This window comes from Telopea speciosissima, chromosome 5 (genome assembly GCF_018873765.1).
Source record: "Telopea speciosissima isolate NSW1024214 ecotype Mountain lineage chromosome 5, Tspe_v1, whole genome shotgun sequence".
NCBI lineage: Eukaryota > Viridiplantae > Streptophyta > Magnoliopsida > Proteales > Proteaceae > Telopea > Telopea speciosissima.
This window is the reverse complement of record NC_057920.1, coordinates 7,600,624-7,672,712: the sequence shown is the minus strand read 5'-3', so window position 1 is coordinate 7,672,712 and position 72,089 is coordinate 7,600,624. Positions and strand designations below refer to the sequence as shown.

The 72,089-nt window shown below is 39.1% G+C and overlaps 2 protein-coding genes across 2 annotated transcripts; one reads left to right on the top strand and one right to left on the bottom strand.

Moving 5' to 3' along the window:
- Window positions 1-16,163: 16,163 nt before the first annotated feature.
- On the top strand, window positions 16,164-57,011 carry LOC122662082 (QWRF motif-containing protein 2-like). Its single transcript, XM_043857640.1, has 6 exons — window positions 16,164-17,844; window positions 34,279-34,398; window positions 41,397-41,513; window positions 41,622-41,711; window positions 56,397-56,504; window positions 56,609-57,011. The coding sequence occupies exons 1-6, from the start codon at window positions 16,354-16,356 to the stop codon at window positions 56,681-56,683; spliced, it is 2,001 nt and encodes a 666-aa protein (XP_043713575.1). The 5' UTR covers window positions 16,164-16,353; the 3' UTR covers window positions 56,684-57,011.
- An 8,614-nt stretch (window positions 57,012-65,625) lies between these two features.
- LOC122661107 (LOB domain-containing protein 39-like) lies at window positions 65,626-66,883 on the bottom strand. Its single transcript, XM_043856424.1, has 2 exons — window positions 66,665-66,883; window positions 65,626-66,559 (listed from the first exon to the last, which is right to left on the bottom strand). The coding sequence occupies exons 1-2, from the start codon at window positions 66,846-66,848 to the stop codon at window positions 65,991-65,993; spliced, it is 753 nt and encodes a 250-aa protein (XP_043712359.1). The 5' UTR covers window positions 66,849-66,883; the 3' UTR covers window positions 65,626-65,990.
- Window positions 66,884-72,089: the final 5,206 nt, after the last annotated feature.

Below are 72,089 nucleotides of genomic sequence, written 5' to 3'. Positions count from 1 at the left end.
AGCCCAGGCCCATCTTGCCTCCGCTTAGAGCTGCATCCGAGTTTACTTTGAAAGTGTTTGAAGGAGGAGGAGCCCATGTGGTTGGAGTAGTTGTGGGCCCAGGACCATGTAGGATGTTGTTTTGGGCCGATGGCCTACTTTGGGCCTAAGCGGTGATATACTCTTCGAAATGAGCTTCTGCGTGGGCTGCAACTTCCAAAGGGCTCCAGGACCTGTTATTAAAGAGCATTTCATTGCTTGCCTTCCAGAGGCTCCAACAGAGAGAGGCGCTAAGACCATTAACCAACTTGTCGAGAGCCTTGTTCTCCGCCGCTACAGTGCCCCAGTACTGAATGAAGTTGGGCAACGATGGAGAGTCCTGAGGAGGAGTGAAGGAGAGGCGAGATGCGAACCGGGTTGCCCTCGCAAAGGAGCAGTCCAAAAGAATGTGAGCCGTTGTCTCAAGGTGGCCACAACGAGCACACAAGGGGTCTGCAGGCACCTGCCTCTTAGCCAGATTCTGCCCTGTTGCAATACCCTCCGAACACGCTCGCCAAAGAAAGGACCTCACCTTCGGCACCACATTGCAGCCCGAGATTGTTTTCCATACCTCCTTGGGTAAGGTTGTCCGGTTGCGACGGTTGGAGGGAGAGGGAAGGGTGGTCGTTCGAGCATCAGCAAGATTACACAGAAGGTGATAAGCAGACTTTACTGAGTAAATGCCATTCTTCGCCCCACCCCACACTTGCACATCCGGTCTATTAAAAATGCTGAGCTTAATGTTCAAAATGGCGGTCACATCCACTGAGTGGAAAAGGGTAAGGAGCAGATCCTCTCGCCAGATGTGGTTTTCTGCATCTATTAATTCTGAGACCAAGGTCTGACTGTGTTCGCCTTGAGGGGAGAGAGAGAGGCGAAAGGAGGGGCTCGAAGGGATCCAGTTATCCTCCCAGTTACGGATATGCTCCCCAGTTCCAACTCTCCAGACCAAGCCTTGTTGAAGAGTCTTACGGCCCTCTATGATGCCCCGCCAAGCCCATGAAGGGTTGCAGGCCAGCTTACCTTCCAAAAAATCCACTTGTGGAAAGTAGATCAGTTTCATACACTTCGCCCAATGGGATGGTGGGAACTTCCAGAGGCGCCAAGAATTCACAATGGACAAAATCACTAAACTGAAACAGAAACAGAGAATAGAAGAAGAATACTTAAGGAATCCACCAAATAAAGCCCAAGGTAATCCACCCAAGTGGGCCTACCATCAGGGGGCAGGGTGATCATTTCACCCACCCCCATGTGTCTGGGCACAACCTGCGCCCCCAGCACAGAAAACATTTGGCCAAAATCTATACATATACAAAAATAGACTCATGAGTTACTGTTATCATTCCATGTATAGTGTACATAGAAGATTTCCATTTAAAGAACATCATTTGAATATGAAGGAGCAGTTAAACTACTTCAAGAGCTATTGGGGCAGTGATGAGAGAGTTTCTAATCATAATTGGTCTACACCAAATCTTTGTATTTTGTAGTGTTTTTTGTTTGCAGATGACACAGTTACAAGGGATGCTTTAGAATCAAAAGGTTTTACAAAAGTCAGATTAAGACTAAAACAGAATAATATGGAATGCAATTTTAGTAGAAATAGAGTAAAACTTAAAGAGTGGTTTGGAGAGATGATCCAGTATACCCAAGAGTGATCATTTTCATTATCTCCATTATATCATAAATAAGGCAAGGGATATTATAGAAGACATAGTTCATAAAGTTAGAGAAGGGTGGACGAAGCAGAAAGGAGCTTCTAGAGTCTGAATTGCTTTAATTATCAGGCAAGGGATTAAGCCCTGATTACAGAAAAGAGGTTGCCATGCCATGAAGGTGCATCATATCAATGAACGTCATTAGGGAAGAGGGGATCTCTAGTATTTGTTGTAATAGTGTCTGCTAATTTAATAGTCAACATATAAAGGTACTAGCTTAACTAATTGCTAAATACTAACTTCTCAACCAAGACAACTAAAGCTAATTCTGAATTGATAACATTACCCTATACATTAAGAACCTTCTTATCTAGAGAGTTTGGGTGAAATATATAGAGTTTCTGGTCAAATATAATAAAGATAATTTGAGGCGTAAATTCAAGCACAATTCTATTATTAGGAGAGGTAAGAGAAATGCAAGAACTAAGAAAATTACATGATTATTCACTCTTAGTTTGTCTCCCTCTTTTGTAAAGAATGTATCTCCTTTTTTAGACATTTATCCAAACCCCCGTTTGGCTCCTATTGAATCTGATCCGGCGTCATGCTAGAGGAAAGGCGGGACCCCTTTTGTGGATATCCTTCAATGAGTCTTTCGTCTAATGTACGTAGAATGATCACATTTACCGATGCCACCCAAGCCCCATTTTGAATACAATTCCAAACCCAATACAATTTCCGAGAAACAATTCATTTTCTTGAAGAGGACTTCAAGATCTTGATTCACATCCAGATAAAAAAGAACTCTTTCTTGGCAGGAAACTTAGAATGGATAATGTCAAAGGTTACACTGTAACATCGACATGATAACCAAAGACTTTTGCTCTGAATCTGAGACCCACCAGGATTAGATCGAGTACGAAGAATTTCTTGGCGAACTGCTCCAGTCGACCTAGCAACAGCAACAAGCAGTGGAAGAGGCTTATTCACCTCTTCCGTAGACATGGAAGTTACATGTAAACTCCATCAGACAAGTAACCACAAAAGAGAAAGACGGAAACCAGAGAGAACAGTTCTCGGGGAGACGACGAAGTCTCAACTCTCAAGGGATTTATAAAGGGCGTTTTGGTATAACGTCGAGACAAAAAGGAGAATTGCATATGGGAGAAACATCGAGGGCTGGGGATCGCCACAATGGCTGACAATCGGACCGTCCATATTTAACGATAAGAGGTTCACACAGATCACTGGCGTGGATGAGCAACCCTCTTCTTGTAATTAATTACCTTTTAAACACGAATTACCAAAATTATCCCTAATTTTCAAAATAAACAAATCAAATAATTGAAAAACAAGCCTTAACTTATTTCCGTAGGCGGTACCGCAGCTTTACTAAGGATGTCAATTTGGGTTCGGAACCGGATCGTCTCCGAATTGATCCATTCTATTATTAAATGGGATGATCCTAGGAGCTGATTTTGGGATCGATTATCAAACGAGATGAGATGATTCGGGGATGGGTTTGCCAATTGATCTAGAACCAAAAGCCTAATAAAAAATCTATTAAAATTGGAACCTCTAGGACCCATTTAACATGCCTAAATTATTATTTTTAGGATTAATTAATATTTAATAGTTATAATTTATGAGTTAGAGGAGCATTCTCTAAGGCAAGTGTGGCCGTGTGTCCGTGTGTCCGAGTAGGGGTCAATGATAATGCACACAAAGCATCATGGGGGTGGGGGTGGGGGCAGGATTTCCCGTAAAATAATTATCATTTCACCTCTTGCTGTCTGTAGGCATGAACAGAAAAACTTTTCTTGTAGTTGCAAAGAAAAACTAAGGATAATCAGTTTTTTGTTTTATTGTTATTATAAAATAATGAGGATTGAGCCACTAAAAATTATCTTCAAAATTTCAAGTTCACAACTCACTCTGGATTATGGTTTCATTTTTTATTTTTTTTGATAACCTGGATTATGGTTTCACAATTTGTATGCTTAGGAAAATTTATTTGTGCATTTAGGAATTTTGTACATATTTGATTGTTTGAGACTTTAAGTGCTTAGAACTTGTAAGAAACTGGAACCATATCATCCTATTATTAAATTTAAACGTAAGGATTTCAAATTGAAACCGAAATCGAAAATCAAAACTTGACGGAATAAGCCAAACCAAATAAATTTGCTCCAAATTCGGTTTTCTAATTTAATATCTCAATTTGATTTGGTTCTAATTTGAGTAATGTAACTTTTGTTTCGAACCCAACCGAATTGGGATACTATTTTTTATGCATAGATATTAATATATTATAATACTAAAATATTTATATTATATAGTACTAATATTAGTATTAGGTTTTATAATAGTAATATAGTATAATATATTAAACTATATATATAATAAAAAAAAGGAAAAATTACACGACACCCCCCTAAAAATCGAACGATACTCAACTCACCCACTCTTTTTTGAAAATACTCAATGGTCTAGTCTAAAGTAACGGTGTTAATTTAAATCAAATCAAAAAATGAAATGACATATTTACCCTTTAGATTTAAACAAATAAAACAAATGAAAATTGATTTCATTTTACCCTTGGATGGAGCTGCAACCGCAAGGAATCTGAACCCATTCCTCTGCTAAGGCATTCTTAGCTGCTCTGCTACGGTTAAGTCCATCTCTTCTTCTCCCCTTCTATCTTCGTCCATCTCTACCCATTCCTCTCTCTTCCATCTTCTTCTTCTCCTCTTCTTCTCTACTAGGGCATTTTCGCTTTGGGTTAATCTGTGTGTTTGTTTTGTTTTGTTTCTGTTTGCTGTTCTGGATGAAAATTTTGGAGCAGCAAACAAGTATGGAGGGGCATGGAGGCTTAACCTAGAAATCAATCAGGCAAGTAAAGTTCTGGTTTCAGAACCAACGCACTCAGATGAAGGTAAATTAATGCATGCACCCTAACTTGTCTCTTTTCTCTTCAGTTTTTGCCACTTCAATTCCACCACCTATGCCCAACTCTAGCTTGGAACTCGGTGTCGGAAGCAATGGGTTTGCTGGGTCATGTGAGGAAGAGGATCTATTTTGGTTTTTTAGATTTAAGGGTAAAATAGTAATTGTACACTGGTCAAGGATAGTTTAGGGATTTAAATATATTTAACTTACTGACTTCATAAGTTAACTGTACAAAGCTAACGGTAGGATTAAATTGTAATATAAGACTCTAATAAAGGGGGACGGCTGAGTATTTTCAAAAAATAGGGGGTGAGTTGTGTATCGTTTGAATTTCAGAGGGTAAGGTGTAATTTACCTTAAAAATATTGTTGTTTGGTCACATGACTATGACACCAAACACAAGAACACACAAAAAATTACCATCCAACCCTTCATGGAATAAAATATCACATCCGTGCTAAAACCCCTGTGTGCACTCTCATAGGCCCTCGTGTTGATGCAGGGGCTACATGACCAAGCAAAGATCTCTTGTCCATATAAAATATATTAATAATTTTGGGAAAAGGGTCTCTACTTGATGGTGTTTCCTATGAACTGAGCATAGGAACCAAACCATATAAAAACCAAATGTCGGAACCAAATAAGAACCGAAACTGAATCAAGTCTGAGTAAGTTCAATTTGAGTACAGCTTTTCAGAACCGATTTGGTTTTCCGTTCAATTATGGCTCACACCAACACTCTCTTGGATCGAATTAAAATAGAACCGAATACGTATAACTGAATTGAACCGATATACACCCTTAACTAAACGTGACCAATTCTTAATTTTGGGATCGTTTAACAAATGGGACAGTTCTGAAATTGATTTCTTCCGAATCGGAACCGATAAAGAACCATTATCCATCCCATTTGACCATTACTTTTTAGCCCATAATCCAAATTTAAATTTTTTTAAGACGAAAATGTCCCAAAATAAGTTGACAAATGCTACGTCTGTTGTGTGATATAATATACTGTGTCATCACTTATCACTGTTATCAGTGTGTGTTTATTTTCAAAGCGTCTTTAGTTAAAAAGAAAGCAAATATCAAAGAAATGGTGCACGCCTTGGGTCAAGAAGAATCAGTTCCTAAAGAATTGTTAGCTCGATTGATCGATGGCATCAGTTGAGTGCATTGCCTCCCAGGAAGTTGGGGGCTCAATTTCTCCTAGTTGCATTATTGGGCAAAAAATGACTCCTCTCTCGGTAGTTGTATATTCTCTCCCCTCTTCCCTCACCCTGTCACCCGTAGCAGTAGATTTTCCCAACCCTAGCTATGGAAATACATATACAACTTTACAAAAAAAAAAAAAAGCTATATGTTGATTACATTTCAGTTGATCAATGCACCCTTATACTCATAGTTATTATATATACGGTATTGAGTATTATATCAATCATTGTCGAGATTAATACCATTATTAAAAAATCCTTTTTTGTCTATTTTAGCTGATCCATGTAAGTGTCGTACTAGTATCAAGCTCCAAAGTATTGACCAATATGATATCGATACTTAGAATCTTAGTTGGAAAACTATGTTTTTTATTCGACACGCCCTTTTTTAAAACCTCGTGACTTAAATGAGTCATTTTTTTTTTCTTTTAAAAAAAAAAAAATATCTTCTTCTACTCCTTTTCGAGTGAGGAGGGACTAAGGTTATGGTTGCTTCACACATGAGAATGAGGAAAAAAAAGGGAGCCAATATTAAAGACAATGGACAGGATTTCTAGGGTTGTGTTTAGTTGTAAACTTGTAGTCTATAAATAGTATATGGTCCAATAAAAAAACAACTCGGTGAGTTTTATATGACTCAAACAAAAACACCGAATCAATCAAAACTCAAATTGACTTGAACTTTGTTTGATCATTTCTTAAACCTGGGTGAGTCTTTATGACTCCTGACCATATTTCATGTTTTTTTTTTTACTCAACTCATGTGACTCGCCCAATATCAAACCTGGTTTTCCAACCATGCTTAGAATACTGCTTATATTGGACCAATCTTTTATAAACTATAGGGTGAAGCCGCATGCTAAACCCTAAACCAGGCATGTTCATCACTAGCTTCAAATCCTTAATTAAAAACGATATTTCACTGAAGTAATGGAATTCAATTCATTGGTGGGTTTTTTAATGTTCTTTTAAAGGCATGTTAATGGTTGCTTCCATCACTTTAGGATGTGTTTGGTTGTGTAAATCCACAGATGGTAATTTCGTGGAATCGTGATTCTCAATTATTAAAACTGTTTGGTTGTGTAATTCCATAGAATTAAGAGAACCACCTGATTCCACTTTTTGTACTAAAGTTACTTCATTCTTGAGTTCACCTTAAGAGGTGAACTCATATATGGACCACTTGATTTCATAATATATTTAAATCACAATTCAAACCGGAAGCAACATTTTTAATAATTAATATTATATTAAAAAATAAAACAGTAATATTTAATTAAAATAAAACACTAATAGTTAATAAAATAAAATCTTATTTTTATTAAATAAAATACCATTTTTTAGTTAAATATTATGCTTATATTTTTAAATAAAACACTAATAATCAATCAATTAAATAAAAAAGATAATATTTAATTAATTAAAAAAATAATATTGAATAAAAAAGTAATATTTAATTAAATAACTAATATTTAATATAAGCAATTTAATATTTAAAAGAGAAAATGATTTATTGATACGTGATAATAAAAAAATTGGTTGGAAAACAAAATCCACTTTACAATTTAGGATGTTTTACCAAAAGTGACATTAAAGAGTTGCCACGTGGGAAATCATATGGAACCTAAATTTTTGTGAAAAAAAAAAATCCTTAGGGTCTTGCTCACATGCCAAGTTGTAACTGTTGGAGTATTGTTGACATGCACGATATTTAATTGAAGGGGTTTTTTTATTAACGCCTCTTAACGTGTTAAACATATGTAACCTTACTTTTTTGCCTTATTAGTATAACACTTTTTAAGACAGATACAATCCAATCATTTCACACATGTAAGTGAAAAATGTGCATGAAAAATGAAAGTTATTGATAATATAATAATAACTTGTCGAATTCTGTTTATGTTGAAACCTTATGTGTGACTGTGTGAGCAAGGACTTTGAGATCTACTTAGTCTCTAAAATTGGGGCTACATCTAATCTACAATGTGGCAACCTTTTCAGACTTCCTAGACGGTACCCCCATATGTATCCAAGACAAATACTTTATGATCTTAATTTATATTTTTTAGGGGGGAACTATGGGCGGAGCGCAACCTCCGCCAGCACCCCCTCTCTGTCTCTCTCCCCTCTACCCATATGGGTCCTCTCGCATGAGGAGGAGAGAGATAGATAGAGGGGAGCGCTGATGGAGGGTGCACTCTCCCACAGAGCATTATCCTAGATTTAGATAACTGGATGTACACATCTGATGGGGGGAGAATCGAACATGTAACCTCTCCCTAGACTTAGGCCAGTGCTCTATTGCACAGGTAGACACCACCATACCAAGAGGTGTTTTCCTTCAATACATCTAATAACAAATAAATTATGTATCCTCTATGATCATTATTATTATTAGAGAGATCATAGAGGCGAATCTGATCCCTTGGTTTTTGTTGCTAGAGTGGAATTTTCTACAGAGCTTCATATCATCTATTGAATGGAAAGAGGCAAATTCATTAGCATATTTTTTGGCTAAGCAGGCGGCATTCAGTTGCAAATTTTCTTCATCGCTTATCCTCCCATCTCATATGTTGGAGGAGGTGTTGAGGGATGTTCAATGTAGACCAAGATTTCGATTTTATTAAGATTTAGTCTTGTTTGGTGAGATTGGGTTCACCCTGTTGATGACAATGTCAAAGGTGGAGTATCCCTTTCTCTTTTAAGTCTCATGTAATCGTTTAGGTATGTCGAGATGTTAATTTTGTATCTCCTCTTTTATTTTTTTTTTCTTAATATATTCTTTTTGATCTTCTAGCAAAAAACAATTTAGGGAAAAAGATCTCTACTTGGTGGTGTTTCCGATGCCTCTCATAGGGTAGTGTGATCCACTACAAGAAATATGATTTTTGGTGATGGTAATAAACCATCACCAAAAATACATTTTCGTTGTTAAAAATAATAGTGACGGTATCTTTAACCGTCGCCAATCCATCGGCTAAAGTGTCGTCGGGGAAAATAGTGACGGTAAAATTGCTTTCGTCTAGCAAAATCATTTTTGGCAACGGTTTATGCTTTCGACGCTAAAAATCTATTTTTGGCGACGGTTTTTAATTGTCTCTATAAATCCAAAATATTAGACGTCGGTATTTGATTTACCATTAGGGAAAATATATTTTAGACGACTTTGCCCTGTGGGTAGATACCCAGGCATGCTCACCCATAGGCCAAGACGCTTGTGTAGAGACCATGCGGACCAAGCATAGATCTCTTGCCCAAAAACTTATTAGAGAGATCATTGTGCAACATAAATTAGACAGTAAGTGGGCACTTGCAGCCCTGTCATTTATTGGTCTAATTCCTCAGATCTTGGTGATGGAACCATTGGCTACCTAGTGGTTTGACTGGATCATCAAATGAACCGGGTTTTGGTGAAGAGGTGGTTCAGTCAATCAACAACCCTAACACTTACTAGGATCTAGAAACTTTGCCTGTCATCCACGATATACAACTAAGGATCAAGTTTTCCATCACCCATAGCGAAGAGGTATTCATTTATTACGAGAGAATTGTTTACGTTCAAAGAACTTCTGTTGTTGCTACGCATGAGTTGGCCTAGAGAGCTATCAATGTTGAGTCTGAATCAACTCCCTATATGTGGAGAGTAACAACTCATCATGTATGGCTTCGTGATAATACACGTATTTTTTCTCTTCCACAAATACCCCTCTAAACATTTTTAATGACAACATAGATTGACATTTTATGGAAGCAAAAGGACAGGTGTCATTATGACACCATACATTAAGCCTACTTGTAATGTACATATGGGGAGCCTATCCAGTCTCTATAATGTTGGCCACTTGCACTTTTGAAATAGCCTCCTCGCTGGCCTTGTTTATTTGAGTAATAATTTCTTGGGAGAAGGTTCTCTGAGCAAGCGGGGTACTCTACACTTTCTTGCATAATTTGTTTATTAATTTATTAAAGTAAAGAGAAAGACAATAAAAAGCAAAGGAAAAACAGAAGAAAAGAAAAAAGCCATTATCTATTAGATTGGACCAAGACAACCTCATCCCCAAAGCTTGAGTGGCACCATGAAAAAACTATTTCTTAAGCCTCAAGGCTCGAGCCCATCTCACAATTTATATTGATTTATTCTTTAGCATCCACAAAGCCATTGATTTCTTCTCTACCATCAACCAAACAATCCTATTTATTGTCTTTACATTATTTGAGAACCCATCAATTTACATCCATCAAGTGTTCTAGCATCATTAGCTTGATTAGCATCATTTTGTTCTCTATTTATTTCTAAATTGAGGGGTAGAGGTAGATAGTTCTATGCGGAGAAGGTTCCCATCGTAGTACTATTTTATCTCTCAACGTTGTAAAGGGCAAAAGTTCCTCACAAGTCACAATGTTAGTGTACTATTGCCTTCGTACATGTGTTTTTTCATCATTCTCTCTCTTTTCTTGACCATGTGGACCCATATAAATTATACTATTACTCACACTGGACATTGATGTGGCATGGGAGATCCCCCCCCCCCAACTCTGTGGTCATGGGGGAAAAAACGAATCTTAAACGATGCAGAAAAGAATGGAAATCAAAACAACAATCACACAAATGTACACAAGGATATACGTGGTTTGTCAAGATTTCTTACATCCATGGTGAGATGAGAGTTGTTTTATTATCAATGGAGAATAGGGTTACAGACTTACAGTCGCCCATCCTTACACCTCTCTCATATATTTTATTACAAAGACAGAACCCTCGCTACATATTTATACTGAAACCCTATACAGGAACTTTACCAAAATACCCATATAGTCCTCAAAAAATCTTCCTTGGGGGTTGCCGCCCCTGAACCCTGCATAGACCCAATCGTTCATCGAAGTCCCACCAAAACAATTGATTAACACACAAATGAACCAATTCCTCCGAGCCTAGAGTCTTATGGCCTTTTAACGGTCTTTTGGAATCAACCCACAAATCAAGCGATGGAATACAAGGCATCGTACCCCCAATAGAACCCTCTCCCTTTTCTTTGTTATGAATTTGAAGAGGGGAAGCAATTGTGTAAAGGCATGGGTCAGGCAAAATCATTCTCTCAATTTATTAATCACTTTCAATGTGGGCAACAATAGTTAGTTAACAAACATTACTTAGTAGGTATGTTACTTTAAGAGCAAATATTATATGGAGTATCTCTCAAGTCACAAGATTTTAGAAACTCCCAACCATATCATCATTTGCTAATAAACTCAATAAAATAAATTTATATATGCCTTTAAGTGTACATCATTTTAATTAAGTTATACATGAATTGGCCTACAACACCCTAAGCATGAGCTTGCTTGGACCCATATGTTTACATAGTTTTTGTTTCCCCCCCTATTTGGTTGTTTAATGTTCATATCATTCATCCTAATGTGGTCAGTGATGGTTAGTGCCACTTAATTTGACACTCATGTCACTGCCATAATCAATAAAACTGCCCTCTCATAGTACTTTAAGGTGAGCTGTCCATTAATTCTTATTATCACTTTTTTCTTTTGTAACTTTAATCGCAGGAAGGCTTGAGAAATTAATCTATGGCTTTCATTTGTGCCTTCATCACTCAAGCAGTTTTGTGAGGGGTCGCTGCCAGGTTGCGTGATCCCTACACCAGCATGGGGGCATCTAACAAGGTGGAAATTTTCATTTTATAAGGAGTAGGACAGTCATTTTGCCGTCCTTGTGTCTTGAAGCAGACGCCACATAACTTGGCAGCCTTATTTTCCCCTTAATTCATTTATGATTCAAGTCATCACATCTCTTTCTAATAATGCTGTGCATTCTATGCAAAAAAAAAAAATAATTTGGGATTTTGGAGGGCCGGCGGAGAACCAATCAACAAAACTTGAGACAAAATAACATGATAAATTTATTTAATATCCGCCGGATTTACATGGTTAAGATACTACAATGGAAGGGATTATCCATTACTCTAAAACTCGAATAATGGAAAAATCTTGTTGTAATAAAAAACTGAGACATGAAATCTTTTTTTTATAATTTCCTTATCCCTTCCCCCACCTTTTTATTTATTTTTTATTTTTTATATTATTAGCTTCACTTCTTTTTCTTTTTTTTTTGTGGTAAATGCTTCACTTCTATTTATTAGGGGTTACAAATGATGTGTTTTTTTTTTGGTAAAGTAGAAATGATGTGTTGTTGTATACAAAATTTGTAGGAGAAAAATTTAGCTGGTCATGTAAATCAGCCAGATTGGACCACCACTGCCAAAGTGGGTACGGGACCTATAATTTGGACCACAAACTAATTGGACTTTCAGACCCCATTTCAGTAGGGATACCTTATAAAGTGGAAAAAAAAAAAAAAAGGAAGACATTTTAAATAAGTTTTAAGGATTTTTTTTTCCAATCATTATGCTTAGTGAAGTATAATGCGTCACTATTTGGCACATGGCTAGTCCATGTGATAGAAAACAAGACAAGTATCTCATTGATACAATTTCAGCTTAAAATGAAAAGAGGAAGTAACTAAATTACAAAATATGTTATTTTGTAGTTTATATTTGAGCGGAAGTTCTCTGTGCAGCAGCGTAGGCTGCGCCTAGACACATGGGCTGTCCATTGAAGAGGGTAGGGTGATCATTTCACCCACCTTCATGTGTCTGGGTGCAGTCTACGCTGCTGTACAGAGAACATTTGGCGTTTATATTTATTTCGATTAGATGACAATTTTAGTAATTTTATAGAAACTTAGATTCAAAGTTTGAATCACTTTCCTTTTTTATGTGTATGGTGACCTCTATCACATGAGCTCAACCATATGCTGCCAAACAACAAATAGTGAAGCACTATACTTTACTAGGTATAGTGACGCCTAGAAAGACTCAACTTTTAATTACAATGACTGTTTTGTTGAAACTAAAAAGAAGGAATGTACAGAACCTCATTGCTCCCTAGTTTTATATTCAAAACCTAGGGAAATCAGATAAGTAACTATAGAAGAAGTAAAAACTTTCCAACTTTATTTTACTTAAAAGGGCATTTTATGTCTATGACCCAAAAAAAGAGGGTAAATCAATGTAATGCACCTATTACTGGTAGAAAGTCCAACTCCACTGCTCCAACTACCAAAAGGTTGAGGGTTGTGCCTACTAACTATCGACTCTGATAAGTGAGATTCGATAATTGTCCAAACCCAAAAGGAACTAAAAGGTGGATGGATAAATACCTTAAATATAGAGCTCAACCCCATAGAAAGCAAGGAAGAGATAGAATGAGAAAGGACAATTTCTAATGTTAGTTTATTACATTTGTTGAAAATCAATACAAAATTGGATTAGGATTAGAAAAGAGAAAAATATTTGGAGAACAATACCCATTTCAAAATTCAAGATGTTGTTTTATGACTAAGTCTTTACCTCCCAATCACATTCAAATGTGTTATTAGTCATGTCCAACAGAAGAAGAAAAGAAAAAACCCCAATCACAAAAAAAAAAAACATATAGAAAAAATATTATACAATAATTATTTTCTCGTAAAATATTTTACAGTGAAACAAACACGGTTATAGCTTGCAAAATGCAAGTTACATCAAACATATCAAAATATGTGAGCTAGGTTTTCTATAGTTAGCTAGGAGGCTTACACTTCTTGCATTATCAACCACATCATCACCCGCTCCCTAGTTTACTTTGCTTCCAAAGTCTCTCTCTCTCTCTCTCTCTCTGTTAGTCGTAGTTTGAAAAAATTTCAATATCTAATCTAAGTATCTCCTCCCCCCTCCCCACCAAAAAAAAAAAGAAGGAGCTAATGCAGACATTACACGTAAGAATAAGATGCAGCCAAATGTGATTGAGGTCTAGTTGTCAATGAATGATTATTTCTTGGCTTCATTAGAAAAGCTGGTGAGTTCGAAGCCAAATCTGGGTTAACTGCACTCAAAGTCATTAATCATAGGCAAAAGTCATCATGGGTGAAGAGAACACCTAAAGAATCGAGGGTCATAATTACTCACCCCCTTGTATGTTGTAGGTCCAAAATGCCCATACCTCGATCTCCCCAACGTCTCATCAGATAAAAGATTCTCTCTTCTTCATGGGTGAGGGAGAACTTCATCGATCATTAACCAAAAAATATAGGATGGTAGACTTGCCATAGTGACATTCAACTACGCTGCATCACATGATGGATTAGAGGTGCCTAAAATAATTAGTATTGTCACTGCCTAGATCTCTTGGTTAGATCATAAGGCACTAGCTTCTTCTTCTTCTCTCTCCCTTTAACCATACTAAAACTGGTTCTATACCATTTATCATACACCATATACACCACATATAGAGAGAGGAATCCAGTTGCTTCATCACTAAGATATATATGCAATCTCTGCAACAGTCAATTCATACTAATTTGTAGTTAATAGAAGCAGTTTTTTTTATGATGTACTGATGTGGTATCAATCATGGATTCCAATTTGTTGACCAAAGTATTAATTGGAAGACAACTGCTAGCACAATTGATTGGTACCTTGCTAGTTGAGTGCAGCTTCCCACAAGGTCACCAGTTCGACTCTTCTATCTTCGCCTTTGACTTAAGGCACCCTTCCCCCCTCCCATTCTCCACTAGTTGTACTCAAAGTCTCAAGAGCCAAATTTTTTTTAGGGGGTGAATGCCATGGGGCATGTTAAATAGGTAGACAAAAAAGAAGACGTATTAGTTGACTAACGTATGCAATGCATTCAGTATTAGTTGACTTTTATCTTTGACAAGTATTTTAAGTATTTGATAACCAATTAATTGAAAGTATGATGCTTGAATAGTATAACATGTATGAGTAGTTTTGAGGTTTTCTCTCATAGAGAGAAAGTGAAAGGAAGAAAAAGTTTACAGATTTTGAGCATTATCAATTGTGAACTGTCAACTACTCATGGTTTTAGAAATGAAATTATTAAAACTATAAAGGGAAGTACCCTTTTACATCCATAAGCCAGCTTCTACCCTTTTTTTTTACTTTTACGTCATTATTGATCCTTAATTTTGTTGTTTGCCTTTCTTAATCAATGGTATTTCAATTAATTTTTTTTTTTAAAATTTAATTATTTCAGTTCGGATGAACTCTCATTTTCTTTTTCTTGTCATCTTTGTCAAATTATTAGTTTTCCTCTTCTTTTTTTTTAGGAATAAATTATGGTCTAAGGAAACGTTTTTTCTTGTCGTTATTTTCATTTTGGGTGCATCTGGCTTCTTGCTTGCTAGGGTGTATTTATCCGTACAGTAAATCTACGAAAAAACTTACAAAGCGATCATTGATCCAATTTAAGTATCTCTGCATGATAGATTTAGATAGGAACCTATAAGCTTTAACGTTCTTTCTTTTGGACTATAAATTCATTACTTCCATTCTTTGGCTCTTGAGAATCGATTTTCGCTTGTGACTTTATAATAAGTCACTCCTTTCTTCAATTCTAGGTATAATAATGAGTAGGCCAAAATTACCAATTCTAGTGTTTAAACAACAAAAACAGCATAATACTCCGACGCCCATCTCCTAGTGTCATCAATGCTACAAAAAGAAAACAAGATTGCTCGAAGAAAGTTTTTCTTCCCTGTGAATCTAGCTATTGGGTGTCATTATTCTCTTCGTCATTGATGTATGAAGCCAGAAATATCTTGGTACTGTTCTAAGAATCCATCCAATAAGCAGAACATGTGGATTAAGAGATTCTCTCTTTACCATTAGGGATGAAAAACTCGATTCAAGTCCTTAACCATGTAATAATGACTTTACATTTTTTTGGCAGTTGGATTGGAGTAAGTGTTGGGTTTGGATAGATGAACCTATTATAATCCAACTTCAGTAAGGCCCATAACTCTCATTTACCCAAAAAACCCAAAAAAAAAAAACCCATGACTCTCCAGTTTCAACGATTAGCGAATCACATTTAAAATTAAATATTTAATAATAATGGAGAAGATCTTAAGAACCCATAACAACGTGATAGCCTTGGATTGGAATCTTTTTTTTATTAGAAAATCCGTTCTTAAGCATGCAGTTTACGCATTAATAACAAATTTGGAACGACAGTTATGCTCCCAAGCGTGCGCCCAAAGGACTCTCGCTCTCGCTTCGCCCCCTTTCCGCCGTAGATTCTCACCGGAAAGCGTAACTGCCATCATCTCTTTCTGATTATACCTCTCAGAGAGAAAACGTTTTCATCAAATCTCACTTAAAGTCAGGTCTTAAATTTGATTATTTTCTCCCTATATTATTAGAAAGAACCAAACCCCAGAGAGATTTCTTTCCTTCTTTTCTTCTTTCTACTGAAACAAATGTTGAGTTTTCCAGAACTGCTTTCTGGGTTTTCCTGTTCTGTGTTTTCTTAGTTCCCTTTCTTTCTGGGGTTCTTTGAAGTGATCGATGGGGGAAGAGAGGGAGAGGAGTAGGGTTTGGGAGTAATTTTGTCCATGGGAGAGGAGATGTGAGGACTGAGGAATTTTTTCATTCCATTTGATGATGGTGGGTACCATTTCTTCTACTGCTTCTACTGTTAAACCCAAAACGTCGTCACAGCAGGTAGAGAGTACTCTGAACCCAACAAGGTCTCCTCTGCTGCCTTCCGAGAGAGACAATGGTGTTGTTGGTCCCCGGAGACCCAAATGGAGAGAAATTACTTCCAGGTACCTTTCCCCTTCGACTTCGACCTCAACTTCAACAACTTCTTCCTCTTCTTCCAGGCGATGCCCAACTCCTCTTGTTTCGAGGCCGACCTCTTCGACTTCTGCAAACACTCCGTTACCGGCGACGGTTCATTCGATGATCAAACGGTCGCAGTCGGTGGAGCGGAGAAGACCCGCGACTGCTCGACCAACTACGCGGCTGCCCGAATCAAGAATGGGCAATGCCACTGAAGTATCGGTGGCTTCCAAGATTCTTTTCACTTCGACGCGGAGCTTATCGGTTTCTTTTCAAGGGGAGTCCTTCTCGCTTCCTATTAGCAAGACGAAGGCGGTACCCTCGCCGAATTTGACCAATGCAAGGAAGGGTACACCGGAGCGGAGGAAGACAGCCACGCCATTGAGAAGCAAGGTCGATGGTGGCAGAGGTGGAGATCAAACGGAGAATTCTAAGCCTGTCGATCAGCAACGTTGGCCCGCAAGAACCCGGCAAGTGGATCCTCTTACTAGAAGTATGGATTGTACCGCTGAGAAGAAGAAATTGATTGGATCTGGGGCAGTGGGAAGGGCGCTACAGAAGTCGATGATTGAGGAGGGTCGAAGAGCGTCGTTCGATGGAAGATTGCATCAGGGTTCAGGCAATATGGACTTGGTGAAGTCGGTTCAGCGTGCACTGGATGCCGATTATTCTAATGGCTTTGCGGTGCCTGCCGATCTCACTGCGTCCGATACAGAGAGTGTCTCCTCAGGTAGCACTTCGAGTGTACAGGAATGCAGTGGTGTTTCTAGGGGGAGAAGCGGGGCTCGTGGCCTCAGTGTCCCCGCAAGGTTTTGGCAGGAGACCAGCAGCCGGTTGCGGCGTCTGCAAGACCCAGGTTCTCCATTGTCCTCGAGCACTGGTTCAAGGACAGCAGCTGCTGCCACACACAAGCTCATTTCATCCAAGAAGTCATTAACTGAGAGTCCAATATCGTCTCCACGAACAGTCTCAACTGGGAGTGGCAGGGCACTGTCATCGCCTATCCGAGGTTCCTCCCGACCTGCATCCCCAAGTAAGTTTATGACATCTTCGACTTCTTCTCCCTCGAGGGGCATGCCCAGTCCATCTCGGACAAGGAATGCGGTGGCCGCGGCAAGCTCCTTGAGTAATTCAGGAAACATGCCTTCCATTCTCAGTTTTGCTGCTGACGTCCGGAGAGGGAAGCTGGGGGAAAACCGAATTGTTGATGCGCACCTGTTGAGGCTTCTCTATAACCGGCACTTGCAGTGGCGTTTTGTAAATGCGAGAGCAGATGCTTCTTTGTTGTTGCAAAGATTGACAGCAGAGGTATGGCTTTTTTGAATCTAGATTTCTTGTTGTGCTCTGCAATTTAGCTTTTAGCTGTGTGCAAGTGCATGTATGTATATATTTTTGAAGGTGAAATGCATATATGGCTGATCTGTTGTTGAATTGTTGCATTTGCATGCCGGTTCTTGAGACTTGACTTCTTTTTTCTTCAACTTACTTTCTTCTTCTTGCCCCAGATGTTCATGCACATGGTAAAATCAAGCCCAATTATGCTTTCTCTGGATTGAGTAGCCTGATGTAATGAGTCTTTGATTGTGCTACAATTTTTTGAAGTGGTCTTGGGTGAAATAATTGAAAGCTTATTTGTGGACATGAGGTCTTGTGGGACCATCTTACTTCATTTCCCTGAGTGAGAGTAATTACTATGCTTTTTGCTTCATGAAGAAATAAACAGGGCAATAGAGGAGGTCTAAACTCTTTAGAGTGGCAGTCAATAGTTTGCTAGGAGAGGCTAGGGATGTCAAAGCTGTAAGACTTCCTGAGACCATACTCCCCTTTTATTATGGTCTGTTGGACAACTGGAAACTGGTTAATTAGATCATATTGGGCTTCTTAAGTTTGCTATAAATCTAATGTGCATTTAACTATGACAAAACAAGTGTTTGAACTGTTTTATTTTTGAAACCAGAATAGCAAACTAATAAATCCCATGAATTGTACAACACAGTATGTGAATCTCTTACAGTACATGTACAGTTTGGCAAAGTAACTGTAAAAATCAATTAGTATAACTCTTTTCAATAATAAATTAAAAAAAAAAAAGCAGGGTTAAGGCTGCGTACATTGGTGCAACAGTGAGGTTGCTCCGTTGTGACCATGTGGTCACAGGTTCGAGTCTGGAAACAGCCTCTTTGCGAAAGCAGGGGTAAGGCTGCATACATTATGACCCTCCCCAGACCCTGCAGTGGCGAGAGCCTCTTACATTGGGTACGCCCTATTTTGGCATATGGTTGTGGACTTGTGGCATAATGTCGCGTGCATGTTAGGCCTGGAGAGTTGGCAAAATGTCCAGGTACAGCTTGGATGTCATCCTAGCTGACAATGATGACTTAAAATGGTCTGAATGAATCCTTAAGCAAGGTGTAAAATTGAATGGATGAGAATTTTATTTTAAATTTAAAAATGTTTTAAGATGTTGGAGGAATTATGTTAGACTGGCAACTGTAGCTTATGCCTTCAGGAATTGGAATGCGTCTTAAGAACAATTTCCAGTTGCACTTTGCTGATACATGAATGACGCAGTTAGATGTTGGATTCATTAGGGATTATTTGGGATTAGCATTCAATATTTAGTTTATTTATTCTCTTTAGTTTAGGAAGTTGAGTTGATATGTAGGGGATTTTGCTTGGGGTTATGTAGTTTCCATTTCTGTTAGTTTCTTCAATTGGTTTCCATTTTTGTTAGGTTTCTATTTTGATGTAATGGAGTTTTTTTTTGGGGAAAATTCACGTACCTCCCCTGAGGTTTGCCTTAATTAACAAAAGAAACCCAGTCCATTAACTGGTGACTGAAAACATTAAAATTGTGTTTTAATTGACCAAAATGCCCTCATCTTCCCCAAATCGTTTAGGGTTTGAAAAAAAATAAATTTCAAATGTATCTTACCATTACAGGACTCTTCGATGAAAAACCCAAACCCCAATCAGGGAGCGACAATTACATACCCGAATTTGGCAGCTTTCTTTCAACATTTAACCAAAAAATAATAAACTTGGATACCTAGCAAAGTGAACCAAACTGGAGTGCAAACCTGGAAACTATACTGTGAACAACGGAAATTTAATTAAAATTAAATCTTAATCCAAATATGAATTCAAATTAACTGTCAAAACATGAAAAACGATAGAAGAATCGAGTTGGGCTTTTGCGATTAAAAGAAAAATCGGTAACAAAAGCAAACCTGATCTAAAGATGATTAAAACTCATTGCAGCGTTGAAGATGATCTGAAGCCGCTTGGTTTCAGATTTTGGGCATCCTCAAAACTCAATGAACAAAAGTCGGAAAATAGAATTGGTGCACCCTTAGTACCCAAAACAGCTACACGCTTAGTTAATGATTTGAAGACAATTTTTGCCAGCCCCTATACTTAATTATTTCCTACTAAAAGCAAGAGAAGGCTTGGTGGATCCACTGATTGGCAGTGATGGGTCGGCGAAAGTTTATAATGTACCTCTCAATCACTCTAGCGAAGCCGTTGCCGTTAAGAAGATTTGGAATTGCGAAAGATCAGATAAGAAGCATGAGAAGGAATTTGAAGCAGAGGTTCAGATATTGGAAACATTTCGACATGCTAGCGAAGTTGTTGTTCTGTATCTCAAGTGAGAACTCGAAGCTTCTTGTTTATGAAAGTGAGAGCAGTTTTTTTCTGGAAACTTATTGATTTGGAGAAGATGAGTTGTAGGGTTTTTCAAACCCTAAACGATTTGGGGAAGATGAGAGCAATTTGGTCAACTAAAACACAATTTTAACGTTTTCAGTAACCAGTTAACGGACTGGGTTTTTTTCGTTAATTAAGGCAAACCTCAGGGGAGGTACGTGAAATTTCCCCTTTTTTTTTTTTTTTAATATTCCTGTAATACGGTAGAGTATAACTCAGATTTGAGATTTGAAAAATTAAATTATTTGAGTTGGAGTTCTCATGTTTGTGGAGCCAATGGAGGCCATGTAGCCTTTTCCCCTTCCCTTGCGGTTCCTCTCTCCTCTCCCCTGATTCTATCTCTCTCTTTCTCGTATCAGGTACTTTATACTATCTTCTCAATTTCAGTTTCTGGTTCACATCTGTGTTAGCATATAGCGACACTCCCTCACGCAGTAAGTGGGATCTCCTCCATCTCCTATCTTTTTCTTCCCTGGTTATTTTCATCTTCTTTTGCCATTGATGTTCTCTCTGTTTGGCGGTGGCTGCAACCCTCAATAGAATTGTTTTGAACCTTTTGAGAGATAGCAATTGGGCTTGAGTTTTGGAGCATTGAATCACCACCCTAGGGCGATCCTTACCTGAGAGGTTCGCACCCAAAAGCTTTCCTTGCCTTGAGATTCGAACCTTTGAAGATTACTTGCAACTAAGAAGTCGCTAGATCTGATTCCAGGGATTAAATACTCCTTGTTTAGTTGATTTCTGCTATTAGTTCTTGCTGGAATCGGTAGAACATGGTGTGGCGATGCTTCCCTTGAAGATTTAGACTGGACGGAGAAGAGTTGAAGACAACCATTCTGATCGTGGGTTATTACAAACCCTTATTTTTGTCTTTTTCCAAAGATACCCTTCTCTTTGTCTTTAATTCCCCTTTGTCCATACTTTACACATCCCTCCAAGTTTACCCTTAGTCATTAAATCAAAACCCTTTTAAGCCCTTTCTTTTATTCCTTTTGATCCTTTTAGATTTTGCTGAATTACAACTTTTCCATCCTTAAAACTTGAGATTATTTTACTGTTTTGCCATTCAACTTTGAATTTGAGTGATTCTTTACTTGGGTGCCCCTCAAGTGATCCAAGTTGGGTTTTGGAACCCTGGATCCACATCAAATTGGTATCAAAGCCGAATTTCTGGCAATCACTAACTATGACAGGTGGTCACGTTGTCAACACCGAGTTGCACAACTTATATCGGGAATTGGTTGAGAATCAACAAAAGAGTGAGGCAGAGTACGACAAGTTCATGGAAGAGACTCAGAGCACCCTAGCTGAGATTCTTGCTTTTATGAAGAGAACCTGAAAACAAGTTGAAATAGGAACGTTTACACCACCTCCTCAGTTTCATACCTTACGGATCAAAGATACACCTCAAAGGCATCAACATGATCCAGTTATACTCCAGGACAGCACACGGAAATTTTCTGATAGGAACTATGGCATCAAACTTGAGGTTCCAGAGTTCAGTGGTGAAAAGGGGCCAGAGGAATTTCTTGATTGGCTTACCAAGGTTGAAAGGATCTTCGCTTATAAATCCTTTCCCGACAAGAAAAAATGTGAACTCATCCTCACCAAATTTATTGGGTATGCATGTTCATGGTGGGATGATGTACTACACTCAAGGCTTATCAGGTGACTTGGACCCATTATTAATTATGAGGTCATGAAGCAGATTCTGAGCGAGAAATTCGTTCTTCCTATTTATGAGAAGGCATTGTTTCACAAACTGCTCAATTTTCAGCAATGCAATAAGGATGTGGATGCCTACGCTAGAGTTCCATAAATTATCTTCGAGTGCCGACTTCAGGAGATAGACCAACAACGGGTTATGAGATATATCAGCGGCCTAAATACTAAGATTCGATTAGATTTGGCTAACACTGATTTCAGGTCCGTTGATGTGGTTGCAGCTTATGCTAAGACAGTTGAAGAAAAGTATACTTATCTAAAGAATATGCTGAAGATTCCTTCAGCTTATAGTCCTCCACTACCATTGAAGAAAAGAAGCCTGAATGCTGTAGAGTGGAAGAAAAAAAGCCGAAATTTAACAGAGGCAATGATTGGTTGAAGAACATTGTGTGCCGCAATTGTGGCGAAAAGGGTCATTATGGCAATAAATGTCCCAATAAGTCTTGCCACATAAATGTAGCAAAGAAACAATCAATAGAGAAGGATGACGATGATGAAAATTTATACCCTTATCCTTTAAAGGATGATGATCCTAATGATGATGTTGATGAAGTTGAAGCTTACTCCGCTAGTCTTGTATCATTCTCAAATGGACTAGTTGATGAAGCTCCCCTCTTAAGACAAAAGGGTATTCTTCTGTACGGTGCCGGTTCTACAAATGTTTATACAGTTGTTGATACCGGGCAGAAGCCAATTTCATCTCTGTTGATTTTGTTCGAGCACATATCCTTCCATAGAAGCATCTTTTCAAGAAAATTCATGTGCGAGGTTTTGGACCTACAACTCGATAAGAGCCACTGCAATAGTTCGAGTACACTTGCAATTTGGGCTATTACAGTACCAAGTGCGTTGCCTAGCCACCTCATTGGCGCATTGCAACATTCTTTTTGGGCGACCTTGGCAACGACATGCTGGTATTCTCTACGATAGTGCAGGTAACACCATCAAAGTAAAGGAAGGAGGGCATATGTTTCTAACGTTGCCTCATGCATTGAAGGATATGCTGTGACGACAACAATTTCTCCTCCTCCAGTTATGGATCTCTCTCCTCCCTACTCATGGAGTTGCAGTTCGATCGTCTACCTCGGGATATGTTTCACCTCAATGTCGAAATAGTTACAAACGCATCTTGGGTTCGCGACCTAACTTGACGGAGTCGAGTTCTTTTAAGACTGGGAGAGTTGACGCAATTAGATGTTGGATCCATTAGAGATTATTTGGGATTAACATGCAATATTTAATTTATTTTATTCTCTTTATTTTAGGAAGTTGAGTAGATACGTAGGGGATTTTGCTTGGGGTTATTTAGTTTCTATTTCAGTTAGGTTTTTCATTTGTTTTACATTTTTGTTAGGTTTCTATTTTGATGTAATGGAGTTTTCTTTATGTACATGTAATACGGTTGAGTAAACTCAGATTTGAGATTTGAGGAATTAAATTATTTGAGTTGGAGTACTCACATTTGTGGAGCCAATGGAGGCCATGTAGCCTTTTCCCCTTCCAGTGCGATTCCTTTCTACTCTCCCCTGATTCTATCTCTCTTTCTCATATCAGGTACTCTATACCATCTTCTTCTCCTTTCTTCTTCCCAATTTCAGTTTCTGGTTCACATCTGTGTTAGAAACCGACAGTCCCTCACGTAGTAAGGTGGATCTCCTCCATTTCCTTTCTTTTCTTCCCTGGTTATTTTCATCTTCTTTTGCCATCAATGTTCTCGCTGTTGGGCGGTGACTGCAACCCTCAATAATTGTTTTGAACCCTTTGAGAGAGAGTCGATTGGGCTTGGGTTTTGGAGCATTGAATCACCACCCTAGGGTGATCCTTACTTGAGAGATTCATACCCAAAAGCTTTTCTTGCCCTGAGATTCAAACCTTTGAAGAAAACCTGCAACTAAGAAGTCGCCAGATGTGATTCCAGGGATTAAATACTCCTTGTTTAGTTGATTTCTGCGATTAGTTCTTGCTGGAATTGATAGAACATGGTGTGGCGATGCTTCACCTAAAGATTTAGACTGGACCAAGAAGAGTTGAAGGAGTTATCTCCTTCGTACTGCGCTGTTTTCCTTGACTTCTGTCCCAGGCTGAAGTCATAAGGTTGAAGACAACTATAATCTGATCGTGGGTACAAACCCTTATTTTTGTCTTTTTCCAAAGGTATCCTTCTCTTCTTTTATTCCCCTTTGCCCATACTGTGCACATCCCTCCAAGTTTACCCTTGGTCATTAAATCAAAACCCTTTTATGTCCTTTCTTAGATTCTGCTTAATTACAAGATTGCCATCCTTAAAACTTGAGATTATTTACTGTTTTGTCATTCAACTTTGAATTTGAATGATTCTTTAATTGGGTGGGCCCCTAAGCGATCCACATCGGGTTTCGGAACCCTGTATCCGCATCAATGAATCCTTCATTTTATCCAGAGCAGCCATGTTGGACAAAACAGAACATGGGATGGGTGTGGGATATGTGTTGGACCCTCCATATCTGGACAGATATTTTATATTATGTACTTGGAATTGGCTATGTCCCTTTATTTGGACTTGCATCCAACATAAATCTGATACTGCTACAAGTCCATTATCTAAAGTCTTACGCATTTCAGGTTTCTAGTATATTTTTCCATTGGGAGCTTTGGTGTTATTATGTAATTTCATAATTGTATAGTTCTGTTGTATCAATTTCAAAGGCTAGATATCAGTAACCGAAAAGGAGGATAAGCAAGGAGTAGAGACTCCTAGAGAACTGTAGAATTGTTACGCTCGCAGTCCCCCTCTACCGCTATTATATAATAAACAATGAATTAAAATTAAACAAGGAAAGTATTTCCTTGTACAGCAAGAAAAAGAAGTTTAGTCTAATTAGGAAATAGAGATATGGCCTAATTAAGAAAAAGGATAAACCAAAGCTAGGAAATAATATCAAGACACGATGGGGACACTCCCCCTCAAGTTGGAGCATACAGGTCACCCATGCCAAACTTGGAATAACCTTTCCGAAAAGCAGGACCAAACTGAGGCTTGGTGAACACATCACCAAGTTGATCAGCAAAGGAGATAAACGGAGTAACCATTAGGTTCTTCATGATAACATTTCTCACAAAATGACAATCAACCTCAATGTGCTTGGTTCTCTCATGCATAGATCGAGAACTCGCGAGATCTCGCCGAGTTTCTCGGTTTTTGGAAAAGCCGAGATGAGACTGCCTGCGAGTCTCAAAAGTGCAATATCTCGGCGAGATCTCGGATCTCGGTTTGGATCTCGGTTTCGACCCTTTTTTTAACCCACCTACCACTTAAATACCTTACCTAACTTGCCAAAACTCGACATATCTCTGCGAGATCTCACCGGATCTCGGGTTGACCCAAAGTTGAGGCTTTGAGTTGGAAAAAAAAAATGCACCAACTCGGCGAGATCTCGACTCGTCTCGGTTTTTCTAAGAGTCGAGTTGGTACCGAGACCCGAGTTTTAGTACCTTGCTCTCATGAAACACTGGATTGCTGGCAATGTAGATAGTTGCTTGCTTATCACAAAACATCTTCATGGGTTGAGAGACCAAAATACCCAACTTTTGGAGTAATGACTTCAACCACGTCAACTCGGCTGCCGTATAAGCCATAGCTCGATACTTAGCCTCAACACTGGACCTTGTCATAATTGTTTGCTTCTTGCTTCTCCAAGTGACTAGATTACCACCAACAAATGTGCAACTGTGGTTGATCCTCTATCATTATCAACACCAGCCTAGTCATAATCATAAAATCCTACCAGATCAATACTCTGATGAGGATGATAAATGAACCCCTTCCCTGGAGGCTGGAGCCCCCTTTAGATACTTTAAGACATGACAAGCCGCGTTCCAGTGAACCTTTTTTGGTGATGGCATGAATGGACTAATGATGCCAATAACAAAGGATATGTCCGGTCTAGTGACAGTTAGGAATTTAAGCTTCCCTACTAGTCTCCTATACTGGTGTTTATCTTCAAAGTCTTCACCATCACTGGTTTCAACTTTCAAACTTCTTATTTGGATCCATAGGAGTGTCAATAGGTTTAGAGATCAGCTCTTGAATGGACTATCAAACCAGCATGTGAAAGCGATTGATTACTAGTTCTTAGAGCTATGATACCATGCAACAATTTTAAAGACTAGATACTAGTAACCGAAAGAAGAGGATGAGGAAGGAGTTGAGACTGCTAGAGAACTGCAGAATCGTTTCTCTAGTAGTCCCCCCCTCTACCGCTATTATATAATAAACAATGAATTACAATTAAACAAGGAAAGTAATTCCTTGAACAGTGTTATGAGACATGTAGTCGCGGTCATGGTATAATATCTCGTGATATATCGGTATCTCGGGAGGCCCGAGATACCCGAAATATCCGAAATTTCGCGAAATATGGCCGAAATATTGCATTTTTTCTGCAATATTTCGGGGGGTCATTTCGGTGGGTATTTGGTCATATCTAGGCCTGATACTTCATGGAGACCCTTATTTAAGCTAAATAAACACATTTAAACAATAAAATTGCAAAAAAATGAATTCAAAATGGTGTTTTGGGCTTGCACCCTTGATTGATAGTATACGGTCGCTGACCCTAATGTATAAATAGTTAAATACACATTGATTAGGCAGTCAAAGACAAAAGAAATTTAAACAAACTAATTAAAACTCATAAGACATAATTCTTAAATCATATTCTCATAAACTCCATAATAGTCAATAACTTAATAGTCAATACTCAATAGATCAAATGCCCCTAGGCAATAGTGCAATACACAAAGTGTCAAAGTCACAAACTCACAACAGATTTAGTTCACAAATCAGTGAAATCACAATTCACAACTTACAACTTGCAACTTACAAGTGCTAATAATAGTTGTGGTGCCTCCCTGGATCAACCCCACTCATGGCCCACTGCAATCGATGTCTATTGTTCTCTGTTTGAAGGACATATGTGGACCACGGTATAGAATCGGAGAAGAAACGAGTGTAGTCATCCACAAGTGTCATGTAAATGGAGTCATAAATATACTGTAGGTAACCTATCCTAGGATATATGCTAGGGTTATCAATCGATCCAGTCTGTGAAGAAGATGATCCAGTGTGATATGATGTCGGCGCCGGCGGAAGAGGCGTTGGCTCTGGCTGCATGTATGGCTGGTGAGGTTGGAAGCTAGGCCCGCCAGGATATACAAAGATGTCATCTACAAAAGATGATCTAGTATGTCCTTGGGACTGGGAGTCATAGTCCCCTACCCCACTAAACTGGCCATATGATCCATATCCATATCCACCGTAAGGTTGTGATGCACTATAATCCGATGACAAGGGAGTGGTATGTGCGTCAAAAGATGGGGCACGCCAATGCCCAGTCGGTCCTCCCTCCCTATCACCCATACTCAAACGGCCAATAGAGCTAGATAGGTCATCAATGTCCATGTAATCAGATTGCAACTGTGTTTGTCGACCCCTACGCTTCCTACTGTATGGTTGTAGGGGGCGTCCTGAGGGTGGGGGTGCGGGGGCACGTGCTCCATGGTCCGTATCTTGTGTGGCATGATCAAATTGTGTCTCTCCAGTAAATCAAATTGGCTCTACAGGCACCGTATCCTCGCTTACCACATAACGCTCTCGCATGCCGTCAAAATCTTCACCACCACCACCACTGCCACCACCACCACCACCACCACCACCACCACCATCACCACCATCATCATCATCTGAGGACTTAGACCAGTCTTCATCATCAGCACCATTGCCACCAGTGGGCTGGGATGGTATGGGTGAGGCTTCCCGTGCATGTATCTGATCCTCATCACCAATATAATCATCCACATCAGCACCAATCTCGGAAGCTATCACGGGGTCAGGCCTACCTCCCTCCTGATCCAACACTGGCTCACCTCTATCCCTCACCCAATCCACAATAGGGTCCTCATCGTCTGAGTCAACTTGAAAGATGTCGGTGAGGTCAATAGTGCCCCTTTGTCCCTCATGTCCTATGCGTATGTGTTGCAGTTTCAGCCTCAAGTTGTAGTGCACATACACAATGTCAGATAGACGTTCAGACCCCAATCTGTTGTGCCTCTTGGAGTGGATGAGTGCAAAGGTACTCCAGTTCCTCTCACAGCCAGATGCGGAACATGTTTGGGCAAGGACTTTGATTGCTATTCTTCTTAAGTTCTCAGCCGATTCCCCATACAACACCCACCATTCAGCTGCATTACAAGTTTACAACAAAAAAAGACATGTGTCAAATGTTGTTTCAACTTTCAAATTTCAATACATATGTAATTTAAAACTTAAAAGAATTACCAGCATCACCGCGTGCTCTGCCTTCTATCGCAGCATCAGTTCCAAAACTTCCCAATGCATCCCTAAATATCTTGATCTACACCCATGTGGAAAATTAGTAAGTACTTCTTCACTACTTGTTTGAAAGCATCAATAAGTTGAGTTTCCAAATGAATTGTAAGACTCACCTCATTGTTGCAAATTGCTTGTAGTACACCATCTGGCTCCAACTTCTTCACTACTTGTTTCACAGCGTCAATAAGTTGAGTTTCCAACCCAAGCCTATTGTTATATTGATACTTATGGTTCAATTAGTATGCTGAATAGAGATATTGTCAAATGCATAGGTAATTAGTAAATAATAATACTATGAATTAGTTACATAAAACAAATTTACTCACCAGCCTTATGCAGTGGATGCATAAGTTGATTCTCTCAGCGGGCATTGATGATATCCAAGAAGTGTTTGCTACTGCGAGGAGTGTAGACACTATTTTTCATCAAGTCCATTGCAGCATATAGGACTGGCATGGTTGGGCCTTTGAGAGCGGAGTCAGCAATATGTAGAATTTTAACTACTGGCTCCAAAACTTTCACCACTTTGCTTAGTTTTGTCTAGAAGTCCTCAGATGACATGGTTGCTTGTGCTTCCCTCCCACTTGCAATCTTGGAACCCTTCCATCCAAACCACTCCTCAGAAGCAAACATACTTCTGAGCCCGGCCTTTTTTGTCTCAATGCTTTTTAGGGCAATGTAGTTGGTGGCAAATCTTGTGATGCCAGGCCTAACTAAGTCACCCCCACATTTTTCCCTTAGTAGATTGAGTGCATAAGAGTGGTTGTATACAGAGTTGGTGCCTTGTCTTGTACTTTCAACCACAGTCTTCACCAACTTTAACTTTCCCATATCCTTGCATTAAATCAATGCAATGGGCTACACAAGGAGTCCAGAAGAGCTGGTACTTACTGTTGTTCATCATCTTCTCACCGGCCAGCTTGAAGTTGCTTCCATTGTCCGTTACAATCTGGACAACATTCTCAATGCCTACATCTTTTTCAACTACTTCTTTTAACAATCTGTAAATGTATTTCGCATCCTTTATCTCTTTGGATGCATCCACAGATTTGAGGAAAACTGTCCTCCCATCACAATAAACCATGAAATTGATGATGGACTTTCTTGTAGGCCCAGTCCATCAATCTGCCATTATAGTCACCCCATATGTCTCCCACATACTCCTCATCTCCCTAATGTACTCATCAATCTCAGATTTTTGTTGAGGTAGATAAACATTCATTACCTCATATGGGGTGGGGCCCTTGAATCCTGGGCCAGCCTCTGCAATGGTATCCATCATGGTATCATAATGGGGGCCTTGTGCAGTGTTTGCTAGGATGGTATGGTATAGCATCCACTTAGCTATTGATTCTTTAACCAATCCCTTCATCCCCTTCCATGCTCCTTTGATTCTTGGTTGACTGCTTCCTTTCTTCTTATGCTTTTTAGGATCTGATGCTGATGGTGGTACTGGTACTGATAGAGGTGTTGGGGCTGCCCTCACACTTTGTGATCTTCTAAAAGGACTGAAATATCTAGAACCTGAACCACCAGATGTGCCAGCTCCTCCACTACCCCCTATTCTTTGTCTCTGCTGATCATCTTGAAAACTAACTCTACTCCTTGAAACAGTCCGTCTAAAATCCCTAGCCTTCTCTGCTGTTTGTATGTCATCAGGTACTGCAATGTCCTCATCATAATCATCATCATCATCATCATGGTATCGTCTTCCCCTCCCATTGAACTCCTCACTGTATCCTCAAGTTGGTCTCTTATCACCTGCTTGTCAGCCTTCCTCTTCTTCTTTCCCCTCAAATTGTCACCAATTTCTCTAGCTACTTGAGTAGGCACCATATGACAACCTACAACATCTTTAGATCCTCCAGTCAGATGTTGTTTAAGTCTACTGGACCCACCTCCCAAACTGCATGTGACAATAGTTACATTGGGATTTTCTCTTATCCCCATCAATTGGATTGCCATGTAACCATGCAATGTCACCCCAATGCTGGCTGGCTGGTCTCTCTTGTTCCCTCTGTTCTCTTTGCTCCCTTTGCCCCCTCTGTTGACTACTTTCCCCCACCTTTTGCTTGCCCTTCGCACGTTGTCTATCATGATCCGCCATAATAATACTTGTTTACTGCAATGTAAGTAAAACAAATAATTAAAAATTTAATGTAGATGCACTTCAATTGACACTTTTAGATTACTAATACACTTGTATAGCTATTTAATATTTTTCACATAATTAAAAATAATTTTTTTATATATAAATATTGACCTAACACAACAAAACCGAAAACTAGTAAACATAATATATATGTAATGCATTTCAAAACATGTAGAAATTACTTTCACATATTTTTTCATTATTTTTCAAACTTAAAACTCATATTTTTCCTTATTTATTTATTTATTTATAATTTTTATATATTTTTCTTAATTTCCGAAAATTAAAATAATTATTTATGGGCAGAAAAATAAATTCGACACTGTGAAGCCGTAGATCGGCCATTGGTGTCTAACATATATTTAATTCATTCCCATCTAAGTCATATTACCCCTAATTATTTCCTATTTTAGTTGTAGGAAAATCAATTTTTAAAACCAGGAAAAAAAAAAAAATACATATGGAAAAAAAATTTCGACACCTCGAGGCTGTAGATCGGCCTCCGGTGTCTAACATATGTTAATATCATCACCATACAACATGTATTGAACATATTATTTTCAAAAAAAATTGTTTTGGAGAAAAAAGAATTACCTTGAATAGTGAAAAAACCTTCACAATCTTGCTAGGAGGTGTTCCCAACGTGTTTTTGGCGATGATCCTTCGAAGTAGATGAAGAACAAGTATGAAGATCCTTAGAATCCAAGTTGGAAGAGTAGAGAAGCAAGAAAAAAAGCCCAAAAATCTGTTCTGCCAAGCTCTCGGTCGATATATCGACCGTTAGCTGGCGAAATATGGGTTTTATACCCATGTTTTAATGGGTCACGTGCATTGGTTTGTCGCATTTCGCCGATATATCGGTATGTGATCGAAATTTCACAAAATAGTCGAAATATCGACCGAAATATTGCCTTTTTCCATTTCGCCCTTGCATTTCGTCTCGGCCATGTTGAAACTACCGAAATTTCACGATATATCGCTGATATATCGCCAAATTTTGTACACTAGCGGTATTAGTGCTAGCACTCATACCGAGAAGGGTATTTTGGGGTTTTTGGTTGTATTTTTGTTGCCCTTGTTATCTTATAGATATTGAATTAATGTGGGGAGTTCCATTCAATAGGCTGGACTCCCCAAGAGTTGCAGCCACATTATTTTTCATTTCTTTTTTTTTTTTCCTTTTATTCTTTACATGGTATCAGAGCGAGGTTCTCAAGTATTGTTACACTACTATCCTAGGATCTCGTTCACTTCTCAGTTCTCAATCAAGGATTTGGGGTTTCTCAAGGATACCTAATTTGCGACTTTTCAAGGTTCAGGTTGAAGGGGTGCAGCATCTTATGCTGTGTATTGGGTATTTTTAGAGACTAGTTCATGATTAAATGAAAAAACTAGGTCTCTCCTTTTGGTGGTTGGTGATTCAACATTGATTCAGGTTTCAAATTATTTGCAGTGTAAGTTTCAGATCTTATGGGTCCTTCTCACATCGATTTTTGGTTGTTGGGGATTTGTTGCCTGAATCGATTTTTTTGCTTGGCTCTTTTTGGAGGTCGGTTTTCTTAAATCGACTTTTTTGTTGGCTGTTTGGAGATCGATTTCTCTTGAATCGATACTTCCTGGAGTGGACTTCTTGATATCGGTTGAGATCGATTTTTTTGGTGAAAAATTTTCTGGTGAGTTATTTTTGAATTCAATGGCTAATCCAAATAATGATACAAAGGCTGTAGTGGCTGAGGTTGTATCTTCTTCCTCTAATCAGATCACAGAAAAGAATTTGGAAGGTGCAATATTTATTCTCTAATATAGCCTATATTCCACACAAAATTTAGTACTAGAACAGACATAATTCAAATAAAACAACTAAAATATGCGCTGGGAATGAATAGACATAAACTTATAAATCATTTCATAATTATCAAATGTTATACATGGTTCATTACAAAGAGTCAAAGATATGGGAGTGAAGAATACAAGCAAGTCACCTCTCAGCCCGTCTTAGATTTCCTAGTACCACGTCGAGTTCGGGCAGGATCCAGACCGGTAACAAAATGTTGTTGCTGCTGCCAAAGTAAGTTGTCCTCCGACTATATCACAAATGTTGACTGTGTTATAGTATGTCAGAAGAAACGCTCGAAGTCCTCCACAACAGCCCTATAAATGGCATAGTCAACATATTGGAAGTACCCTAACCTAGGGTATAGATCTTTGAACCTTGAAGAACTTGATTGAGAGCCACAGTAACTGGATGGTGGATGTGGAGCCGGCATCAACATGTATGGTTTGCAGGGCCGGGAATTAGAAGATGCTTTCCATAAATGATGACCCATTGTGTAACTAACCTTCAAACTCGGAGGGTGATGATGAAGAAGAGCTATACTAGTCATAACCACCATAGCCGCCATACTTAGCTTTGTCAGAACCGATGCTCTCTGTGGCATAGGATGGTGCATGCCATTGCCAAGGAACACTGCTCTTCTCCAGACTCGGGCCTCTGAGAGTGTCAGTCGTAACATCGATATCCATGGATTCCATGCTATCACCCTCCTTAGGTGGCATGTGTGGGGGCACGTGCATTGTAATTAGCATTCTGTGTGGCATGATCAAACTGACACTTGCCCGTGAATTAGATGGGCTCCATCTTTGCTCTGGCTCTACTTGGTGGTACCCCTCGTGGAGGGATGCAAATTTTCACCACCACCACCATCATCATCATTAGATAGGGACGGTGTGTGAGTGTTGCCGCTGTACATTTTTTACTATGTTTTTGAGGAAATCATTTTCTAGATATTTCCCTTCATTTCATTGTAGTTCTTATGTCTAAGATCCTGTGTATGAAGTAAATGTTTCTCTGAAGCATGTATTTTTGGATCAATGATGGTAAAAGCGGAATGTTAACAGAAACAGCTTGGGCTACCATTTAGCTTCCCATACGTTCTAGGGACAGTGATATCATGAATATTAAATAGTAATTTCAAAAATAAATTACCATAAAAAGGAAATTCCAGGATCGTGTCCGGCCACCCGACTCAACATCCCGCCAATCCCAATGGTCCGAATGGTGTAAATTGCTGTATTGCTAAACTTCTAACCCTTTTTTCCCCTTCTGTTCACACCAATGTGTTTTTGGACGTTTTGAATGACGTTCCGAACGCTTTCCCAAAGTAATGAGTTTAATACTCTAAAGATGCAGAAACCAATGGGGATTGTTCCTGTTAAAAACTACATCAGTTGAAAGGTAATTTCCAGTAATTCTTTTTACAGAATTTGATCAGTTTTTAAATTTTTTTTTTGTATTTTGCATTTAACATATTGAGTGGCTGCCTCTCCTGTATCTCCCCATGGATGAAGCCTAGGTGATTGGGTGCCTAGCGAGGACCCCCAGTGACTGCATCATGGTCTATCCAATAGTTCACAGGCCATACTGGTTGTTTACCCCAAGCTTTGCAAAGTGCTTTCCTGTATCCCTTTTATTTAAAAAAAAAAAAAAAAAAGGGAAAAAAAAGAAGATTCTGTATGATACTGCGATTAGCTGAAGATGTTTAGAGTGTCCTATGCAACTTTCGATATCTGCTATTGCATTTTTCTGGAAATGTTTGCATCTTTTGATAGCTCAATTTCACTGCTCCCAACTCTTTTTACATACTGACATTGTTTGCTTCTTTGGCATCAAGAAAATTTTACCAATTGCTTATCTGGTTAGGAGTTGTGTTTTCTTTCTTTCTTAAATATTTTATATTGATGGAACTGGGTTATGTTCAACCAATTGGTCTTTTCTTGTTTATACCAGAAAAATCTATATAATGCATGGGTAACTACCTCAGAACTGCGTGATTCTGTCACAGTTAAAAAGATCAAGTTACAATTGCTGAGGCAGAATTTGAAGCTAACGTCCATCCTTAAAGGACAGGTAAGACTCAATGGTTCATTCTTGTTGATTGTTATATTTTTCATGAAGGTGATAGTACATTAGTACTTCCGAGATTTTTTCAGAGGAAACTCTAGCCCTTTGGTCTTAGCCTTAGGATCACATTGTATTACTACATTCTGTCACCTTTTTGCCACTTTCGTGTCTTTTATCGGGATCAGTTTTATCATGATCCCAAAATGTATTGAATCAAGGCATTAGATTGCAGTGCTACTGCTATGTATGGATAAATATTTTTTAACGAACACAGGTTGATGTATGCAATAGTTGAAGAAAGCAGGAACATGAAAATAGAGTGAGACTCATTCTTCATGCCTAGGGCAGCCAGGCAGAGGTCCAAGTGGCCACTGGGAGACTATTTCAACATATCTAACTACCTGGAATCATCTACTCCCTTTCTATGACTTGGGTCATATGTATTATGAGTCAACATAGGAATCAATAAAATGAAATTTAAAGGTAAATAATGGGTATTTGGTAGCCTTTTGTGTATAGAGTAAGAGTTGAATTCTTCCAATAGGGGTTGGAGGTAAGACACATATATCCCCCCCATCTAGGTTGTATCTTGACTTTCTTTTTAATTTTTAATGGTCTACTTTTCACCTGATCTAAATAGAAAAAGGATTGAGTTTGGCACCCCACTTCCTGGTCACAGGCATGCTGCCTAGGGGCCTCAAAGTTGATTTTGGACTCCAATTATGCCTAAAATAATAATTAAATAAGGTAAAAGAGACCTACGGAAATTTGAGTGGCCGCATTTTGCAGACAATTGATGTGTGCATTTATGATTTGCCTTTTCTTCTCAATCTGGCTGCCAAGGAAATTTCATGTTTCCCAGCAGATTTTGTCTGGGATGTGTGTCTCATTCTCTAAATTATCTCCAAGATTTGCTGTCGGACAAAACAGACTTGATATGGTCAAAGGTATCAGACAGGAGCATATGGGACTAGATAAGGACCTTTTATAATGCTCTTTTTCTTTTGTTAGGAGCTTGTGGAGAAAATCATATAATCTTCTATGGATAAAGGATAGAAGGAATGCTTTGATTGGCCCAAGCTCTTCTATAAGATTGTCTTTCTTCTGAATTATGCGGAGGAAGTGGGACATTTCTTTTTATTTATTTATTTATTCTTGGCGCATATGGCTTATATTTGTCACTGTGTTTAAAATGTTAACCTCCTGATGTATGGTAGGAATCTAATGAAAAGTTTCAATCAATTAGCCATTGGATATAATCTGTCGTTTAACATTTTGGTAACAGTGGTCTAAACCCTAGGAACCTTAGCTTTGTTTTTGGGAGGAGGTTTCTCATAATTGGTCCTGTGTCAACTTGTTCCTTGTAGCAGCTGGGATACTCAGCAGCAGGCCACCTGAACTTGCTCTCTTAAAACTGCCCAAATCCCGCTAATTATAAATGGACTGTTAAATGGTTTGGCTCATCATTCTGATTATCATGAAATGGGTTTGGGGATGGATGTCAGACCCAATGGGGTTCCAGATTGAATCTTTGAAGTCTCAACCTGCCCAGTCCACTTGATTGTCTTCTCAACCTTCATCCGATGTCCTGGTTACTCGTATTTCTATGATTCTATCTGGGCTGCTTGAACCTGCTAGCCTGTAAATGGGCTGGAATCAAGCATGCTGACCCCTTGCAGATTTAATAAACATGGGTTCAGCCAGGATGTAACAACCTAACTCTATGCATCCAAATCTGCCCTGTTGCCACACCTAGTTTTCTGTAAAGAGAGCCAATGGGCCATTACCCATGGTCCACCTATGCGGGATCCTGGGAGGTATGAGTTTGGAGACATTCCTTTCCCTCCGCATTCTTGTGAAAGTAATGGCCCCTAGTTTCCTGTAAAGAGGAATGTCTTTAAAATTGTTAACAGCCTATAGAACTGAATGCTTGAGTGATCAATAAGATCACCAAGCCCCTTCATTTATAATAAAAGAGGATAGAAAATAAATACAATAATGCCCCCTCATAGCTGACTCTAACTAATGAGTCGGCTATGGGGGAAAAACCCCAAACTGCCCTTGCGGCTACATAACTCAGCACTCCCCCTCAAGTTGGTACATAGATATCTCACATGCCCAACTTGAACAAAATCGGATGAAATAATTTCCCACCCAAGGCTTTGGTGAAGACATCAGCCAACTGATCACCTGACTTCACAAAAGGCATACAAATCTGTCCGCTTTTTAACTTCTCTTTGATGAAGTGTTTGTCAATCTCCACATGCTTCTTACGGTCATGTTGCACTGGATTATGGGCAATACTAATCGCGGCTTTGTTATCACAATACAACATCATTGGGAGACGAATAGAATCACCAAGGTCTTAAAGTAAGCTTTGAAGCCACAATAATTCACAGATTCCTTGTGCCATAGTGCGAAACTCTGCTTTTGCACTGGACCTTGCCACAACATTTTGTTTCTTGGGGAGCCAAGTGACAAGGTTCCCGCCTATAAACGTATAATAACCTGAAGTAGACTTCTGGTCAAGAGATCCACCCTAGTTAGCATCGGTATTGGCCTCAATACGAAGATGATCATGTGGAGACAAAAGAATCCCGTTTCCTGGAGTTGACTTCAAGTAATGAAGAATGCGAAGAACAACAACCATATGTGTGGAGTAGAGATCATGCATGTCATGAGATCCACCCCAGTTAGCATCGGTATAGGCCTCAATACGAAGATGATCATGCGGAGACAAAAGAACCCCTTTTCCTGGAGTTAACTTCAAGTAATGAAGAATGCGAAGAACAACAACCATATGTGTGGAGTAGGGATCATGCATGAATTGACTGACCAAACTCACCGCAAATGCAAAGTTTGGTCTAGTATGTGAGAGAGAAATCAATTTTCCCATTAGTCTTTGATAACGGCCTTTATCAACCAGTTCACCATCTTTATCCTTCAGTCGAGTACCAGCCTCCATAGGTGTATCGCAAGGATGGCAACCCAACAAACTAGTCTCAGATAAAAGATCCAAGACATACTTCCTTTGAGAGAGAAAGATGTCTTTTGAAGAACAAGCAACTTCAATCCCAAGAAAGTTCCTTATTTTCTCTAGATCTTTTATTTCAAACTCACGTCCTAGGAAGCTATTTAGACAGGAGATCTCTGCACCATCATTTCCTGTCACCACAATGTCATTGACATAGACTATGAGGATAGTGACCTTGTCACCAGACTGTTTGATGAACGGAGTATGATCAATATTACTTTGTTTGTATCCCACCGAAATCATGGCCTTGTGAAATCTACTAAACCAAGCCCGAGGAGACTGTTTCAGCCCATAAACTGCACATTTTAGTTTGTAGACCTGGTCATGAGTTTTATCAGATGAAAAACCTGGAGGAATCTCCATAAACACTTCCTCCTCAAGTTGCTGCAAATCCCACCCAAATTTTCCAGCACATGATAATAAAACATGAACAGTACTTAATTTCGCAACAGGAGCAAAGTTTTCCTGGTAGTTGATCCCATAAGTTTGAGTAAAACTCTTGGCCACAAGTCTTGCTTTGTAACTATCAGCCGTGCCATCCATTTTCTGCTTGACTACAAACACCCATTTACATCCAACTAGCTTTTTCCCTGGAGGAAGAACAACAAGATCCCATGTGTTATTTTTTCCTAAGGCTTTCATCTCTTCCACCATAGCTGCCTTCCATTTTGTATCTGCAAAGGCTTCCTGCCACTTCTGTGGAATAGAAATAGAAGAAAGAGAAGACACAAAAACATGATAGGAGAGAGAAAGAGAATCATAGGAAACAACATGAGATATGGGATGTTGTGTGCATGTCCGAATACCTTTACGAACAGCAATAGGTAACTCAAGAGAAGGAGAATCCTTACCCGACGGAGTAGTAGGCTCTGGCTCAAAGGATGGCGACGAGATGAGTAAAGGTGTTGTAATGGTGGTGGTTTCAACTTGCTTCTTAGGAGTTCGAGTGAAGACATGAAGATTTGGACAGTCAAGTCTACTCTGATTTTTTTTCAGTTTGTCGTCTAACAGAACCAGGAGTTGGCTACTCCCCTAAATTGTATCCAAAGAAGGCTCTTCTTGAACGTGAACCTGAATCGGCACCTGCTCCCCTTGAATTGGAACATTGGAAGAAGGAGCAGCAGGTAATATTGGAACATCTTCATCAGCTATGTCAAACTCCCCCTGAAGAGGTGACGATGAATAGTAGGCTAAGGACTCATGGAAGATGATGTCCATGGACACCAATACACATCTTGTTGGAGGATTATAGCACTTGTAGCCTTTTTGAGTTGTAGAATAACCCAGAAAGATACACTTGGCTCCTCGGGGATCCAGCTTCCCATGGGAGTGATGATTGCAAGCATAACAAACACAACTGAAAACTTTTGGGGGAACAAGAAAGGAGGATGAACACTGGGGGACATCAACCAGAGCACGAAAATCTAGAACTTGAGTGGGCAAATGGTTGATCAAGTAGGCAGCGGTAAGAATAGCATCACTCCAATACTAGGAAAGAATATTTAGGTCAAACATCAGGGCGCTAGCCATCTCTAGCAGGTGGCGATTTTTTTCTCTCAGCCACACCATTTTGAGGTGTGTGGACACAGCTGGTTTGATGAAGAATCCCATGATCATCCATATATTTTTGAAATTGACCCTCCATGTATTCTCTGCGATTGTTACTGCGGAGAATTTTCAGAGTGGCATTAAATTGAGTCTGAACTAGTGGAAAAGCTGAAAACACCGAAATACTTCACTCTTGTGCTGCATCATATACACCCAGGTGGTGCGACTATGCAATCAATAAAAGTGACAAACCATCTATGACCAAAAATAGAAGCTTGACGGGTAGGGCCCCATACATCAGAATCAACAATAGTAAAAGGAGAAAGACTTCTTTTATTTAATGGTGAATAACTGGAACGAGTCTGTTTAGCCAAAACACAGTCTTCACATAAAAACTCATCCTTATTACAATTTTTAACTAGCTGGGAAAAAAATGAGATAAAGTCTCAATAGGGGGATGTCCTAGCCTACGATGCCACTGATATAAGTCAAAAGAGGCAGAATGTAACTGATGAGTGAGAGGGAATGGCAGCAGAAGACTGTGATCTATGAACCACTATGAAGCAAGTAGAGACCACCATGCACTTCACAAATCCCAATCGACTTTCCTGTCACCAGATCCTGTAAGACACAATGGGATGGAAAGAACGTTACTTCGCAACTTAGGTCCTTAGTAAGGTTACTAATAGACAATAAATTAGTAAAGAAAGAAGTAACATGCAAAACAGAGGTTAAAATAAGACTAGGAGAGCAACGAATAGACCCCTTTCCAGATATAGAAGTAAGAGACCCATTTTATAAATAGATTGGCTGGGGCGATAGGTGACTTAACTTCCATCTTCTTCCTCTCTTCACTCTTTCTCTAGTTCTGATCTCTGGTGTGTTTTAGTTCAGATCAACTTACAGTTAAAACTACAAATGGGCACCCAAGAAATAAAAATCCCAAAATACTTTTATGTCTACTTGCATACAAACTGACACTGCGGCACAAAATTAACTTTGACTGGCTACTGTATCTGGTCTAATTAAGCTAATCCTATTTCATAACATAAGGAACATCGTGTGGTTCTCACAGGCCAAAAAAAAAAACTTTAAAAAGAACTGTTCCAACGTGTAGAAATCATAAATGCTCTTGGATATCTGTCATCACATGGGGTTTGAAATATTTTTCTTTGATTAACTATGTTGAATCCTCATGCAATCCAATGGCTCTTCCTCCCAATGAGAGGGCACCTAATGGGCAAGTTGGCCTCTTGCTTGTACCCTTACGGGGCTTATTAGGTAATTGGGCCCTTCTCATTGGGTCTAGCTCTCTTGTTTTCTGTACTTACTACTTAGTAAGAATTGCTTCCACTGAAATTGTGGCCCTAATGTTCCAAACAAGAATACTTAGGGTCCAGACTCCCAAATTTCGTAGAGAATAGTGGTCTGTTTTTGTTCATGTTTCCATTAAAATATTTTTGTTCATGAATATAAAAAAAAGGCGTACCCAGTGCACGAGGCTCCCACCACTGCGAGGTCTGGGGAGGGTCATAATGTACACCCTGCTTTTGCAAAGAGGCTGTTTCCAGACTCGAACCCGTGACCACTTGATCACAATGGAGCAACCTTTACTGTTGCACCACTTGGCTATTTCTGTTCATGAATATCCATCATGTATAAAAAATCTTTTTGTGAATCACTTGCCAATCAATTTTAATATCTCAAAACTAGTACTCTTGAAAAGTCATCCCTTCAAAAACCTGAGCTCAATCCCAAATAAATCTGTGTTGCTAATTTTGCTTATAGCTGCATGATCCTGATTTTTCTGTCCTTCAAACCCTCAACATCAAGGCTCAAGCAAACGTAATAATTTTGAAAGACCTTCCTTTAATTGTCAAAAAGCCCGCATTCCCTCACAACCATTACTCCATTTACTATAGTGTGAAATACTGGGTTTTTAGTGAAACTGAAATGAATGAGTGAGTGGATATCTTTCTAGAAATTTTTACAATTCATAGGTTTATCATTAGTACCCTATAGATGGTTGAGACGGTTCATCCTGAGGATCTTGCCCATACATAATGAAGAACCAGGGTACTAGGCTCCTTGGTTGCTTGCTTGACTTTTGGTTCGCACACCACCTTGTACTTTTGCTAAAACGTGAATTATGAACCATCTATCTTCCTCACGAAGGGCTATAGCTGTAGGATAAACTCAAAGGGGAAGCTATTCTAAATGGTTCGGAATGTCACCTTTCCATTTTCCCATCACATTAGTTTACTTATATTCTGTGTTGAGATTTACTGTATTTTTAGCAAAAAAAGAAAAGAGATTTTACTATATATAAATGGGGTTTGTCACTTTGCCCACTGTAATCTAAACTGCTTTTCTTTCATTTCTTGAATGATTCATGTCTGAAGATTGTTGGACTTGAGTACAGATGACCTATTTGGAAGAGTGGGCTCTTCTGGACAGGGACCATTCTAGTTCTTTATCAGGAGCTATTGAAGCATTGAAGGCCAGTACTCTCCGCCTTCCTGTTGTTTGTGGTGCAAAGGTATGGACCTTGACATTCATAAAATTAGCACTGCATCTCAAATGTTCAGCACCGTTGGAAAAATGGGTCTTGGTTAAGCTTTTATCCTTTTCTTTTTCTGTTCAACAGGCAGATATTCAAAATGTGAAGGATGCTGTTGGTTCAGCAGTCGATGTGATGCAGGCAATGGCATCCTCTATATGCTCTTTGCTATCAAAGGTGCACACTTTATTCCTCAGAATTGCCTTCCTTGTTGGGTCATGTACTCTTTGAATTTTATTGCTCCTTCTCAAACATTCAATCTGGGTATTGTGTCAGGATGATGCAAATAGTCAGATAATTTTCTAGCACAAGGTTGTGGGAACCAAATACTGTATAGAGTATCTTCTAGAGTTTTATGATTTCCGGTGGAGATAGATTTAGTTGGACTGGTTGGGGTGTGTTTTCTTGTTCTCACCAGCCAGATCAATTCTTCTGATAGTAACAGCTGTCTTCAGTGAACTAGTGAGCAAATTTGGTTTTGTAGTGACAGTGTGTGCTTGGATGACATGAACTATGATACAAAATTCAGGTTCAAGCAACATAACAATATCTTCTGTAGATTTGTTGACCTAGGACAAAATAATAATATTCACAACATCTGCCAACATTCTTCATGTGTTGAGAACAGAGAGATTGAAAATCTCCTTCAGTAGATATGTTGTTGACCTTGGATTCACCATTCTCCATCACGTGTTGAGAAGTGAGAACTCAGAGATTGAAACATCTCTATTTGATTATGTGTCCTCGTTGACTAGGGGGTGGCAATGGGTCATGCTAGGTTGTGTCAAAGTTGCCTCAACCCTTACCCAGCCCATTTCTTAATCATATCGAAGTAACCCAACCTATTTATTAACAGGTTGTGTTCATGTCAACCCACTATCAAGGTTCAAAAGTCAGATTTCAGTAGTATGCCTTTTCTGAAAGTGAAATGTTTTGACAAAATGGCCAAAATTTCACCGAAATTGAGGAAAAAAGAAACAGAAATGGCCATTTTCATTCCCTAAAAAGTATAATGTTGAGTAATGTAGCCGACAGGGGCATTATGGGGTTCCCCCCCCCCCCCATAGCTGACTCCTTAGAGTCGGTTATGAGGGGGTATTTCTGTAATATTTTGGTCTCCTCTTTTATTATAAATAAAGGGGTTTGGTGATCCTATTGATCACTCAAGCATTCATTCCTAAAGGCTGCTAACATGGTATCAGAGCAGGAATTCTGATCTGGATTGCAGGCTTCTGTTTTTTTCTTTTTTCTTTTCCTTCTCCCTTCCCTGCTTTCCCCGTCTCCACCCTAGACCCTTTTCTTCTTACTGCAAACCTCTTAAAACCTTGTCTCTCACATTCTCGGCTCTTCTCAACCATTAAGGGCAGCACTATGAGGTGATCTCCTGCAGATCTAGATGCTGCCCTCCATGGCTCCATCCTACCTCATTGCAGATTATGATTGAAGACTACAGGTGCTGACCAGATTCTGCCTGCAGGTCCCTTCCTCCTTTGAAGATCGTTTTTTTCCCCTTTTTTGGAGCTTTTTTCCTGCTGGTTTATTGGTCAACATCTATTCCTGGTTGAAGACTGCAGATTTGAATCAAGTCAAACTCAAATTCAGCTCTGCAATTTCTCCAAATCAGGTTTTTTACCTAATTTTTTACACAAAATTAGGTTTTTTTTATTGGCTCATCAGAAGGTTCTGATTTTTGGAAGACATCTTGGGCACTACCAGAGGGAGACTCGATCCAATTTTTAGCCTCTTCTGATGGTTAAATTTGTGGAAATTTTAAAACCTGTCTAGCCCACTCTCTTGCTACTATGTCTGTTCTCACTACAGCCTCATCTCGATCAGATGGATCTGTTCGTATTGTGTACCTTCCTTTCGCTGCCACTACTATCAAGTTAGATGGGACTAATTATCTGATGTAGTCTTGATCTACTTACCTTACCATTGCTAGTCGCGGCTTTACAGGACATCTTACAGGTAATCTTGTTAATCTTGATAAAGAAGGTCCTGCCCAAGATCGGTGGCACACTGGCACTCCCACGATTCCATGGTAATGTCTTATCTTCTCTTGGACACTGCTGCTCAAATATGGAAAGCTGCAGACACTTACTCCCAAGTTGGGAATGATGCTCATGTATATGAACTACGAAAGAAGATTCATGATACAAAACAAAATGAATTATCTGTCTCCCAATATTATACAGAGCTTCATAAGTGCTGGCAGGAACATAGTTGTCATGGTGTCGTCCTAGCGCTGGAGAAGCAAGCATATCAAGCTCCGACATGGTTGAGGTACAAATATCACCCGATATGGCCTCCATGGCTTCGCCATGGCACCGCTATGGATGCCATACCACGATATATGGGCATATCGGTCGATATTAGTGTATAAAACTTAGGTTTTAAAAAACCATTTAAGAGTTTAAATGCTTTTTCCTTGATTTGTATTGGAGGTGTAACTTGAAAATGCTTTTTCCTTGATTTGTATTGGAGGTGTAACTTGAAAAGTTACACCTGCAATACACATTAACATAAAAAAATTAAAGCCATTAAACAGTACACTATACCCTAATTTTGAAACACTATTACTAATTGGAATTGGAATTTGAGAGAAATAGAAATCGCAAAGTGAAAGTTTGAGACAGGAGAGAGTTCGTGAGACAGAGACCATAGTTATCAAGGCGGGAAGGTGACCATGGCGTTTTAGAAGGTAAAAAATCAAGGCGACACTGCCATGGCGGCAAGGCGCCCGCCATGGCGCCCAGGGCGTCCAAGGCGACCAAGGAGCTTGGACGCCATGGCGACGCCTTGGCAATGCCTTGATAACTATGGCAGAGACACAGAGATTGAAGGAGTTAAGAAGACAAAGAAGTGAGAAGAAGAAGAAGAAGAGGAAGAACTGAAGAAGACGAAGTGAGAAGAAGAAGAACTTTGGCTTCAGTTCCTGCAACTCTCGGCAAGTTCGAACCCCTACGGCAACCTCCAGGAAAGTAATTTTTTAATTTTTTTTTATTTGGTTCTTCTTCTTCTTCTCCAATCTCCTCCCAGTCCTCCGGCAACTCGATCCTTCTTCTTCAGTTCTTCTTCTCACTTCTTCGTCTTCTTCACTTCCGGCCATAGTTGTCACGGCGGTTAGGCGACCCAAGGCGGTGGAGAGGGTCAAAGTTTAAGGCGACACCAACTAAGCGAACAAGGCGACGCCTTGACAACTATGCTTCCGGCAACTCTCTCCTTCAGTTCTTCTTCTTTTTCTCACTTCTTCGTCTTCTTAACTTCTTCTTCTTGCCTTGCAGTTGCAGGCTTGCACACAGTCACAGACCTTGGTTTTTTTTTTTTTTTTTTTTTCCTCTTCTTCTTCCCTTGCACACAGCCACACATACACACACAGAGACAGGGAGAGAGTCGAGAGACAGAGGGGGGGGGGGGAGGGATTTATTACAGCCAGTAGTTCTCTCGGTTTTTTTTTTTTCTTCTTCTTCTTGCCTTGCAGTTGCAAACTTGCACAGTCACAGAGAAGGTGTTTTTTTATTTTATTTTTTCTTCTTCTTACCTTGCATGCAGCCACACACAGAGACAGGGAGAGAGTCGAGAGACAGAGGGGGGGGGATTTATTACAGCCAGTAGTCCATCACTCACACACACACAACAACAGCAAGCACCTATTCACATCAGCAAATTTTTTCTTTTTTTTTTTTTGTTTATATGGGCTGTTTATCAGGTTTATTCACTTATTTCACTCAATATAAAATTATAAATTGTTTTCTTTTAATTTGTTTTGTTACTTTTGTAGATTATTAGTACACTAATAAATATTACACTTTCATGAATTAAACCATAGTAGATTAGTAGTACACTTTCCTATTGATTTTTTATGTTATAGGGTATATATTATAGCATACTAAATGACATTAAAAAATAGAGAAAACAAAAAATAAAACATGGTCGACCTGATCTCCATGGCGGGCGACATGTCGATATATCGATCAGACACCCCTCTACCGACTTGGATCGCCGTGACGCCGCGACAACTATGGGCAGGAACTTGCTTGATCATTACTCGGATTATCAGCCCACTAATGCCATCGATATTGCTGCCTACCGCAAATATGTAAATTATATATATAATGACTTAAGAGATGCAATAGGAAATAAGAAAATTGAAAATACCTAAACTACTCCTGAACATAACCGAGACATTAAACAGTCCTTACTAAGACTCTCCCTCAAGCTAGAGCATAGATATTAATCATGGCCAGCTTGTTACAAATATAACTCCCCAAAGACTATATAAATAAATCTGCAAGTTGTTCTCCTGTATGAACATGACTGGGAGAAATGAGTCCTTGTTGCAGCTTCTCTTGAACAAAGTGACAATCTACTTTAATGTGTTTTGTTCTTTCATGAAACATAGGATTTGAAGTAATGTGTTTTGTTCTTTCATGAAACACAGGATTTGAAGCAATATGAACAGCAGCTTGATTATCACACCATTGTTGCATGGGAAAATCATCTGTAAATCCAAGCTCAGTCAACAACTGTTTCACCCTCATCAACTCACATGTAACATGTGCCATGTCTCGATACTCTTGACTCTGCATTGGATCGAGCCACAACTATCTGTTTCTTACTTTTTCATGACACAAGATTCCCTCCTGCAAATGTTCAATAACCAGTAGTTGACCTTCTGTCAACAAGAGATCCAGTCCAGTCAACATCTGAAAAACCCTCAACTCATCAATGACCATGATCGGAGTAAAGTAAACCACGTCCAGGAGCCTTCTTGAGGTACCTCAAGATGCGTATAACAACATCCCAATGAGATGTACGAGGAGCATACAGAAACTGACTCACAACACTGACAGGAAAGGCAATGCCAGGTCGAGTCACAGTGAAATAGTTTAGTTTCCCAACAAGCCTCCGATATTTCTCAGGATCGTTAAGAGCATCACCATCATCAGCTATATGCTTTAAATTAGGATCCATAGGAGTTTCTAGAGGTTTGGATCTTAACAATCCTGTCTCTGAAAGAAGATCAATAACATACTTCTGCTGTGAGAGCGAAATTCCTTTCCTAGACTGAGCCAATTCCACACCTAGGAAGTATTTCAATCTTCCCAAATCCTTAGTTTGAAACTTTTGTTGTAAATGCATCTTCAACTTCTCCATTCCTGAAGAGTCATCTCCTGTGATGACAATATCATCTACATATACAATAAGAAATATCCTTCCTGCATCATAATGCCAGAAAAACGTGTCAGTCCAAATTCCAAAGCAACTTCAGTGAACCAACCAAACCAAGCTCGGGGCGACTGTTTCAGCCCATACAAAGATTTCTTGAGTTTACACACCATCCCATACTCCCCCTGAGCAACAAACCCAGGAGGTTGCTCCATATAAACCTCCTCATGGAGATCTCCATGCAAGAATGCATTTTTAACATCTAATTGAAACAGATGCCAATGATGAGTAGCAGCAAGAGAAATTAATATATGAACAAAAGTAAGCTTAGCCACAGGAGAAAAAGTGTCCAAATAATCAACACCATACACTTGGGCATAGCCCTTTGCCATAGGCGAGCCTTCTAGCGAGCCAAAGAACCATCAGGAATCACCTTCACCACAAAGATCCATCGACAACCAATAGCTGATTTACTAGAGGGTAATGGAACAAGATCCCATGTTTGATTTTCCTCTAAAGCCAACAGTTCCTTAGTTATAGCAGCCCTCTAGCCATGACTAGATAATGCCTCTGCAACAGACATAGTAGGATGGTTCTCAATAGTAGTCAAACAGGAATGGAAAGTAGAGGATTAACTAGAGTAAGACACAAAGTTTGATAGAGTATGTTGGGTACAACTCCGAACACCCTTGCAAAGAGCAATAGGCACATCAAGGTTAGAAGAAACATCAAGAGAAGAAGGATTAGCTGGGGGCAAGATCAGCCAACGAAGAAGGTAAGGTTGAAGTGGAGGGGCCCAAACCTTCCGAAGATGGCATTGGTACACAATAGGAGGTGGCGACGGCGGAGACAGTGGCGGCGGTGGTGGTGGAGTGTGGAACAAAAGACTGAACAATATACAAAGGAAGATCTTTGTCCAATTCAGAAGCAACAAAAGGAGAATCAGTATAAGGGGTAGACTTCAAGAAGGAAACATTAGCTGTGACAAAATATTTATGTAAGTCAAAGGAATAACAACGATAGCCCTTTTGAGTACGAGAATAACCAACAAAGATGCATTTAAGAGCTTTGGGATCCAACTTAGAGAAAAACCTAGATGATGATCACAAATGAAACAAACACTACTAAAGATACGTGGAGGTAAGGCAAATAAAGGAGCAGAAGGAAAACAATAGAGAATGGGGTATCCCACCACGTAAAACAGAGGAAGCCATGTGGTTGATTAGGTAACATGCTGTCAAAACAGCATCAGCCCAAAAAGTTTTGGCCACCCTCATCTCAAATAAAAGAGACCGTGTGACATCCATCTGATATCTATTCTTTCTTTCTGCCACACCATTTTGTTGTCGGGTGTCGGCACAAGAAGATTGAAGTATAATACCATGGTGAGTCATAAAATTAGTGAAAGGAGCAGAAAAATATTCTTTAACATTATCACTATTAAGGATACATAAAGGAGTGCTAAATTGAGTCTTAACTTCATTCACAAAAGCACAAAAGATACAGAACAACTCAGAACGATTCTTCATTAAATAAAGCCAAGTAATTCTACCAACTGTGGAGACTAAAGTGATGATTTGCTACGGTGGGCTTCACAGAGAAACAATAGAAGAATGAGAAGGAGGAGAGAGGAGAAATCGCATAAGAAAAGGGGGGAGGGAGTACACACGCACACAACCTTCAGGCCACTCAAACCATAAACTCAATTCATTCTTCAAATCTATCTCCAACGATGGGGAATTACTGTTAGAATTATATTTTAATGAGGATTACTATTCTACCTAATTATGGACTCATATTAATTATCCTAAAACCAGGCTAACTTCGTTGGTCTAATAAAGGGGTTATTGAGTTGTATTAGGAGTCCTATGTGGACTGGTTTTAGTGTGGGCAGATAGATTCCTACTGGGACTATGATGAGAGAGGCCCTCTAGGAATTACTATATAAAGAGAGCTAGGTCCCCCCTCTACCCATCACAACTAAATATTCTCAATCTATATTGAGGAGTGCATTCTGGAAAGAGAGGGAGATATTCAGTGTTAATCATCCGTGTGCATACAGTATTCTCCTCAAGCCAGTTATCTTTGGGAATAGAGGGGAAGCACCTAGATCTTTGGTCTTTATTTTCCGCTGCGATCATCATCACTATGGATGCGAAACAAGGTTAGTGGTTTTGTCCCTATTCTCTATTATTTATTTGATTGTATATTTGAACACCCTATGGAGATCCTGGCTTTTATGGTTTTCTCCCTATTCGGATCAAACTAATCTAACAATTACATCATATAGAAAGAAAAATAAAAGACTCGTACAAATAAAGACTCCTAATTACTTCCTAAAACTTGGACTAACTAAAATAGAAACTCAATAAAACTCATATTGGAAATTTCCCTATAAGTCTAATAGCTACCCCAAAATAAAAGATTACATATCTTTCCCAAATATAATAAATTCTAAATATCCTATTGAACCAAAACATGTTTGGGAACCGGTTCATCTTGGTTTGGATACCCAACTGGGTTTGGGTTAGTCCAAGGTAGTGTATCTGCATCAATTCCCCCGATGTTGAGAAAAACTCAACCTCGAGTTTGTAGAGTGGTAGAAATAAAAGCTCACGAGCGGGGGCTATTGGTTCCATGTCTGCAACTTGAAGAAAATCCAAAATATGAAGCTTTGGGGTTGCATCCATGTCAGGGAAATCATGAGGAAGAATGAACTCATGATAGGGAATGGCCTTCACTGCACTGGAGTCCGTCGTTACTTGATCCACGATCTGCGCATCTTCCGTTGCCACTATTTGCTGTTCTGGTTGTGGTTGCATCACTGGTGCTGCCTTTTTTGTCTTGGAACAAACATCATCAACTAACCAATGAAGAATGAATGTCTGGGGCATGTGAAAAGTATGTAGAGTGCACAAGTTTCTGTCACGATCAATGATGTCTTTTCATTCTTCTAGCCATTCACAACCCAATTTAATTACATGCCGAGGAGAATCAAACACTTCACAATGAGCTCCATCACAATAATAAGAAACGGAGAATTCGACGAATACATGATCCTCAGAGTGAATAATGTTCTAGTGATTTTTTGATAACATCTCTCCCACAGATCGTGAGACAAAATTATGGCTTTACCCTTCATCAATAAACAGCATAGCAAGCTTTCTATTGGGCAAACACACCCTAAATTTTAACACAAAAGGGTCCATGGCTAGGTGTATTCAGAATCGGTATGGGTCCACACAAATAAGAGAATATGCAAAGTAAGAGTTAATTGCAAAACAGTGAATAGATGAAGTTTATGACAACAGTGGCAGAATTGTAATTATGGATAGTTTAATGATAGCCAACGAAGGAGTATTACGTATAGGGTAAAGGGCTAACTGGTAAGTGGGAAAAAAAGGATAAAACAGAATTAATAAAAAGTGAGGGGCAATTTGGGCAAGAGAAAAAAAATAAAGAAAAAGATAAAGAGAGGATGTGGGGATAGAATTGGAATAAAAGAGAGGAGAAAGGGAATCAATCGAACAAAAGAAGGGAAGGAAGGGTGTTTTTTTTGGGTGAATAAATATGTATTACCATACCCCAGGGGGGGGGCATGGAAAAGAGAGAAAGGAATATACAAGGGAAGAGGGGGGAGGGGAGAAACAAAGCCGACCTACGCAGAGGTGGCAATAAAAAGGGAGGTCAGATCAAGACCCCAAAAAACTGCAATGTGCCTATTTCTAGGGGTGTCTCTGATAGCACGAAGAGGGATATGGTTGAGCTTGGAAGAGACATCAAAGGAGATGGCTTTCCAAATCAGATCAAAGGATCGAGAGTTGGAAGTCCATCTCCTAATGTTACGCTCCATCCAAATGTGGTGAACAGCAGCTCCAAAGATTAGCTTGCCAATGATGTCGCAGATCGAGGTCCCTAAGAAGGACTTAGCCACCCAGGGCCATTCTCTGTCGAAAGGGAGGGGTCTTCTGCTATGATGCCAAATGGAGGAAAGGGCTTTTTTCCAGATGGTAGAGGTGAAAGGGCAGTCAAAGAAGAGGTGGGGGATGTCTTCGAGACCGTTCCAGCAAAGGGAGCAAGTAGGGGAAACATGGATGTGACGGTGAATAAGGAAGGCTTGGGTTGGGAGGCAAAGGCGGAGGGCTCTCCAGGTGGTGAGGCTATGGCGGGGAATGTGGCCTTTGAACCAGACAAGGTTGTGCCAAGGGATAATGGGGGAGGAGTGGTGAACGAAGTTCCAAGCAGAGAAGGAGGTGAAGCAGCCATTGGGAGAGGGCAACCACAGAAGTTTGTCATCAGAAGAGGGGGGGGGAGAGGGAAGGGGGGAGAGCAGGCCAAATCCGATCGACAATAGAGGGATTAAGAAGAGGGGGGGGGGGACCAGGATCCAGAGGAAATGAGAGTGGAAAGGGGGGCATTGGGAAACCAGAGGAGTAGATGGACCTGGGACCGAGAATGCAGTACAGGATAGCAAGAGGGTGCCAAGGGTCAAGCCAGAGGGAAGTGGACGAGCCTCGAGCAATGGAGGTAGAGATTCCACGAAGGGCCAGGGGACGGAGGGCAAGGATCTTTCTCCAAATCCAGGAGGCATCAGAGGGGGTGGGGACAGTCCATAAGGAGTCGGACTTGAGAAGGTGGGAATAGACCCAGTTGACCCAGATGGAATCCTGACGAGAAGAGATTTTCCAGATCAACTTGAGGATGCCAACAGTGTTGGAGTCCTTGATGCGGCGAATCCCAAAACCTCCCTCATATTTGGGAAGGCAGATGGACTTCCAAGTTAGAGGGTGAAGAAATCTGGAGGTATCGACCCCTTTCCAGAGACAGGCGCAGAAGAGGCGCTCCATCTCTCGAGACGTGGCTTTTGGAAGGGCAAAGATCCCACACCAGTAGATGTAAGCTTGGAGAACAGAGCGAATACAAACAAGGCGGCCGGCATAGGAAAGGAGTTTGCTTTTCCAAAGCTGGAGATGCTTGCGGATATTGTCTAGCATAGGAGCGCAATGATTCTTAGAGAGCCGGGCCGGAATGAGGGGAAGACCAAGGTACTTGACTGGGAGGGAGCCAAGGGTGAAGCCGGTCAGGTGAAGAAGGGAATCCTTTTTTGAATCGGGAATACCAGAGAGGAAGATTTTAGATTTAAGGAGATTGATGCGGAGACCAAAGAGGGATTCAAAGAGATGAAGGGAATCCATGATAGCAGAGATAGAAGAGTGAGAAGCTTTGGAGAAGATCATCAGCAAAAGCGAGATGGGTAAGATTGATATGCTTGCATTTAGGGATGGGAGAGATGAGATGGAGGTCCGATTTGGATTGGAGGCTACGGGAAAGGATTTCCAAAGCGATGGAGAAAAGGAAGGGGGAGAGAGGACGGCCTTGACGAATACCTACTTTGGAGTGGAAGAAGCCAGCAGGGGAACCATTAACCAGCACGGAGAAGGAGGGAGAAGAGATGGTGGAAGAAGATGAAGACGATGGCTGGAAGTCAACTTTGCAGTTGAAACAGAGGGCCAACGAAGACTTTGACTTCGATTAGGAGTGTGGACTTCAAACCAAGCTGCAACTTGGGCACTACTCATGGTAGAGGCACTGTCGTGATAATCCAGGAGACCAACTTCGAACCAGGTAAGAGTTCTTTTTAATTAGATTCTCACTTTCTCTTCTTTCTTCCTTTTGTTTTCTGTTTCTCTGTCTCTCGATCTCTCTGTTCTTCTTCACTTCTTTATTTTTTTGGTTGCTGGCGGAACAATCAATTGGGGTTGTGGGGAAAAAGAAAATGAAGCGGTGGTGTAACAGAAGAGGGTTCTGGGTTTATGGTTGAAATTGAGGTAAGGGTGTCAAAACCAAACCGAAACCGTTTATCAAAACCGAACCGAATCGTTTAAACCGGAACCGACAGACCGTTTAAAGAAATGGTCTGGTTATGGTTTCAGAAATGTCACCATTTAGCTAAACGGTTTGGTCCGATTTTAACCTATTAATCCAACGGTTTCAGGCCGTTTAATCGAATTACAACCGATTATATCCGTTTAAACCAAATATCAAAAGATTCAAAACCTAGCAATAGCAACTACTAAGTACTAACCATTAAGTCACTGAGTCATGTTTCTTCAATAAATGATTTCCTTTTTTCAAAAAAAAAAACTAATAACTTCATAATTAATAAATAATTACTAATAGCTAATTATCATTAGTAAATAGAAGGTAAACCATTTTCTACCCAAAAAGAAAAAAGAAAAAAATGGGTAAACAGTGATTGAAGGTACAACATTTTCATGGGATCCATCGTCCATTGAAGGTATTTACTAATTAAAAGAGATGCACTATAGGCTATATAACCCATTTTCTATTAAAAAATGCAGGAGGTTTGGTTTGAAAACTATTAAACTATTTAGTAAATCAGGGATGTTATTCGTAACCGGCTAACCCAAACCGTGTAGAACCATTTAATCGAAAACCGTGTAGAACCATTTAACCAAAAACCGTGTATAATCATTTAACCGAAACCGTTAAAAAACCGTATAACCGAAACCATTTACTAAACAGTTATGGTTTTGGATATGCAACCGTTTAGCTAAATGGTCTGGTTACGGTTTCTATCCTCAAGCAATCAAACCGAACCGAACCGTTTAACACCCTTATGTTGAGGGATGGGTGGGAATCAAAGGAATGGACTGGGGTATGGGTTTCGATAGAGTTCTTTTTTTTTTTTTTTGGGTTCGCTGTTACAACGAGGAAGAACGGAAGGGGAAGGTGGATTGGGTTTTGCTAAGAGGATGGAAACGAAGGGGAGGCACGGTCGCTAGAGTCGAGGGTGTTTTTTTTTGTGTGTTTGTGGGGGGGGGGGTGGAATAGCAGGGGTTGTTGCGGTTGGACTGTAGTGGAGTTGAAGGAGAGAAAGAAGGGTAGGGGTGCTGAAGAAGATGGAAAGGGGATGGGAGTACTGGTTTGACGGTAGGACAAATGGGAAGAAAAAAAAATTCAAGGAAGAAAGAGAATGGGATAAGAGTGATGGACAATAAGGAGATGGATCCTTCGGCTCTGATACCAAATAATGCAGACCAAAGTGATGATCTGCTACGGTGGGCTTCACAGAGAGAAACAATAGAAGAATGGGAAGAATGAGAGAGGAGAAATCGCATAAGAAGAAAGGGGGGGGGGGGGGAGAAAGTGCACACATACACAACCCTCAAGCTACTCAAACCATAAACTCAATTCACTCTTCAAATCCGTCTCCAACGATGGGGAATTACATCATATATAAAGAAAAATAAGACTCCAAGAACTCACTAGTAGCTTTACTAGCAAGAGGTAAGCATCCGGAAATAGAACCTTAAAATAACCGAAGGACAATCATAGCAATTGTATCCAACCTACTACTTATGATAGAGAGGAGAATGACATTAACTATTATAATAACAGTTTTAGAGAAGTGGAATAGAACCTGTATTAGTGACTATCCATCCCAAGAAAACCTCCCACTCTCCTACCTCTCGTTGCTTGCCTTCCTTCGTTGCTTCATTCTCATCCGCTCTACCTCGCACTGATCTTCCTCCGTTGACTAACTAAAATAGAAACTCAATAAAACTCAAATTGGAAATTTCCTATAAGTCTAATAGCTACCCCAAAATAAAAGATTACATATCTTTCCCAAATAAAATAAATTCTAAATATCCTACTAAACCAGAACATGGGTGGGAACCGGTTCATCATGGTTTGGATATCCAACTGGGTTTGGGTCAAGTCCAAGGTAGTTTATCTGCATCAAAGTAACTCTGGAATAGTCATCAACAAAAGTAACACAATACCGAAATCCCAATTTAGAGACAATTGGACAAGGGTCCCATACATCTGAATGGACTAAAGCAAAAGGTTGATTAGACCTTTGATCGACTCTGGGAGGATAGCTTACATGGTGAAGCTTCCCAAACTAACCAGACTCACAATGTAAACTAGAAAGAGATTGAAAACGAGGATCTTAAATCCGTAAACTCTGCAATGATGGATGATCCAAACGACAATGGACTTGGTGAGGAGATGCCAAACTTGAACATGCCATAGACAAAGTTTCTTCAAGTAGGTACAGCCCCCCGACTCAATACCTCTATCAATTGTCTTCTTCGTCGTGAGGTCCTAAAAGACACATGAATCAGAGAGAAAAGTTACCGAACATAAAGTTTTCGTAAACTTAGTAATAGACAAGAGGTTAAAAGGAAACTTATGTAAATAAAGAACAGAAGATAAGGATAAAGGAGTGGCATGAATAGTGCCTATACCAGTTACTTTAGCTAAAGAGCCATTAGCTAAGGTAACACTAGAGGATGATGCACGAAAGGAAGAAAAACACTTGAGACCCTAGTCATGTGGTCCGATGCTCCTGAATCAATGATCCAAGGGCAGGAAGCAATTGAAAGACATGCAGTGGCATTACCTGTCTGACCAAAAGTAGCAGTAGAAGGCTGGGAAGACTGAGATCTGGAATTGGATAAAGCGTGCATAATCCTCATCAGACATCGTCAGTCTTACCCTCAAAATGAGAAGATGATGGAATAGTAGACTCAGTAATAGCAGCAAAATTTGCAAACTGTTGTTGTGGTGGTTTGTCATGAACTTTCCAACAGAAGCGTTGGATATGTCTGGTGCGACCACAATGCCTAAAGGATTTGAGCCAGAAGTAGGTGCTTTCCTAGATATAGGGGCTTTACCAGGACCACCCCCACGACCACGGCTACCTCCAGTCCCTATCCCACTACTCGGACCACGGCTAGGTGTGAAAGAGGCCAAGGCTGAACTATCCACAGCAGTAGAATCATGAGAAGTCTCACGAGATACTTGTAGAACTCATGAAAAAGTGTCAGAAAGTATGGCTACTTTATCACCACCAAGTATCTGGGAACGAACAGAATCAAACTCATTCCGAAGACCGCCTAGAAATCCCATAATTGCGAGCTGCTCTTGCTGGTACTGCATCTGTTGCACATCAGAGGTGATAGGAAGTAGGGAATTCAGCTCCTCATGCATCCTCTTAAAATCAGCAAAGTACGGAGTCAAGGGGAGACCCTTTCAATCAGCTCTATGGAAATCTTGAGACAACTTATAGATACGAGATATGTTGTTCTGCCCAGAATACAGAACATTCAGATAATCCCATAGCTCCTTGACTGTATCAATATGAGTTACCAAATCAACAATCTGATTTTCCATAGAGTTCAGCAGCTGTCCCAAAATTTGTGCATCAACACCAATCTAACAATCTTCTTCCATTGTTGGAAGTTGCTGATTTCCTCTAACTTCTTCTCACTTTCTCAGTAATACGGTTAGTTGAAGAAAAGACAACTTCAATGATAACATTCTTCAATGACTCGGGCATTTCAACAAACACAAAACTAATGAAAATTGCAACACTTATCAAAAGGATTCAGAGAAGTAGTAAAAGAACCTGATAAAGTCAATCTCAGCTCCCAAAACCCTGAAAAGGGAAGTCCAATCTTCAAACCTCAAAGTGATTTTCATTGTATTCTGCAAGAGCTTTGTGTAGCCAGTTGACAATGGTATATGTTTGTACTTTCATATAAAGATGACTTTCTACTATGGAGAAGGGAAAAGGAACCAATAGAGATTTCTTTTTATCTTTGCTTGCATCTACGGATGAACCGTTACCTTTTTATCAGTTTATTGCTTTAATATTTACAGGTGGAGGAAGTGAATTCCTTGGCTGCTGAACTTGCGAATGTTACTGCACAAGAGCAGGCTTTGCTTGATCAATGCAGAGATCTCTTGTCCACATTAGCAGCTCTGCAGGTAAAGCTTTCTGGCTTGGCTCTTTCTTCTTTTTTCCTTTCCTTTCCCTTTTTTCCCCCCTTAAAAAGATCAGTTGCCAACTGGTAATTAAACTTTGGTAACAGGTGAAGGATTGTAGTCTGAGAACACATATATTACAACTAAAACGTGTGCCGAGTAACCTGACAACTCAAGTGTGAGACTGATCTCATTTGACTACTTACAGTAATTGCTAACATCAAATCAAACCCTTTTCTTCCACATCTGGAGGTAGTCTCGGGTAAATAAGAAAGAGTGGTTGGTTGCGGGGGGTGAAGAAAACCGGGTGTTCACTTAACCTATTTGGAACACATGAGGTCGGCAGTATCATGGTTTTTTGTATGCTTGCACATCGGAGGAAGTGGCCTTTCCCTCACAAATTCATATTTAGCTGTATACAAAATACTTTTGCTCGCCATAGGTCGAAGGAAGATGTATATATGTATGATGGTTCCAATTTATTTTTCCTAATCTAGTAGTTCCTGATCTAATCATGCTTTTCTTCAAAATTGATCTTCCCTTTGTTTATATGTTTTTTTTTTCTCATCTAATGTTAACTATTTGTCATGATATAAATATGTGAAACTGGCCATTAAATATTAATCTCTTTGGAGGGCCCCATTTTTTTTTAAGATTAATTATTTATGTGGTAGGGCTTCCCACATGAACCTTTCTTCAGGTCCTGGTGTGACCTATTCCAGTGGTGCTGTTTGCCGGCTAATTATTGGAGTTTTGGCTGTGAAACTAATATTTTCCATTTTTGGGTATGAAAAAGAGTATGGCATAGAAAGATCTAATCGCTGAAAGTATGGAATTTGGGTGGAGCATTGGTTTCCTGGATTGCCTCTCTGTACGGTCCTAATATTTGCCATGTAGGTAGGAATGGGCTCAAATTTTGTTAAGGACTCAATGTCCCCTGCTTATGTGTGGAGATCCAGTAATGAAGTCCTGAAATTTCATACAACATTGGACTTTCAGAGGAGATGGGAAGCTAAAATTACAAGGGAAAGCTTTCCTCAGATTTCTAGCTCTCACTACGGCCATGAGAGTGTTTGCCAAGTCTCACCATATCCACAACCAATGCGGTTGATAATATATCTGTTACTATTATCTATAAAAGACACCATTATTGCATTTAGTTGAGTCCAGATCAGCTCCCCCATACATGAAGGCTTCATGAATGGTTTCGTGACAGCATGTGTCCTTTTGCTTTTGTCCATAATGGAAACTAATAGTGTCATTTGTATAAGAAAAAGGACAATTGGATACGTACTAACATAAAGATTCGATATTCCACGCAGACTCATTTAGGGATTTACTTAACCTCACTGGGTGGGCCTTGGTGCAATGGTAAGATTGTTCTATGGTAGTTCGAGCCTGGAAACAGCTTTTCTGTGAAAGTAGGGGTAATGTTGCGTATATTATAAGCCTACCCAGACCCTATAGTGGTGGGAGCCTCCCCTTATTTTATCCGGATCATCTACCTGTACATGTACATCTACTGCATTAAGGGTGCACGAAGGAAATTTATGGAAGCATCACTTAACTTACGTATAGAACACATGTATAGATAGGTGATCCGGATAAAATAAGGGGATGGAAAACAAAACCTGCCCCTCTCTCTCTTAAAAAAGATGGATCTGGGAATGATCACCAAATGACAAATATGGCCGTCCGACATGAGAGAATTGATAAACATGAGTTTGTTTAAAAATAATAGTGATAGCAACGGAACAGGGTGGTTTTGGCAACTTGCGTAACCAAAGATAACTCTTATATGAAGAACATGAAAGAGTCACCCAACCAACTTCGAATTATATAAGGCATTCAATTTAAGCCATATAACCATTTTAAAAGTACAGAAAACTCGTCAACCAAAACTGCCTCCTCTCCCAATCTCCTTGCAAAGGCTGGTTGGTATTGTGGATGAAAATGAGGAACTCCTCCAAGTCAAAGTTCAGAAAAACCTGCAATCAATCTCTTTGCCTAATTTTGTCAAGCATCTGGCTTGCATAACTGCAACGCATGAAATGAACACAAAAGAGGAGACAAAAGTGTTCGGTTCAACTTGCGGCGCATGCGGAAGTAGCGTTGGTTCTGCTGCCGCCCCGCCCAGCATCCACAGCCCTTCCTAAGTGAGACACTGATGTTAAAGATCAAATCTGCTCATGGGTAGGCACAACTCTTGAGGCGACTTCCGCTTGACTTTGTGGACTTTAGGTAATCAGTTTGGATCGTTGAGTTCCTCGAGCTTCATTGACGAATGGAAAAGAAAGGATCATGGGTTTTATTATGAAATGCAAGGATCAAGAACATGCCACGTAGTGCATGTAAAAGACATTCCTTACACCAATTTTTTTTGCTATCAAACACTTTTGGGTACTACTCAGATTGGAATTTGGAAGTCACAGTTTATTATTATTTACGAAACCAAAGAAGAAATTAATACTATTTATAGAAGTTAGAATAGAAGATTGTTGAGAAGTCAATGATATCGGCTCCCCTATTGCCGAGGACTCCTGGGTTTGGGAACATCCAATTTATTTTTTATTTTTTTTTGGGGAGTTTGGTTTGGTTTGGTTGAAAGGGTCTGAGAAGTCAAGGTGATTGGCCCAATGGGCCACCAATTTATTTTTAAAATTTGTGAGGCTTCTTATTTGGGGCGCTTATTTGGGGCGCCGCCCCAATGTGTCACGTGGACTCCGTGACCAACACCGCCTAATTGTCTGGAATCTCTCTAGTTCCCATTCCCGATAACATCTCTTAAACCACTCCCCATCTTCTACCAAAAAACAACTACTCCCCATCTTACCAAAAATATAAATTAACCACTCCCCATTAAGTCAAAAAATAGAGCAAATTTAAATTTTTTTTTTTTTTAAATTATAGGTAAAAAAAAGTTTTGAAAATGATTTATTATTATGTTATTATTAAAAGTTGTGTGCCCGGCTGTGTATGTATACACGATCGTGTCTCCAACTGTTGGATAAGGGTGGGGGGTTGAGTGGAGGTAGATGTGTCATCCAATGGTTAAAGACACCACGGCGTATATACATATCAAAAATTGGATCCTTATTTTATTATCAAAAGTTGTCGTTATGTTGTATATTTTTTCAATACACATGAAAAATGATAGAACTTGCCCTCATTGAAAGTGGGGAAAAATGTGTTAGTATTACATTAATACAGTAAAAAAAAGAGAAAAGATTGGACACACCACACATGTATCGTAAACTAAAGCCCGCTCTCTCTGTCTCTTGAAATGACTCTCTTGCCTTTCTTGTATGATGCCTCGTGCAGTCAGCTAATTTACCACACACGGGAAGTGTGTCTAGCCTCCCAGTAAAAAAATAAAGTTACAAATATTTGATACTTTATAGGATGTCAATAAGAAAGTCCCCGGACTAAGTTTTCACACATGAAAATTTCCCACACACACAACACGATGAATTCATTTTTCATTGATGATGTGATCATGCGATTAGACTCTTTACTTTTCTATATATTTCTTGCCAACCAAACATAGCCTCATTGTTCAAGTCCAAACTTCTCTTCCCCATGCCAATCCACATTTACCATTGGCCATGGTGAAAGGAATCTCCCTTCACCATGGGAGAAGGGAAACATGATCCTTTTTGAAATATGGGAAAGTGATGGTTCTACGGCGGTATGACCATCTCTCGCTCATGGGCTCCCCATATTCCAGTTTACACTGGCAATCTACTACCCTTAATTTATTTAAATGTATTCTAAAAATAGTTTCTGTTTAAATTGAAATAAATAAAAACAAATATACTTGTTGAGTCATCTTTCCAAAAATATAATTCATGGATGATTGCAATGACTGAAAAGCACCAAACTTGTCTTTTTTGAAGAAAGAAAAGAGTTGGGGGAAAAGAAGAAGGAGAACGTAATCTATATGGTTTTTTTTTATTAAGTTTTCGTGCATCCCTTCCACCAAAAAAAAATTGTTTTCCTTCGTTCCTTGAGAAGGAAGAATTTCCATCTCCTATTTCTAAAGTCGAAATTATCCATCTTTAATGCAATCCGAGAGTACTGATCGCCATGGTTCCTCTTTCCTACGGGTGAAAGGAATCTCAATTCCAAACACAATAAACATGTTACGAAACTAAATAATATTTCAACTTAAATGTAATATAAACTTTAAAGTTTCAAACTACATATTTGTCGATTATGTCCAAAGCATTGAGTGAGAGCGAGAAAACACCAAATTTAGATAAACTAAAGTTGAATTGCCTCAAAGCGTACATCGCATGTACATATTAGGGAAGATCCTATTGTACCAACGTGGTGAACTAGAGAGTTATATCCTTACTTTTTTGCCCTTTCAAAATCACATAGCTTTGTTTACCAAAAAAGACATAGTTTAACTAAACCACCCCCCCCCTCCAAAAAAAAAAAGAAAGATAACATAGCTTCTTTTTTTTTCAATGAACATAAATCCTATCATTTTGTATTAATACTATATTAAATATTATATTAAATAATTTTTTATTTTTTAAAAATATTTATTTACCCATGCATTAAATAACTTTTGAGAATAAGACAACGTGACGTTGAGAGAAAATAACAATTTCTTAGTTCACCACTTACGCAACCTATATAATAATATATATAAATTTAAGCTTCATTTAAATGTTTGATAATAGAGTGATGATCATTGTAAATGAGTTACTCTATTAATACTTAGGGCATTATTTATTTAAAAGAGAAAAGAGAAAACTTTAATGTCAAGCATGATATATATAACCCAAATAATTGGATTAAATGATTGATGTCCGTACCAATGTGTAAAAGAGTTTTTTTTTATAAGAACCAATGTGTAAAAGATGAAAAGGCACAAGGGTAGCATTGTGACAGAGAAAAGTAAAAGAATTGCAATCGAATCATTCCTTTTTTCCATTAAAAAGTTGGATAAAGATTTTTTTTTTTTTTTTGTAAAATGGAAAAACAAAAAATATGTGAAATAGGAAAATTTTCTTATAAAATATCCTTTGTATAGAAAATTTTATAATGAAACAAACAGGATTCGGGCCAGGAATGGAGTTCATTATAGTATGACTTAAGTTATTGAATCTGTTGAACTTGCGGTTTCAAAGATGTAATGTGCATTCTTGACTCTTCGAATTTGGGGATTTGTCATTTCTTTAAGAGTAACATTGTGTTGAGTCGGGATCCACTCCCCATATGATAACCTCCTCACTACATTTCACACCATCTATGGGGTGTGGGACCCACACCATGGACGGTGTGAGATCCAATAGGGAGGTTAATTACCATGTTGGGAGAGGAACTAGACCCCAATGCTTTAGGATCATGTTGTACTTGTGATGTTTGCGGTGGAGCATGCATGCACTAACAAGCATGGGGAATATAGAATAAAAAAAAAGTTTTTGTTTTTCATGGGAGAAGGATTCATCCAAAATTCTAGGGTCATTATTATTCTTCCAGTTAATTATTATGACATCTATCCCACCGTCATCAAAGTTCACCGTGAAAAAAAAACCACTTCCTACCCAAAATATGACAAACTCATGTAGAGAGTTTCATCTTTATGTTGATCTAGGACTGAAAATCCTGAATTGCATGCCAAACAGCCCCTTAATAATGAAGTTCTTGAGTTCAACAACAAACTTAATTTCTAGGTCATCTAATAGTTTATATAGTTAATTAAGCTCAAAATTACCAATAATTGTTTACTTATCTTAGGAATGTAAACCCATAAAGCCTAACCCTCAAATGTAAGGAAATTAAGGAATATGAGATGTGGATTAGAATGTCTTTAAAGCCCCCTAAGGAGTCAAATCTCTCTTCTCTTTGTTCTTAGTTTAAGAGAAAAAAAGGGCCAATGGAAGTCTTAGATAGATACCCACTCATGTCTAAGAAAAGGTATCTGTCTTCTCTTTTACTTTCAAACATTCAGAATCTCAAGAGCCAACATTGAAGGGAGAGTTAAAGAGGAACAAGAAAGGGTCGTCACCATTATTTCCTCTCTCTCTCTCCATTTAAACGACTAAAAAACAATTAAAAAAGATTGCTCTCTCTTAGCAACCGAAAGTGGCAAATAAATGGGGAAAAAGAAAAATATAAAATAAAAGAAGGGGAAGAAGATTTGTTTCTATAAGTGTTAAGAGTCTTAAGAGATGAGATGATGACCTAAGCTCATAGCAATTAGAGATTAATTAATTATGCTTATGCTCCAAGATTAGGACAAATTGCCAAGCTGTTATTCATTTTTTTCAAAAAAGTCTTTTGAATGCAGCAAAAGGGTGTTATTCATTTTTCAAAAAGCCTTTTGAAGACAGCTGAAGGGTAAATGTTTATATTAAACTAATCAAGGGTTTATTATTTGATTATTTCTTCCCCTAATAAAAATCAATTCTTATATCAAAGCTTAGCCTCTAATGATTAAAAATAAAATTTCGGAAAATAATTTTAAAAAAAATTCTCCTCTTCCCTAACCATGTCGATTCTACGCATGGATTTATTTTATAGTAAGAGTGAAATAAATCGATAATATTGAGTCGATTCCAGATCAAAACAATATATTTTTTGTTAAAAAAATATAAAAACTATATCTATAGCGTATTAGTTGATCTGTATCAGCCAAGTAACAGTATCTATCATGAGTGACATGATACCAATACCTAAAACCATGGTCCTACATGGATGATATTATTCTTCCGTATCACCACTAGTATTGCATGGGAGATTCTCTCCACATTGATAGCGTGAGCAACCATTTCCCTATTTATTATTGAGAAAGAAAAAAAAAGACCCCCATGACATTGGACGAGGATTTCTTCGCGATTTTTCATATAATGAATTGTGAGGTTCATATTAACACACTCTTTCATTGGTGAAATTTTTTTTACTTTGATTCTTTATAAAAACCTCTGCAATAAAATATTGGATAAAGAAGAACTAGAAGAAGATGGCAGATGTTTCTTTTTTATGAAATAATAAATAGGGTGTTGGGGGTATTATGCATATCTCCTCCACCAAGAAGCTTGGAATTTGTCTTTGCTACCTAAATTCACTGTAACTGGCCTCTCTATATCAACATAAATTATTATTTTATTTATTTATTTATTAAAAAAATAAATAAAAAGAAAGAAAGAGAGAGAGAGAGAGAGAAAGGGATGAGCGGAGGTGGAATCCGCGTCACACTACTACTGTGCTTATGCACATTTGAAGAAAAAGCTGGAATGTGGGACCCACTTTTTGTTATTAAAAAAATAAAAATAAATCCATAATTATTCTATTTTTATCTTTTATAAATAAATATAATAATAGAAAATAGGGAACATATCCAGATATCCATATCTCTTCTACCGATTACTTCTTTTTTTTTTTTTTTTTTTTACGGTCAATACATAAATGTTGTGAGGGTGGAAATTGCGACAGGGGACACGTGGTGGGGACTGTAGGGTCCACAGTTGAGGCTATAAATAAACTCTTTCTCGCTCTCTAAAGATACTCATCCGATGATCCATATATACATGTTAGGATATCATACGGACCAATTCCCAACCGGAAAACCAGAATTGAAACCGGTTGTTTACGATTAAACCAAATTAATTTGGTTCAATAGTAGCGGTCCAGGGGTAGTAGAAAGGTATGGAGAGGAAAGGATAAGAACTAAACAAAAAGAAAAAATGGAAAAATGGAGAGAAGGAAGTGGGAGAAGGTTCCGTAAGATCCACGTCAGCAAAAGGAAAGGAGAAGCTTTCAGAAAGTAAGAGAAATGCGACGAAGCGCAGCAGCAGCGGTGCGAGAGTAAAGAAAGAAACCCACTTGTGAGTGTGACTTGTGTGTGTGTGTGTGTGTGTGTGGGCTAATCAAAATATCCTTTTAACCTTTCTGATGTTTTGGGTTCTCTTTTCTTTATTGCTGTTCCAGTCATCCGTCCTAAGGGGTATTTGAGGAAAGGAAGATAGCGAAAGCCCATTGGATTAATGGGCCACCGGGGCCCTCTTTTATTTAGGTGGTGGTAATGGTTTGATGGGGATGACGTTCGATGTGGATCCCACACCCCACTCCCTCCTCTTCCTCCTCCTCCTCCTCCTCTTCTTCCACGCCCAGCAAGCAAAAAGGAGGATTTGTGAATTCTGAGAAGGAAAGGAAAGAACTAAAGATGATGAGAATCATAGAGATGGGACTTCGATGGGATTTGCATGATTGTTCGACCGGCCAAGACTGTAAGGCCACACAGTCCCATTCCTTTGCTTTTTCCTGTGCATTTCTTCCGGTGGAGTAGACGAAAGGTAAAACAAGCATAAAAGCTTTCAAAAAAAAGGAGATAAGTACAAAGAAACGCCGCCAGAAATCGACGCTGACATGCGCCGCATCGTTGCTCCACTCCCCCCTCTCTCTCTCTCTCTCTCTCTCTCTCTCTCATGATCACAACACAAACGCTGAAACACATCCTCTGACCCTCGCCCAGTCGCCGGATGCCAAACCTTTAAAACTCCGGTCTCCTCTCTCTCTCTCACTCATAAACACAAACACATCACCGATTCTTTTTTCTCTATCCCCAAAAGTCTCATCCAAGGTCCCTTTGCAATATTGCAGAATACTAACAGACAAAAACTTCTATCACAGCTTAGAAAGAGAAAGAGAGAGACCCACAACGACCGATCATTCATCCTCTCGATCCGACCACCACCATCACCACCACCAGTCAGAAAATCAGAAGTACAATTACACATACAAAGATTTACAGTACAGACAGATCCATTCAAACAGATCGCATACATTATCTATTACAATAACATGGTTTTTTCATTTCTTTCTCTTCCCATGAATATTTTACGAACAAATGCTAAGCTCCTGTCATACCTGCTTCCTCACCCACCTGCAGCTTTCAGCCCCTCCCACACCTAACTCCCTCTCTCTCTCTCTCTCTTTCTCTCACAAACACAAACCAGACTGGATTAGACTATCAGAAGCGATTGATCATCAATCCGATGTAACTAGCCATAATCTCTTCGGGGTATCTTTTGAAAGAAATGATACATACATAAATTCGGAATTGAGAACAATAATTAAGGAAAGAAAAGAGCAAAAATTCCAATGGAGAAGAAGTAAATATACTATTATTAATTCTTATTGCCGCCATAAGTCATGATTAGCTAATACAAAGAAAGAAAAGAAAAAAAAAAAAAAAACAAATTTAAAAGATCACCGACAGATTCATCTTCCTCTTCTAACAATCTCATTCTACGTAGTATAAAAAAAGAGAAATCATGTGCCGGAGTTTGCCCCAAAACCTCGCCGGTTTCCCAAAAAAACCGGGTAACAGCCAAAAAGATTTCAGGAAAATGGAAAAATTGGAAGGGTTAAAGCGAGCAGAAGAGCTTCTGTGAACAACTAATTCACATATACATCCATATCGCCCGCTTTAAACCACCGAATTCTACAGGTAGCCTGGTCTTCAAAAAAGTTTCAAACGAACAAATTAAGAAGCTTCCGTTCTCCTTTCCGTTCTCCGCCGCTTCCCATCTGTTGATCCCCGCTATCGATGCTCGTCGTCACAGACTCCTCAGAATTCATGGACGGAGTCCCCGGTCGCCGCTTCTCCTGTCGATGACGATCATGACCTATGCCGCCAAGCCCGGCTGCCACTCTCTTGAGATGGAACCCAGCCGTCAACGTTAGGTCGAGATCGCCGGACTGCAACAGTGACACATCATCGAGGGCCTTCCTCTTAGTCGAAGCGATGGTGTTGTTGGTAGACACCCTCGATAGCTGGAACGGATCCCGTAGCTGTGGATACTGCTGTTGCTGCTCTGTGTACGTACAACCCACCACAACTTCCGAGGCATCGTCCAATTCAGGCGTCATCCGAGCCGTCAGAACATCCGTGCTCATGGGTCGCAAGGTGCCGCCTCGTAACACAGTCTCCACCGCAGCCTGACAAACTGGCCAGTTTCCAGTCCAGAGCAGACCCACTGCTCCATTCACGGGATTCACCGTGCGCCCACATGCCTCAAACAGCAGAGACTGGAAGAGAGCTGAAGCAGTTCCAAAAAAACACAAAACAAATCAGACGAACAAACCCATATCAAACAAGAAAGGAGGAGCTAGGGAGGTGCTAGATCAGGGAAAGTGGAGGTTACCAGGTCTCTGATTCTCTGGTACAGCGGAGATGAAGGACATAAGTCCGGCACGACCAAAAAATTTGGCTACAAAGACGGTAGCGTGACCTTGAGCCTCAGGGCTTTCAATCCACTGGAGACAGGGACGAAGAATGCAAGACTCACTGCATCCCTTTCGAAGAACCCGGCAACCATTGCAACTCATTTCTTTTCTACCCTTTCTTTCTATTTAACTTGCAGTCGTAAAATCTTCAAACTTTCCTAATCATGAAGCGAGATCTTACCCTCCAACGACGATAAGGGAAGTGATCAGAGAATAATTATCCGATTGCTTCACTGGGATTCAGAATTTCCTTTCCTTAACTCCCAAGACACTGGAAATGGAGAGCGAGAGAGAGAGAGAGAGAGAGAAGGGAGAAATGAAAGATGGGAGTCGGGAGAGACGGGAAGAGGGTAATTTATATGTAAGTGAAAAGTAGAGAAGAAGAGGTGACCTGACCAGACCAGACCAGACCTGACCAGAGGTAATTAGGGATGAGTAAGGAAAGATAGTTTATGAGTTTATTTTGTTTTGTTTTGCTTTTTTTTGTTTGTTATTCACCACTAGCGAAGGTGAAGACTGAAGAAGGAGAAGGAGAAGGAGAAGGAGAGACAGAGAGAGGCATGAGAGGCGTGGGGTAACCCATGGGTGGGTGGGTGGAGGGGGGGTTTAGGTTAGGTTCCAAACTCCTGGGCGCGAGCGGCTCCGTGTTTCCGCGACGGACTGTCCTTCTGCCGTTAGATTCCTTGCGTGGATATTATCGTTCTCCACTTCTTTTCTCCGCTTTTTGACCTTTTTCTAAAGCAATATTCCTTTTCCTTTTTTTTTACAAAAACAATAAAATTAAAATAAAAAATTTTAAGAAACCCAAATTTAAAGTATCATACGATGATGCCATGTACGTTTTCTAGTTTGGAATTGTTGTTGATTTCATTTCACGTCCGGCTGCAATCGATGGTTTTATTGACCATCAATCACCGTCAAACTAATTATAGCCGTTGGATAGGAAGCTAATTCCAAAATTAAGTGATGATCAAATCAAACCAAATCAAGGACCCACCCACATATATCAGTGTCAACACTGACTTGGACTACCACATTAGTTACATTCGTCTAATTTCACTTCTCAAGATTGATGACAGCCACTAGTAATGGCTTAAAGCCCACTTTGATTTATCATTTATATGATTCTCCATGTTTTGAGAGGGTGGGAGATGGATTTGTTCAGTATGGGAATCATATTTTGTTTGAGAGAGAGAGAGAGAGGGAGAGAGAGAGAGAGAGAGCTGAATGAAATTATTAGTATAGATCCCACGGCTCATTATATGGTTTTAGTGCATGGTATTAGTCATTGTGTAATACCAATATTTGTTGGAAGGAAAAAATTTGCCGTCACTAGATGAGGTTTCCTACACACAAGGAAATGACGAAAGAGCAATTAGAGAGAATCGGTGTTGTGTTGGGCCTGGTGGGGGACTCTCGGATGCTTAAGTTAGTATTCAGCACAATAGTAGTTAATTATGCTAAGAATCAAAAGAGTAAAGAAGGTGGAGACTGTAATAAAGTATTCAAAATATTTACCCTATGTCACTTTCTTACTATTTATAGAACAAATGGTGATGTAACCCTAATTTCGACGAATAGAGGAAAAATCAACTCTACCCCCTATGGATAAAAAGCTTTTTTGGAGAGTCTCGGGTGTATTCCTTGTGAGTTTGAGATTCTGATATCGAGAGATTATGGTTGTTATAAACGTAACCTGCGTTTGTCAAACCTTTTCAAGTTCGCAACCCTGTGTCAATCATCCGTAGGAATAGAGGAAAAACCAACTCTACCCTTACGGATAAAAGGCTTTTCTGGAGAGTCTTAGGCATATTCCACATGAGCTTGAGATTATGATATCGAGAGGTTATGGTTGTTATAACTGCATCCTACGTTTGTCAGACATTTTCAGGTTCACAGCCACGTGTTAATCATCTGTAGGAATAGAGGAAATGCCGTCTTTACCTCTATGGATAAAAGGCTTTTCTGGAAAGAGAGTCCCAGGCGTATTCCTCGTGAACTTGAGATTCTAATCTCGAGATATTATGGTTGTTATAACCGCATCGTGCGTTTGTCAGATCTTTGTAAAGTTTGCGACCATCTTTAGCTATTACAAGGCTGTCATCTAATGGTGACTATTTTTATGTATATCAGATATGAATACTGATATGGATCAATCTTTATCGAGCCAGATTGGATTGTTTTGTCCTTCACATTTTGCTCTCCCTTATTTGATGCCACTGATATGGTATCGATCAGGTATCAATATCCATCCTAGCCAATCCAACCCCAAAACCTAAAAACATTAACCCATATTTTATTTTTATTATTGAATAATTTATTTAAAAGTAAAGGTTAGGGGAATTCTTTTTTTAGAAGGTCTGAGTAAAATCCATATCCACAACATGGTAAGGAAAGTTGGTTGCCATTAAACTTTTGTAGACATAAGGATGGACCACTCTAACCACATATCAAGTTTCACTCTAAAATAGAAGCCAAGTAGTAAAGTAAATTTTGAAAAATCCAATAAAAATTGGAATATTAAAGGATCGCGTTTTTCTTTATTGTTCATAGGATATTGCATAACAATCAAGAGGTATGTTTGACCATTCGTAAATAGGAGGTAGAGATGTACAGTTGTACGATTCCTTCTTCGTGTGGTGAAGGAAAACTTCCCCCAATATTAAAAATTGAAAGCTATAAATGCAAGGTGAAACTGTTAATAGATGAGAATGAGAAGTTATATAATTGAATTTTAACTCTAGAACTTGATTCACTACCAATTGCAAAACATTTCAATGGTTTAGATTGCAACATCACTCTTTCATTTGATAGAAGTAGATCAGAAAGTTCTTTAGCTTTGAGATATTAGATTTATAAGTAGTGTTGGCTCCTTAACTTCAAAATTTAAAGGGAAAAAACTAGTAGGGATGTGAACGGATCGGATTCGGCTCGGATAGTGCTCTATCCGCATCCGTATCCGATTAGCTTTCAGACCGAATCGGATAGTGCTAAATGGATACAGATACGGATTCGGATTGGATATTTTATCCGTTTACATGTAAATATAGCTTTTCGGATAGCTATAGCCTATCCGTATCTGCATCCGTTTAGCTTTCAAATGGATTCGGATAGTGCTAAAAGGATACAGACACGGATACAGAAACGAATTTTGGCTATTCATTTACACCCCTAGAAAAAAGTCTATACAAATAACCTAAGTTTGAGATCTTAGATTTATAAGTAGTGTTGGCTCCTTAACTTCAAAATTTAAAGGGAAAAAATTTTATACAAATAACCTAAGTGAATTTAATTTGAACCTCAAAAATAAAGAAAATATTCCTGATCCTCCTTGCTTTGACATCTCACACTTGGCACACCTATCAGCCAAGACTTGTGAGTCATGATTATTTCCACCCACACAATCTACCATGGTTGTCCATATGGGTTGATCCCTAAAAAAAAGTTGTATAAAGGATGTGGAATTTTTGTTTTATTCAAATTATCTCTCCATCAAAAGGTCTACAAACAACTAGAGTCTTAAGAAAATTTATGGGTTGTTATAACTTGAATATATTTGTAATATTTTTATTTGGAGAAAGTTATGTTTCACCACGTAGTAAAGGTTCACCATATCATCCAAGGGTTCATAAATCTCTATAGGGTTTTAATATTAATGATCCTCAAAATACCTTTCAACACACATTTGAAGCCCCGCAATGAAATGATTTATATTCATTGTGGCTTAAGGAAAACTCAGTACGCCCTTCTTTTTTAAGTTATTTGTACATTTATATCCATTGACTAATTTGGTTAAAAAACAAAAAAACAGAAGAAGAATTGTAACCAACCTATCAATGTACTATTTGCAAGTAACTCAAAACCATCAAACCCTAGCAAATTCCAAATGCATGACCCCATATAACAACCAAAAAGAGGAGCAAGAAAACTATGTAACCATTGTGTGAATCCTATGACTATTCGAACATTTTGCAACCGTCACAACTTGTATCGTAACAAATATGGGTGGATCCAAGTGATAGAGGATCCATTACACATTTTGGTGGTTAGGTCTTAACTTTAGTTTAGAAGAGGCAAGATAATACTCTATATTTGAAATCAATAATTAACATTAGGAAAAGTTATTTAGGGAATAAAACCTTTGTGTTCATGTAATTGCCAAAAAAGCCTTTTACTTTGTGGTCACTGACTTTACCAAAGAATTCTCTTCCACTTATTTGGTGGTTTTTTGGACATGGTATTGTAATGTCTTTCCTCCACTCTCCCCCCCCCCCAACCCCGCACCCCCCACCAATAAATCCTTTTTATTAAACAAAAAAAAATCATTCAAAAACTCCCACAAGAAATCCTAATATTAAGTTAGTAGAAAGTTTTTAAGGTTTGTAACTAAAAAAAAAGATTTTGGGGTTTCATAACATCCACTAAACAATCATCAACTTAATAGGATCAATGTCCTAAGTTGCTATGGGGGTAGGAAAATCATGATCGGGATAGTGGACCCAAAGCTATGAAACTCAGGTGTGGGTCTTTTGTTGAAATAGAGGGCTTAATAGTGACTCTTTTTTTCCCTTCTTACATTTAATTGAGGGGATAGCGATCATTATCATGAATGCCACATTCGCACGCATATGTGGATCAATGTAATAGAGGAACCCATATCCATCTCACTGATTAAAATTTCAACCCAAAGTAAGCAAGCTATTAGTCAGAAGCTCTTCTAAAATGTTATAAATATAAACTTACTTCTCTCATTTACTTTCTTTTTCTTTTTTTTTTAATAAAATTTAAAGTTCATATGCCCTTCTCTATACTAAAACTGTATATGTCCATACAAATACAACCTGACTTGTATTTTATTAATCAAATTATTCTCTTATTGGTCCACAATTTTCTATTTCTTCAACAACATCAGCATATGATGTATGATCTGATCTCACATGTCTCATGTAATATGTCTTACGTATAAGACTAAGTAAAGGCTAAGGCATGCTTCTTATCATTATTTGGAACCTGTGATCCAACCTCATCTTATACTGATTCAATTCAAAAACTTGAATTGACAATGGACCATTGATGAGTTCTTCTACAACATCAGCATACGATGTATGATCATAATGTTACAAATGAATCAAGTGACATTGGGCTGAAGCGTGCCACTAGTCACTTTCTTTAAGATCGTAGTCATCTACTATGGTATGTAAACCAGGTTCTTTACGAATCGACCTCCAAGATATAACAGTCCAAAATAAAATAGGAGGAAGCAAGAGGGCTTCAAAAAATAGATATCTCAAGTTTTTGGATGCCCTCTATAAAGAAGAGAACCACCACTTGGAAGGTGTCCAA

What these genes read in the sequence shown, in the direction of transcription:
- LOC122662082 (XM_043857640.1), top strand. Translation starts at nt 16,354, where the DNA reads ATGATGGTGGGTACCATTTCTTCTACTGCTTCTACTGTTAAACCCAAA. An exon ending in TATGCTCTTTGCTATCAAAG is followed by an intron (nt 41,712 to 56,396) that starts GTGCACACTTTA and finishes TAATATTTACAG; the next exon opens with GTGGAGGAAGTGAATTCCTT. An exon ending in CCACATTAGCAGCTCTGCAG is followed by an intron (nt 56,505 to 56,608) that starts GTAAAGCTTTCT and finishes CTTTGGTAACAG; the next exon opens with GTGAAGGATTGTAGTCTGAG.
- LOC122661107 (XM_043856424.1), bottom strand. Translation starts at nt 66,848, where the DNA reads ATGAGTTGCAATGGTTGCCGGGTTCTTCGAAAGGGATGCAGTGAGTCT. An exon ending in ACCAGAGAATCAGAGACCTG is followed by an intron (nt 66,560 to 66,664) that starts GTAACCTCCACT and finishes GAACTGCTTCAG; the next exon opens with CTCTCTTCCAGTCTCTGCTG.